Below are 58005 nucleotides of genomic sequence, written 5' to 3'. Positions count from 1 at the left end.
GCGCTACTACCTACTATTCAGAAAAAAACGAAAAGAATGTGTCTTTGTGCACACATCAATACTGCTGCAGTCCTGCTATATACCCAAAAATATATCTGCTCACATAAATTACTAAAAGAACCGCGCTGTCCTAAGTGTGAACTTAGGTCGTATGTAATCCCAATAAAAGAGTCAAATATTACAATACCACAAATCGTGAAAAAATGTGTCAGTAAATACTACTACAGAAAATAAAATATGGTGCTAGGAAAAAGAAATAATATATGTATATAGTAATGTCTGTAACCACAGCTCAATAGGTATAAATGAATGCCCTATAAGTTTAGTTGACAGATGGTAATGAACAAAATATTGATTCAAGTGAAAAAAATATATTGAATTGTTAACAAATTAATAATAATCCCATAAATTGTCCAATTAGTTATAATCAGTCCATAAAAATGAAAACACCACGTGTCAAAATGTGATATTAACGTATTTCCAAGATCTTGTTCAGAAATTCCAGCAGCTCAGCAACTGTAAACGTGCACCACCACCATAAGTGAAAATTGGCTCCTTACCAGATGTTCTAAGATTGTATGCTCTAAAAGTCAGACCAGGCTGTATATACTCCTCAAACGTCCGTAGGCTCCACCCATAGGTCAAATCGTTAAACAGTCAGGTTCCAATATTTGACAATAACCGGTCAGCCATAAAGAGGAGGAAAAAACTCCAAATAGTGTAAAAACGTTTTATTAAAATAATAAAAAACAGAAAATGCACTTACAAAAAGTCAAGCACAATGGGGCATGTCACAGTAGGTAGCGCCAGCCGGACGCGAATCCTCCACTCCAATACCCTCACCAGTTAGTTCGTTCAGAGGCAATGAATAGCGTGTCACACCGCCCGACGCGTTTCGTGAAATGTCACGTCTTCTCGGGGCTGAGAAGACGTGACATTTCACGAAACGCGTCGGGCGGTGTGACACGCTATTCATTGCCTCTGAACAAACTAACTGGTGAGGGTATTGGAGTGGAGGATTCGCGTCCGGCTGGCGCTACCTACTGTGACATGCCCCATTGTGCTTGACTTTTTGTAAGTGCATTTTCTGTTTTTTATTATTTTAATAAAACGTTTTTACACTATTTGGAGTTTTTTCCTTCTCTTTATGGCTGACCGGTTATTGTCAAATATTGGAACCTGACTGTTTAACGATTTGACCTATGGGTGGAGCCTACGGACGTTTGAGGAGTATATACAGCCTGGTCTGACTTTTAGAGCATACAATCTTAGAACATCTGGTAAGGAGCCAATTTTCACTTATGGTGGTGGTGCACGTTTACAGTTGCTGAGCTGCTGGAATTTCTGAACAAGATCTTGGAAATACGTTAATATCACATTTTGACACGTGGTGTTTTCATTTTTATGGACTGATTATAACTAATTGGACAATTTATGGGATTATTATTAATTTGTTAACAGTTCAATATATTTTTTTCACTTGAATCAATATTTTGTTCATTACCATCTGTCAACTAAACTTATAGGGCATTCATTTATACCTATTGAGCTGTGGTTACAGACGTTACTATATACATATATTATTTCTTTTTCCTAGCACCATATTTTATTTTCTGTAGTAGTATTTACTGACACATTTTTTCATGATTTGTGGTATTGTAATATTTGACTCTTTTATTGGGATTACATACGACCTAAGTTCACACTTAGGACAGCGCGGTTCTTTTAGTAATTCATTACATAGTGGGATGTCCCAAAGCAATGCTCAGTTTGAGGGGAGGGAGACACAGATCAGAAATATAGACCGCCATGGACCAGAGGATCTAAACTGCAGCCTGCAGTACACTGCACCCAAAGGCGGTATTCTCTTGCCCTCTGACATCCACCTGATAAAATCTGGTGAATGTGTGGACTGATGACCAAGTTGCAGCCTTACAGATCTGAGCCAGGGAGGCCTGGTGATTCACTGCCCAAGAAGCACTTACAGCCCTAGTAGAGTGCGCTTTCACTTGAAAAGGAGGACTCTTCCCCTTTACACTATAGACCTGAAGAATAACTTGTCTAATCCATCTTGAGAGAGTGGATTTCGATGCCACCTGGCCCCTTTTAGGGCCTTCTGGCAAAATAAATAAACAATCAGTCTTTCTTATCTGAGCAGTTGCTTGGAGATAGATACTGATTGCCCTAACCACATCTAGAGTGTGCAAAGACTCTTCTTCTGCGGACTGTGGATCTGGAAAAAAGGATGGTAGGATTACATCTTGATTCAAATGGAATCCCGAAACCACCTTAGGAAGAAAGGACCTATTAGGATGCATCACCACTCGGTCCTTTTGAATAATTAGATAAGGTTCCTTGCTTGAAAGAGCTGCCAGCTCTGACACTCTTCTAGCCAAGGATATGGCTATCAAGAAGACAAATTTTTTAGTCAAAAGAACTAATGAAGCCTGGTGTAATGGTTCAAATGGTTGTCCCTGCAATGCCGAGAGAACCAAATTCAGATCCCATGGGCATACCGGAGGTTTGACTGGCGGCTTTTACCGCATGGCCCCCTGAATGAAAGCCCAGACAAGAGAATGTGATGCAAGTGGCTTCTGGAAAAACACTGACAAGGCCGAAATCTGAACCTTGATAGTGCTTACGGCCAAATTCATTTCTAGGCCTGACTGGAGGAAGGCCAAGATCCTGCTAACGACATACTTTCTAGGATGCCATCCCCTGGGCTCACACCAGGAAACATATGCCTTCCAGATTTTGTAGTAAATAAGCCTGGAGGCCGGCTTTCCGGCATTGACCAGAGTAGAAAGGACTGACTCCGAGAGTCCACGATCTCTCAGAATGTGGGTCTCAGCAGCCAAACCGTTAAATTCAGACTGTGTAAAGCAGGATGGTAGATTGGACCCTGCGTGAGCAGATCTGTCTGGAGAGGAAGGATCCAAGGCCTGACTACTGCCATTTTCATGATCTCTGCGTACCAAGGTCGCCGGAGCTACCAATAGAACCGACTTGGTTTCCCTCTTGACTCTTCCCAGGAACCGCGACAGAAGTGGGTATGGCGGGAAGGCATAGATTAGATTGTACCGATCTCAGGGAATTGTCAGAGCATCTGACCCCTAAGCAAGTACGTCCCTTGTCCTTGACACAAACTTGTCCAGCTTCCTGTTGAATCTGGACGCAAAAAGATCTACATCTGGAGTGCCCCATTTGTGACATATGGTTTGAAATATGTCAGGGTGTAGAGCCCATTCTCCTGGGCATAACTGTTGGCGGCTTAGAAAGTCTGCTTGCCAATTTTCCACTCCTGGAATGAAGACTGCAGAAAGGCAAGGAACATGCCTCTCCGCCCAAGCAAGTATGTGATTCACCTGTCTTTGTGCATCCAGACTCTTGGTGCCACCCTGGTGATTGATATAAGCCACAGCTGTGGCATTGTCGGACTGTATTCGAACAGGGTGACCCTGTAGTCTGTAGGACCAGTCCATGAGGGCCATATAAACTGCCAGAATTTCCAGAATATTTATGGGCAGGAGTTTTTCAGTCGCAGACCATTTCCCCTGTGTGCATACCTCTTCCAACACTGCTCCCCAGCCTGTCAGGCTGGCATCTGTAGTTACAATCTTCCATGGAAGGGGAAGAAAATTTTTGCCTTTCTGCAGATTCTTGGTCTGTAACCACCAAATGAGACTCCTGCGTATCCCTGGGGATAAACACATAGGAAGATCCAAGGCCTGGGGCTTCTTGTTCCAAGCCGCAAGGATGCATCTCTGCAAAGGCCTTGAGTGAAACTGGGTGAATGGAACGGCCTTGAAGGAGGCGACCATTTTCCCTAACAGTCTCATACACAGCCGAATGGGGGAAGTCCTTCTGCTCAGTATTAAGCGAACCAGAACCCCTATAGCCATGGCCTTTGGCCTTGGTAGAAACACCCTGCCCTGAACAGTGTCTATGTTCACGCGCGCGTACGAGGACTGCTTGCATCCGAGGGGAAGGAAGAGGACCACCTGCTGAGCTGTGCGGGACCCCCAGACTACGTGGGAACTCTCTTTTACCTTTTTTGTGGCAGAGCCTGCAGCGGAGGATGTGAGCCATCCGGAGACTGGCTTCACTGAGCGTGTATCCTGGAAAGGCATGTAAGTATACATCAGGCTGCTCTTTCCTCCCTCTAGTGGCGGAAACCAGGTAAGACATACAACTACTCACATGAAGAAATCCATAATATATGATTTATATAGGATTAACTTCTTTTACCTGTCCCCGCCTCAGGAACTGCTGAAACAGACAGATTCCAACCTTCACCCATCACGGCGGGCAGAGTTGTGCCAACCTTCAGGATTTTTTGGGTTCCTTCTCAGAGGAACCTCTTACCAGGACCTTGTAAAAGACTCTGCCAGAAATTTTCGTGCCACTGTTTAAATAGTACACCAAGTCTGGTTTTCCCAGAGCCCAGTCTTCCAAAGGAGAGGACTTACAGGCAAAACCTTGTTTCTTCGGATGACGAGGCCCGGGTACCATATCATCTTGGGAGTCAAAATATCGGCCCGAGATATGGATCCGGTTATCATAGCCCTTAGACCCCTTGCAGGGACCTGTATAGAGCTTTCTCCATAGCACATGTTTTACGTGACCACCCACCTTAGACACTGGCGAAAAAACTGAGGTGCCTCCCATATGGGAGGGGTTATATAGGGGAGGAATTCTCCTTAATTGGGGTTAGCCAGTGTCCAATCACCGAAGGTGCCTATATAACCCACTATGTAATGAAGCTCCTACCGTGATGTATGATCAAGAAATTTTATTATATCTTTTCATGTGACACCACTGAAGAAATTACACTTCTACAATGTAAAGCAATGAGTGTACAGCTTGTATAATATTTTGTGTGGCCACCATTATTTTCCAGCACTGCCTTAACCCTCTTGGGCATGGAGTTCACCAGAGCTTCACAGGTTGCCACTGGAGTCCTTTTCCACTCCTCCATGACGACATCACAGAGCTGGTGGATGTTAGAGACCTTTCACTCCTCTACCTTCCGTTTGAGGATGCCCCACAGATACTCAATAAGGTTTAGGTCTGGAGGCATGCTTGGCCAGTCCGTCACCTTTACCCTCAGCTTCTTTAGCAAGGCAAGTCTTGGGGGTGTCTTGGGGGTGTGTTTTGGGTCGTTATCATGTTGGAATACTGTATTGGTAAATCTAAAGTGGATTGCACAAAGATTGCTTGATCAGACTATAACGTATGTGGGGAGCTTAACCCCTTCAGATCCACGCTATAGCCGAATGATGGCTACAACGTGGACCTACTTTGCCCGGGGGCCGTCAATAGACACCCTCCCTTTTGCATGCTCCCCCCCGCACCCTGCGTGCTGTGATCACCAAGTCAGTGAGGCCCCTTACCACATGATCAGCTGTCAGCCAATGACATGTGATCATGTGATGTAAACAGAAGATAGTTAATCGTTTTTTTTTTCTCCTCACGCTGTCACCAGCCGATCACCAGCTTCTGTGCAAGGGACATCGGTCATCTCATCTGTGCCCACCAGTGCCGCCCGCCAGTGCCCACAGTGCAAAGAATCAGTATCCACCAGTGCATAACAGTGCCAGCAATCAGTGCCACTTATCAATGCCCACGAGTGCCACCTATCAATGTCAACCAGTGGTGCCAATCAGTGCCATCTAGCAGTGCTGCCTATCAGTGTCACCTACCAGTGCCGATCAGTGCCCATCCCTGCCACCCATCAGTGCCCATCACTGTCACCTATCAGTGCCCATCAGTGCCAGCTATCAATACCAACTGGTCAGTGCCACCTATTAGTGCCCTTCAGTGTCACCTATGCATACTAGCTCATTATGCCTTTGCCGTGCAGGGTGTATTTTTTTTTTTTTTAGAGGCTTTACTTCCTCTTTACTATATCATTCCCTAAAAGTGGTGATCCTATATCTATAGCTGTTTTTGTCTTTTCATCAAAGATAGCATTACCTTCTGCTGTGTCATATTGATGAGTGTATTGACTCATGATGCAGACTATTATTATGTTTTGCATAAAGTGGTAATAGTGTCATACAGTACAGCAGAAATTAATAAAAAGCTGTTGAAACACCGCCATCTACTGACACAAAGTCAGTGGTGCATGAAAAGCAATGCTCAAGCATGTTAAAGTGACACCAAACTCATTTTTTTTTTAAGTTCTATTTAACCACTTCAGCCTCGGACCAATAAATACCTTAAGGACCAGAGGTCTTTTTGCAATTTTCGCACTGCGCTGCTTTAACTGGTAATTGCGCGGTCATGCAATATTGCACCCAAACGAAATTTGCGTCCTTTTCTTCCCACAAATAGAGCTTTCTTTTGATGGTATTTGATTGCCTCTGCGATTTTTTTTTTTTGCGATATAAATGGAAAAAGAGCGAAAATTTTGAAAAAAAAAGATATTTTCTTCTTTTTGTTATAAGAAAAATCAAATAAACTAAATTTTAGTCATACATTGAGGGCAAAATTTATTCAGCCACATGTCTTTAGTAAAAAAAATGTCAATAAGCGAATATTTTTTGGTTTGCGCAAAAGTTATAGCGTCTACAAACTAGAGTACATTTTCTGGAATTTACACAGCTTTTAATTTATGACTGCCGATCTCATTTCTTGAGGTGCTAAAATGGCAGGGCAGTACAAATCCCCCCCAAATGACCCCATTTTGGAAAGTAGACACCCCAAGGAAATTGCTGATGGGTATGTTGAGCCCATTGAATATTTATTTTTTTTGTCCTAAGGGATTGAATAATGACAAAAAAAAAAAAAAAAAATTTTTTTACAAAAAGTTGTCACTAAATGATATATTGCTCACACATGCCATGGTTATATGTGGAATTGCACCCCAAAATACATTCTGCTGCTTCTCCCGAGTACGGGGATACCACATGTGTGGGACTTTTTGGGAGTCTAGTCGCGCACGGCACCCCGAAAACCAATCACCACCTTCAGGATTTCTAAGGGTGCAAATTTTTGATTTAACTCCTCACTACCTATCACAGTTTCGAAGGCCATAAAATGCCAAAATAGCACAAAACCCCCCCAAATGACCCCATTTTGGAAAGTAGACACCCCAAGCTATTTACTGAGAGGCATGTTGAGTCCATGGAATATTTTATATTTTGCCAAAAGTTGCGGGAATATTACAAACTTTTTTTTTTTTGCACAAAGTTGTCACTAAATGATATATTGCTCACACATGCTATGGGCAGAAGTCAAATTACACCCCAAAATAAATTCTGCTGCTTCTCCCGAGTACGGGGATACCACATGTGGGGGACTTTTTGGGAGCCTAGCCACGTACGGGACCCCGAAAACCAAGCACTGCCTTCCGGATTTGAATATAAAATGCTATAAAAAACAAACTAACCAGAGTCACCCGTAACACTTATACGGTGATCAGTGGTGAAAGGGTTAACTAGGGGCAATCAGGTGGTTCAAATTTTTATTAGGTAGTATATGGGGGTCCCTGGCGCTATATAAAAACCTGACGGGGAACCTAAATAACTAACTGGCTAACCAGCGTCACCAGTGACACTTATACTGTGATCGCTGGTGAAAGGGGGTGAAAGGGTTAACTAGCAGCAATCAGGGGGTTAAAACCATTATTGGGTAGTATATCGGGGTACCTAGCGCTATAAAAACCTGGCGGTGAACCTAAAAAAATAACTAGCTACCTAGCGACACTAGCGACACTGATGCAGCGTTCAGAAAAATTATCGCTTAGTGACACTGGCAAAAGGGGGTGAAAGGGTTAACTAGCGGAAATCAGGGGGTTAAAACCATTATTGGGTAGTATATCGGGGTACCTAGCGCTATAAAAACCTGGCGGTGAACCTAAAAAAATAACTAGCTACCTAGCGACTGTAGCGACACTAATGCAGCGATCAGAAAAACGATCGCTTAGTGACACTGGCAAAAGGGGGTGAAAGGGTTAACTAGCGGCAATCAGGGGGTTAAAAACATTATTGGGTAGTATATCGGGGTACCTAGCGATATAAAAACCTGGCGGTGAACCTAAAAAAATAACTAGCTACCTAGCGACACATGCAGCGATCAGAAAAATGATCGCTTAGTGACACTGGCAAAAGGGGGTGAAAGGGTTAACTAGCGGCAATCAGGGGGTTAAAAACATTATTGGGTAGTATATCGGGGTACCTAGCGCTATAAAAACCTGGCGGTGAACCTAAAAAAATAACTAGCTACCTAGCGACTGTAGCGACACTAATGCAGCGATCAGAAAAACGATCGCTTAGTGACACTGGCAAAAGGGGGTGAAAGGGTTAACTAGCGGCAATCAGGGGGTTAAAAACATTATTGGGTAGTATATCGGGGTACCTAGCGATATAAAAACCTGGCGGTGAACCTAAAAAAATAACTAGCTACCTAGCGACACTAGCGACACATGCAGCGATCAGAAAAATGATCGCTTAGTGACACTGGCAAAAGGGGGTGAAAGGGTTAACTCTAGGGGCAATCAGGGGGTTAAATCTTTATTGGGGGGTGATAGGGGGCTACCCTGGACCTAACACTAACTGTCCTGACAGTTTTTACTGTCACAACTGACACTGAATGCATTGATCAGTAAAGAAATGATCAATGCAATCAGTGACACTGTGACTGGGGGGGGAGGGGGGGCGGGGGGGGGATCGGGGGGCGATCGGGGGGGGGGGGATCGGGGGGGGTTTGTGTGCCTGTGTGTACCTACATGTCAGTGTAGTGTTGGTGCACACTTACTTTTACTGTTCTCCTCGTAGTCCGGTCAAAAAGACCGCCCCGAGGAGAATGACATCACTTCCTCCTTCCTGTGTAAACAATACACAGGGGAGGAAGCTTCTCATTGGCCAGGAGCGATCCAGAGGGGGTGGCCGAAAACCAACGGCCATCCCCTCATCACGGAGCGCTCCTGGACCGAATCGGACCGCCGTAACCAGCGGGAGGGGGTCCGATCGGACCCCCCACCCGCTGGAAGGCAATCACGTAGATGTACGTGATTATGCCTGCCTGTGCCATTGTGCTGACGTACAATGGCAATACGGCGGTCCTCAAGTGGTTAAGTATGTATTTTTAACTCAAAAAAGTACCATCTGTTGTTCCCAGCCTCCTCCAAATTCCTTTTTGTTAGCTGCTGTGATCTGACTTTCTGTTAGAAGGTGGTTATGTGCCTTCTCCATGGTCCAACTATAAACAAGAGCATAGCCAACCTCTCTTTCCCACACTTAGGATGGATTAGAGACCATGGACTATGGGATTTGGAGCGTGCATAGAGCAGCACACATGACCGCAACTATTGTGCACTGCTCACTTCAAACAAACTAAAGTGAGGGGGAAACTGAGTAATTTGGGAGTTCATACGGGATGTTACAAGGAGGCAGAGAAACACAGTAAGTAACAATTTTATGAAGAATATATTACAGGACCATTAAGTAGTGGATTTGTGTGGATGATTTTTGAAAAAATAAGAATATTGTTTCATGTCAATTTAAGCTGATGTTTTGGGGTTACAGGTAGCCCTTTTACCACTTTTTTTGCAATCCTTGATGAGAAAAAAAACCTTTGAATTGAATGTACCCCAATTTTATATATGGAGCATTTCAGTTATGATTGTTTTTCACTTTGACTGATAGTTCAAATATTTTATTATAGTTGATGTAAATTTAGATATTGAATTTAGTACAAGTAATTTGTCATTGTGTAGTGCATGAAAAATATAAAAGACTTGTACAGTAGTGTTGCATATGCTAGCTATTTACATACTCTGTCTATTCGTTCAGTTTAACTAGCTTTTTAATATTAAAACAATTATTACAGGACCCTCATCCTTACAATCACATATCAAAAACCCATCACCCTATTTGAGACTTTATGGTACCAGAGCAAATTATCATACATTAAATATAAGGGGTATACAATAATTTGTTATTTCTTCTTACATCTCAAAAAAATGTGAGTAATCTCACGAAACACATATTAAAACATATGTAAAGATTTGCTGTACAAAAGGCAAGCTGTGAAATGTCTTAATCACAAAGTTATTACTGTGGTTCAGACCTCCCAGTCAGTGGTGTATTTTGCTTTTGTGCTGCCCTAGGCAAGACTAAAATTGGGTCCCCCCCTCCCCCAAACCTACATTTGCCACACCCCTTCCTGTTTAAGACCCACCCCTTTGTATGTAGACTCCACCCCTTCTTCTTTAGGCCCCACCTCTTATTATAGCGTCACCTTTAGAGGTGGGGGAGAGAGGGGGGTGATATGGAGTTGTGTGGGTGTCCATATGACAGTAGATCATATTTAGTAAAGAGGGTATCTAAGTCAGTAGCTAATACAGAAATGGGTAGTAGGTGTCCAAAAGATGAGAAGCTAATGGTAGGGTAGATAACAATAAGAAGGTAAACTGTAGAAGGGTAGGTGTTCATAGGGCAATAGACAGTATAGAGAAGGGTAGGTGTCCATAGTGCAGTAGGTAGTATATATAGAGAAGGGTTGGAGCTAATAGGGCAATAAATTATACAGCTGTCCAGGGAATGTAAGTATGTGTACACATTGCGAGGAAGGTGTTCCTAGGATCCTAGTGTGCTGTCTAGGTACTGTAGGTAAGTGTCCCTAGGATTGAGATGACACCAGCTGGTCAGTCTCCATTCTCCAGTCCTGGAATGGGACATTGAAGGTCCTCACTTACCTGCAGCTGGAGGAAGAGCAGAGTCACTCCCAGGCAGTCCCTATTCTTCATCCCCATTGCCAAAAGTACCAATACCTGATCATGGTATGACTGTGCTTGATTAGCCAGCAAACTCACCTGACTTAAACCCCATAGAGAATCTGTGGGGTATTGTCAAGAGGAAGTTGAGAGACACCAGACCCAACAATGCAGACGAGATGAAGGCTGCTATCAAAGCAACCTGGGCTTTCATATCACCTCAGCAGTGCCACAGGCTGATCGTCTCCATGCCACATTGATGCCGTAATTCATGCAAAGGGAGCCTTGACCAAGTATTGAGTGCATACTATACTGTACATGGACATACTTTTCAGTAAGCCAACATTTCTGCATTAAAAATCCTTTATTTTTTATTGGTCTTATGTAATATTTTAATTTAAGATACTGAATTTGGGGTTTTTACTAGGTTCCACTAGCTGTAAGCCATAATCATCAAAATTAAAAGAAATAAATGCTTTGAAATATATAATTCTGTGTGTAACACATCTATATAAAATATATGAGTTTCACTTTTTGCATTTTATTACTTAAATAAAATAACTTTTTGATGATATTCTAATTTCATGAGATGCACCTGTATACTCCAATGGCCTATATTCCGCTGATCACCAGTGTCTGGGAGGAATGAAACCTCCACTGACCACCAGAGACTTGTAAGGGAGGAGGCAAACCATTAACTACCGATGCTTTTGTAATGTACGGTATGTGGGGGAAAACTAGCATACCAGTGTCTGAAAAGAGGGAATCTTTCACTGACCCCAAATGCCTGTGAAGGGAGAAGGGAAACCAACAACCACTAATACTCTTGTAAGTGGACTCTTTCACTAACCACCAATGCCTGGTAAGAGGTGGGCAGGAGTCTTCATCCCTCTGACCACTAGTACCTTTCGGCAAAGGAGGAACTGTCATTTAGTGGCAATCTTTTTTTTTTTCTTTTTAAAGTTCATTTTTGCCACACTACATACTACTGTAGCACTAACCCCTGAAAGAGCTGCTGGTTTTCTTTGGGCTTACCATTACCTCACCTGCTCCCCTCTTCATCTTAGGGGGGTTCCGTTGGAAAGTAGCCCAAATGATAATAGATCCGACACTTAGTCCTTTTTTGAAGATTTATTTAGGGATAACACAAAAGAAAGAAATATAACATAGTCTTTCAATAGAGGGTTAGAGGATAAAGGGGAGTTCAGGCACCTAGTAATTACGGGTTAGAGGTATTAGTCAGATCCAGAGGACAAACAGCTCCACAGACTGGATCCAGCAATCACCGGATAGGCCCCTCTCACTTGACCTAGCAGCCGATGAGATGCTCAACAAAGTCTCTGCCACAGACTTGTCAATTGAACTTAGAGATTTTGAGAGTTTTAGGAAGAACTACCATACAGTACCAGATTCTTTCAGCCGACCCGGCAATACTGTAAGGATATTGATCCGGGTTGCATCCTCCAACTGAATTTCCAGGCTCCTCCAGAGACACCAGCCTTGCGCTCGGCCCTCCACCTGAGAAGTCCTCCCCTCCAGTTTTCTTGGCTTCTCCCCACAGGCGAGAAAGCACAGGACCACCCCTAGATCAGCAGGCCCCAAGACATTCCTGGGCCTACACTCTCAGTTGCAAAGTCTCAGGCCAGCCTGCCCCAAGGCGCAGAACCATGCGACACAGGCCCCAGGCCAGGAGGGCCATGAGGTCGGGAAAGCGGACCCCAAGACACGGACCCGGAAACAGACCCACAAAAATAGTGTCCGCACCTTAAATACCCTCTCCCAGAATGTACAGCAGGGAAACCACACCCACTGAGCTATTTCAGAGCAAGAGGTGGTATTCAATGCATCCAGCCTGCTGCTGTTCCACACCCAACAATGGTGACAGCGACACCTATGGTCAAGGTGAAATCAGTGCAACCCAGCTGGACTGGTACAGAAACCAGAACTTTTAGAGAGAATTAATCTGAGCCAAACTACAGCTTCAGACAATTAAATTTGAAAAAAAAAAACAATAGCGTCTGCCCATCAGGAGCAGGGCGCTACACTACATATGCACCATTTCACATACATGCTTGAGACATCCCTAAGCTTGTTATTTAACCACCTCAATACAGGGCACTTTCACCCCCTTCCTGCCCAGCCAAATTTTCAGCTTTCAGCGCTCTCACACTTTAAATGACAATTACTCAGTCATGCTAAGTTGTACCCAAATTACATTTTTGCATTTTATTTCACACAAATAGAGCTTTCTTTTGGTGGTATTTATCCCTTTCATGACTAAGCCTATTTTTGGCATTTGGTGTTTACAAGTTAAAATCCATATTTTTTGCTAGAAAATTACTTGGAACCCCCAAACATTATATATATATTTTTAGCAGAGACTCTAGAGAATAAAACGGCGATTATTGCAATATTTTAAGTCACATGGTATTTGCGCAGTGGTGTTTCAAACGCAACTTTTTGGGAAAAGGGACACTTTCATGAATTAAAAAAAAACGAAACAGTAAAATTAGTCCGATTTGTTTGCATAATGTGAAAGATAATGTTATGCCCAGTAAATAGATACCAAACATGTCACACTTTATAATTGCATGCACTCGTGGAATGACGACAAAGTACGGTACCTAAAAATCTCAATAGGCGACGCTTTAATTTTTTTTTTACGGTTACCAGGTTAGCGATACAGAGGAGGTCTAGTGCTAGAATTATTGCTCTCGCTCTGACGATCGTGGCGATACCTCACATGTGTTTGATTTGAACACCGTTTACATATGCGGGTGCGACTTACGTATGCGTTCTCTTTGCTTCGCGAGCTCGCGGGGACGGCGGGTGCTTTAAAAAAATTTTTTTCATTTTTTATTTATTTTAAAATGAATAAATTGTTTTTTTTAAAAAAAAATAATTTGATCACTTTTATTGCTGTCACAAGGAATTTAAACATCCCTTGTGACAGTAATAGGTGGTGAGAGGTACTCTTTATGGAGGGATCGGGGGTCTTAAAGACCCCCGATCCCTCCTTTACACTTCAAAGTATTCAGATCGCCAAAAACTGTGATTCTGAATAGTGTATATTTTTTTAAAACTGGCGCCATTGGCAGCCGAGTAAACGGAAAGTGACGTCATGACGTCGCTTCCGTGTTTACTGTTAGGAGACTGGGGGGACGTCCCCTCCCGCTCCTCCGGCATAACAGCCGAGCGGCTTTTAGCCACATCGGTTGTTATGGCTGGATAGCCAATCGCCCGCTGTAAAGGTGCAGGTGCGGGCATCATCCCGGTATAACCCCCGGAAGCCGAGTACGCAGATCTGCATACGCTCGGCGGGAAGGGGTTATTCACCACTGGGATTTTTTATTTTTTTTGCAATATAAGGGAAAATAAATTAAAACAATATTTTCTACTTTCTATTTTTAAAAATATCCAATAAAATCTAATTTCGTCCTAAAATTAGGCCAGAATGTATTCTGCTACATGTCTTTGGTAAACAAAATCCTAATAAGTGTATGATAAATGGTTTGAAAGTTATAGAGTCTACAAGCTATGCTACGTATCATTGAAAATTGATCAATCCTGATGTCAAGGGCGGGCTGGGCCAGGGGCAGGGTGACTTTTACCCCCTGATGGTCGCCCGCTGCCCGCTGACGATTTTTTTTTCCTTGGAGGAATTCAGGCCGGGGGCGGTCACCGGCTAGCTGGTGCACACTGATGCATTCTGGGAGTTGTAGTCCACTCCACGCACACTCATGCTCCTGGTGGGTGGAGAAGCAGTGTGGCCAGGAAACTACAACTCCCAGATCTTGGAGTGCGCCAGGGAGTCGGGACGTGGAGTGCGCCAGGGAGTTGGGACTTAGAACCCACGCAGCTGGCTCAGGCTGGAACTTTACTAAACCCCAGCCCCCAGGACCCTGTAGTGAAGAACTGTGTGCTGTGAGTACCGTTTCCCATTACTTGGAGGTGGTGAGCGAACTTATACACAAGTGCGGCAGCATGATACTTTGTTCTGGAGTAATCATTCAGTAAACTGCAATGCTGTGCAGTAATCTCTAGCAACCAATCAGTGATTAGCATAGTTGCCAACTGTCCCGAATTTCCTGGGACATTCCCGGGATTAGGACCCTTGTCTCAATTTAATTTTGTCCCGGGAAATTAGTTTTTTTGCCGCCGGCCACTAGAGGTCCGAGACAATGTCTCCATTTTAAAGAAGACCAGAAGCTGGTCTACAATAAAGATACTGTGGCGCCGCCCACCCCCGCCCCGCTGCCAGTGTCTGTGAAGTGTATGGAAAGGGATGGAAGGTGGGCGGTGCCGCAGTTCAATCTCTCCGCGTGGCAACAACGGCATCTGGAAGTCAGAAGGTGCAATATCGGGGGGCCAGTCAGAATCTGGATGTCGAGGGCCAGTAAGAGTCTGGATGTCGGGGGCCAGTCTGGATGTCAGAGGGGGGCTAGTATGGATGTCGGGGGCCAGTCTGGATTTCAGAGGGGGCCAGTCTGGATATCGGGGGCTAGTCTGGATGTCAGAGGGGGCAGTCTGGATGTCAGGGGCCAATCAGAGTCTGGATGTCGGGGGCCAGTCTGAGTATGGATGTCGAGGGCCAGTCTGCATGTCAGAGGGGGGCTAGTATGGATGTTAGGGGCCAGTCTGAATGTCAGAGGGGGCAGTCTGGATGTCAGAGGGGACCAGTCTGGATGTCAGAGGGGACCAGTCTGGATGTCAGAGGGGACCAGTCTGGATGTCAGAGGGGGCAGTCTGAAAGTCAGGGGCCAGTCTGGATGTCAGAGTGGGCAGTCTGGATGTCAGGGGCCAGTCTGGATGTCAGAGGGGGGCTAGTATGGATGTCAGAGGGGGGCTAGTATGGATGTCGAGGGCCAGTCTGGATGTCGGGGGCTAGTCTGGATGTCAGAGGGGGCAGTCTGGATGTCAGAGGGGGGGCCAGTCTGGATGTCAGAGGGGGGCTAGTATGGATGTCAGAGGGGGCTAGTATGGATGTCGAGAGCCAGTCTGGATGTCAGAGGGGGACAGTCTGGATGTCGGGGGCCAGTCAGAGTCTGGATGTCGGGGGCCAGTCTGGATGTCAGAGGGGGCAGTCTGGATGTCAGAGGGGCCAGTCTGGATGTCAGAGGGGGCAGGCTGGATGTCAGAGGGGGCAGTCTGGATGTCAGAGGGGCCAGTCTGGATGTCAGAGGGGCCAGTCTGGATGTCCGAGGGGGCAGTCTGGATGTCAGAGGGGCCAGTCTGGATGTCCGAGGGGGCAGTCTGGATGTCGGGGGCCAGTCTGGATATCAGAGGGGGCAGTCTGGATGTCGGGGGCCAGTCTGGATGTCAGAGGGGGCAGTCTGGATGTCAGAGGGGGGCCAGTCTGGATGTCAGAGGGGCACCAGATATTAGGAGGACTGATGGGGACACCAGATGTAAGGAGGACTGATGGGGACACCAGATGTAAGGAGGGGCTCCACTGATGGAGACAAAGATGTGAGGAAGGCTGCTCTGATGGAGCACCTGATGTAAGGAGGGACTCTGCTGCAGGCAACATAGCTAGTGACACGCTCATGGCTCCCACTGATTCGGCATTATGGTGAGTTGAATGATTTCATTTTATATTACAATGTAATAATAAAAATAATGCGCTTCAATCATCCTGACACCATAACAATCATGGCGCCGGGATGATTGAAGCGCTAACACCAGGTATTTGGAGTATCTTTATCTGCTGATTGTCAAACTCTAGAAAACACATATTGCTATTGTGGTGTAGGATCTGGGGCTGCTGTCCCTCCATCCCTCCCACCCTTTCCCTCTCCATCCCGCATTCATCTCAGACTCTAACCACACCCTTTGAGCCACGCCCATGTAAGCCACGCCCACTATTATGTAACCACACCCACATTTGCACCTTTTTTTTTGCCATGCCTATAACCGCATTCCCCGCCCCCTAATTATAATACAACTCTGCCTACAGCCAAAAAAGTGTCCCGGGTTTTTTTTTACAATGTTGGCAACTATGGATTAATAATGATGTGCAGTAACCTTTAGCAATGAATCAGCAAGCAGAAATGTTTTACCAGGGCCCAATCAATATTAAAGACGGCCCTGACAGTGATATCAGAGCAACCAGCCATTGTACATGATCACAGCCACACCAGTTCCAGTGTCCCTGATCACCACCACACCAGTCCCAGTGTTCCTGATGACCGCCAAACCAATCCCAGTGTCTCTGATCACCGCCACACCAGTCCTAGTGTCCCAGATCACCGCCACACCAGTCCCAGTGTCCCTGATCACCGCTACACCAGTCCCAGTGTCCTTGATCACCGCCACATCAGTCCCAGTGTCCCTGATCACCGCCACATTGGTCCCAGTGTCCCTGATCACCGCCACACAAGTCATAGTGTCACCATAGGGATGCATTCTGAAGAGCAACCCACGTTCAAGTCAATCAGTGACAGGCAGAGAGGAGGTGTTTTATCTCCTCTTTACCACCTGCTGTATATCCCATGAACCCTACAGAAGCACCCACATTCACTTAAATGAGTCCCAGACTGTGGGCCATTGCAGCCATGGCATGTGTACACCTTTGGTCACTGCATCTACAGCTAAAGTGGGTAGCAGTTAGGGGAAGATAAAACGCGGCTCAGCCACATGCTCCACGTTCCTGTGCAATGCAGCGCAATGTGATTTTCAGCCTATTCATTTGAGTGGGCTGAAATCGCACTGGATCGGACCAAGTGCTTGCACTACTTTTACAAGTGCAGTGCAACTGGATCATACGGTACTGCCATTGCCTTATGATCTGGTGCAGACGAATGCACTGCGTTTGCGATCTGCATTTGGAGTGTCATTAGAAATACATTGGCACCTGCATCAGACTGCACGCCCAGTGAGTTTTAAAAGTGGGCCCTAATACTTTCCTTATTCCTCATCCACGCCATTCTCTAATGTTCTGGGAGGAACGCCTGCATTTTGTGCAATGACATTGGAAAGAAGCAGTGGAAGAAGTGGCTTCGGGGGATTTCCTGCCAATTCCTACCCCCCTCCCAAGACTAAATAGGTGATTAACGCTTGCAGTGTGGGAGGTTGGGTATTGCTCAGGTCATTTATTTTTGCCACTTGGAGTTGAACTTTAAAGTAAACTTATTATGGGAGAATCATGGATGCTGTAAATGCTGAACTTGAATGAAAATGTTAGTTGCCTGGCTTTCATGATGCCCTTCTTTCTTCAAAATTTGTGACTTTTCTCTGACTTTTCAGAACTGTGCTCTTGTTTTGGGTTATTGACTCAGGAAGGACTGAAGCCAAAGTGTCTGAGCAAAAATGAGAATGTCAGTCATATTTCTCTCATTTTTTATTGTATTTTAATAGTGATTATCTAATACAGAGAGCTACCAAACAATTGATCTGTCACTGTATAATGAGGTGATCCCCAAATCTGAGATCTGATGTTCAAGTCTGGTGGCACATGTCCTAGCCACTGGAGCTCCATCTTTAACCACTTCAGCCCTGGAAGATTTGGCTGCTGAATGACCGGGCCATTTTTTGTGATTAGGCACTGCGTCGCTTTAACGGACAATTGCGCGGTCGTGCGACGTTGTACCCAAACACAATTGACGTCCCTTTTTCCCCCCACAAATAGAGCTTTCTTTTGGTGGTATTTGATCGCCTCTGCAGTTTTTATAAACAAAAAGGGGCGATAATTTTGAAAAAAACACAATATTTTGTACTTTTTGCTATAATATTTTTTATTTAAAAAAAATCTAATTTTTTCTCAGTTTAGGCTGATATGTATTCTTCTACATATTTTTGGTAAAAAAAAAAGCAATAAGCGTATATTGATTGGTTTGCGCAAAAGTTATAGCATCTACAAAATAGGGGATAGTTTTATGGCATTTTAATAATTATATATATTTTTTTTACTAGTAATGGTGGGGATCTGCGATTTTTATCGGGACTGCGACATTATGGTGGACACATCGGAAAATTTTGACACATTTTTGGGACCACTGGCATTTATACAGCGATCAGTGCTATAAAAATGCATTGATTACTGTAAAAATTTCACTGGCAGTGAAGGGGTTAACACCAGGGGCCCATCAAGGGGTTAACTGTGTTCCCTATGTGTGTGTTCTACCTGAAGAGGGAGGGGACTGACTAGAGGAAGTGATGGATCGTGGTTCCTAGCTAATAAGAACACATGATCTGTCAGTCCTGTCAGAACAGAACAGGAATTTGTGTTTACACACACTTCCATGTTCTGTCCCTCGTGCTCACTCGTGGCCAGCAGTCATCGCAACACGTGGCCGCGAACATCGGCACCCCCGCCATGCAGCGGGCGCGTGCCTGCTATCCCATGCTGGCGTATAGCTATGACAGTTTGCGGGATCGTGCCAACCTGCCGCCGTAAAATGGCAAGCGGTTAAGGCCTCATAAACACTGGACGTTTTGATTTCTGTCCTAGACGCCTTTCCTTCTGGCAGCGGTGTTTTGGCAGAAAAAAAGGTTGACTCTTGTAAATGTGTGTGATGTGTTTAGGCATGTTAAGCAATTGGGCGTTAATTAATTTCCTTGGACAGAATAATAATTTATTCTGGCCATGGAAATTAATTAGCGCTCAATCGCTAAACGCACTGTGAAAGTACAAAGGCTGTGTATGACATAACACCCAACTTAAAGTGGGTGTTATGTCATATAAGCCCTATTCTACCACTTGTATCTACAGGCAAGCCTATATTAAAGAGGAAGTAAAGGCAAAAAAATACAAAAATAAAAAACACACCCTGTAAGGCAAAGGCATAATGAGCTAGTATGCATAATGAATAACATATGAAAACATATGAACAACTTACCTGAGAACGAAGCCCCCGAAGCGGTCCTCCGTCTTCCTCTTCGCCGCTGCCATGGATCCCGGAGCGACTTCCGGGTCTTGCTGCTCCGGCACTGTGATTCGCCGGAGCCGCGATGACGTCACTCCCGCGCATGCGCACAGGAGCCAACACTCGCGGCATATCGCCACGATCTGCGGCCTGCCCAGTGCGCCTGCGCACCGATGTCTATTGCGCATGCACCGTAGACAGCGGTGGCTGTCTTCGGGTAAATATCTCCTAAACCGTATAGGTTTAGGAGATATTTCTTGGACCTAAAGGTAAGCCTTAATCTAGGCTTACCTGTAGGTCAAAGTGGTTTGTAAGGGTTTACAACCACTTTAAATCTTACCTGTAGGTATTGTGAATATCTCTCAAACTTGAGTTTAGGAGATATTCAGAGTGCATGCAGCCAGTGACGTTACCGGCGCATGCACTCTGAAGGTGCAACATACAGTGCCAGACCTTCAGAGCCCGTACCGATAACAGAAGCTCCCACGCATGCGTGGGACCGACGTCATTGAGCCACCAGCCACTCATGTAGGCGGAGGATAGCAATCTGGAAGGAAGCTCGGGGGAAGATGTCAGTGGTGACAGCACGACGCTAGAGGACTTCGTTCTAAGATAAGTTTTCACAACGTGCTAGTATGCGATGCATATTGGTCTCTGTGTCTCAGTGAGATTGACCCTCTCTATTTGTCTAGTTTACAGTTATCACCAAGAATGAAAGTGAAAGAAAATCCCACATTTTAGGTTGTCACCATAACAGGAATAAAGGGGAAATCTTCTGATGGCGACACTAGGTCTGGTGACCCTGGTGACAACCAGTGACTCTCTCGCTTTGGAGGGATTTCCTCTCACTTCCTGTTTTGGCTATGGGACAGGAAGTGAAGGGAAATGGGACAAAGAAGGCAACAAAATTCTGACAGGGGTTACAACATCTCTTACTCTGTTCAAAATAGAAAAAAATTATTTTGCCTTTAGTTTTAATGATTATCACAAGATGGGGCTCCTTTTGGGGCCAATTACTTATTTTATTTTAGGATTTCCAAACTATTAATATTTTATCTATAACAGTGACTGCCATTTGGCAAATCAAACTGAACAAACAAGTGCAATCCTCAAAGAGCCGCTTACAAATGGAAAAAAAAAAAGAGTTGGAAAGAAGTGTATGAGCACATGCATCTTCCCAATTGGTCATGCTTCTGTATTAGCATTGCAGCTCCAGTGTGTTCATTGATCTTCCCTTCATGCAGTATACATAACATAATGTACATACTGTATATCTGCAAGTCTTGTATCTGTTTAGATGTGATGGCTCATGGCCTGTGCTCTTACTACATTTCAACCTATATAACAAAGAAGATGTAGTGCTATAAAATAAATAAACTCGAGGACTTAAATCCGCGGATAAGGTGCAAAATATAAGGCGCAAAACACAGTGCACATGTGAACAAAAATGGTCATTCTAAAAATAAAACATACTAAATATGTACATAATGTGATAATAGCACACACAAGGTGTGCAAACCTGAACAAATAATAGAAAGCTTCACATAAATGAATCTGCAACCATGTGGGGTTGGAACAAAGTGAAATAGTCACTGAATTATACTAAAGTTCATGGCAAATAACTGGGTAACAATAACTAAAACATAATCCCATGGTGATAAATTCATAGGGTATGTTCATAAGGGGTAGAGATGATGCTGACTTACAGAGTGAAACTTGCACACAACACCCAGGGTTGTGTCTCCAACACCAGGAAAGGGGAATGGGTACTCTTACCCTCAATCATGGACTCGCGCGCCAGCGGCGGTGAGTTAATCAGGCATGGACAACAGTCAGGAACTTGATTTCAGATCAGAACATCCACGGTTGGACTGGTTTATAAATATACCTGCAGCCAGAAGCGATACCAAAATACAGATTTCAGAGATGATGTTCCCGGTATGTATGTTGCTTCTTACGTCCAAAGATCAGCATAAGTCATATAAAAAGCTAAAGAAGCTGGCTGTTCACAGAGTGCTGTATCCAAGCATATTAATGGAACATTGAGTGGAAGGAAAAAGTGTGATAGAAAAGGGTGCACAAGCAACAGAGGAAACCGCAGCCTTGAGAGGATTGTGAAGCAAAGGCCATTCAAGAATTTTGGGGGGAGATTCACAAGGAGTGGACTACGACTGGTGTCAGTGCTTCAAAAGCCACTACAGACAGACGTATCCAGGACATGGGCTACAACTGTTGAATTCCCTGTGTCAAGCCCCTCCTGAACCAGAGACAATGTCAGAAGCATCTTACCTGGGCTACGGAGAAAAAAGACTGGACTGTTGCTCAGTGGCCCAAAGTCCTCTTTTCAGATGAAAGTGAATTTTGCATTTATTTGGATATCAAGGTCCCAGAGTTTGGAGGAAGAGTGGAGGGGCACAGAATCCAAGTTGCATGAGGTCCAGTGTGAAGTTTTTACAGTCAGTGATGATTTGGGGAGCCATGTCATCTGCTGGTGTTGGTCCACTGTGTTTTATCAAGTCCCATGTCAGTGCAGCCCTTTACCAGGAAATTCTAGAGAGCTTCAGACTTCCTCTACTGACCAGCTTTATGGAGATGCTGATTTCATTTTCTAGCAGGACTTGGCACCTGCCCACACAGCCAAAAGTACCAATACCTGGTTTAATGATGATGGTATCACTGTGCTTGATTGGCCAGCAAACTCACCTGACCTAAACCCCATAGAGAAGCTGTGGGGTATTGTCAAGAGGAAGATGAGAGACACCAGACCCAACAATGCAGATGAGTGGAAGACCACTATCAAAGCAACCTGGGCTTCCATAACACCTCAGCAGTGCCACAGGCTGATAGCCTCCATGCCACTCCGCATTAATTCCGTAATTTATGCAAAAGGAGCCCCAGACTAAGAACTGAGTGCATACTATACTGTACATGGACATACTTTTCAGTAAGCCAACATTTCTGTATTAAAAATCCTTTTTTTTATTGGTCTTATGTAATATTCTAGTTTTCTGAGATACTGAATTTTGGGTTTTCACAAGCTGTAAGCTATAGTCATCAAAATTAAAAGAAAGAAATGCTTGAAATATATCACTCTGTGTGTAACACATCTATATAATATACAGTATCTCACAAAAGTGAGTACACGCCTCACATTTTTGTAAATATTTTATCTTTGTGACAACACTGAAGAAATGACACTTTGTAAAGTAGTGAGTTACAATGTAAAGTAGTGAGTGTACAGCTTGTATAACAGTGTAAATTGTCTGTCCCCACAAAATAACTCAACACACAACCATTAATGTCTAAACCGATGGCAACAAAGTTGCAAGTATGCAGGAGTAACAAGTTGCAGGTATGCACAGCAACCATGACAAAACAGCACTAAAGCATAGCACAGGCTCAGGTGCGTGCACGTGACTAAATTCTATTAGCACGAATAGGAACATGAATTAGCCTGTGCCTATAAATAGGACGCTGTCTAGAAGAGCCATCCTGTCTGCCGGAATGCCCTTCCTGACAGGTACCATGTCAGCAGATGACCATACTGTCCGAACAGACTGGGTCTAAGTAGGTATGTCAATGCATAAAGCGGCATTTGAAACAGAGAAAAACGCTTCCTAAAAGTTACCCAAGTGGAACTTTACTGATATCCAGCTGTTTTGATGCATGAATTGTGTAAGCCAGTCCCCCGACAACATCATCTCTTTGACAACTAGTTGGACGTGACTGTGACTCTTCATCATCATGCCCGCTTGCTGACTGGCGGTTGAGTTTGGTGCAGCCACACAACCTGCTGTTTTTTGGGCAAGCAATTTTAGCTGTTTTTATTGCTATATCCATGTTTTTAAACCTATTGCCCAAGGATTTGCTTAGTGTGATTCCCGTTGCAAGTTTTACTTGTTATTTTTTGAATGAATGTTTTTTATGGGTTACACTATGGGCATATATGCTTTTTATTTTTCATCTTACTGATGAACCAACCCTGACTGGATCACGTTTGACACTTTGGAGTTTCCCTTCATAAAGAAATGTAACACGCATTTGAATATACTATATGGTGGTCCACAGAATCTGGTAAGAGGCTTTAATGCTTGGTGTCACCTGGTGGTGGAAGCACTACGAATTGTGATTGCGGGGACACTGGTGGAGCAAGTGAATTGTGGATCATTTGTTTCCTTTGGACTTTGTTTCACATTTTCCTTTTTAGCCCTTGTGAATGGACTCTTATGGACACTTATTTACATATTTGGTGTGATTTCTTTTTTCACTTAAAGTTTGATGTCATTATATTGATTTTATTTTTGTGTCACAATATTGAGTTCACTTTTTTAGCACTGCTTCATATATTTATCACAATATTTAATATATATTTTACTAAGGGAATATGATGCATTGGTGAAATTTCACACATCTCTAGCATTGTTTATAGCTCAGTAATTTAAAGCGGAGTTCCAGGCTTTTTATGTTTATTAAAAGTCAGCAGCTACAAAAAGTGTAGTTGCTGACTTTTAATAAACAGACACTTACCTGTTCCACGATCCAGCGATGCGGCCGAATGGAGCGCCGCTCCTCTCCTCCTCCGCTCCGCCGGCGCCTCCATTGCCACTCTGGGCAACCGGCCGTGACAGCTTCATGGCCAGGCACGCATGGCGCATGGCACATGCACGAGTCGCGATGCGCTCCCGGAGTGGACAGGCGATCTCCTGGGACATGTCACGTGTCCCAGGAGATCGCCTAGAGGGAGGGGCCGCCTAAGGCGAAAGGAGGAGTCGCCTTGGCGGTCCCTGGGCAGAAGGAGAAAGTGGGACAGGAAGTCCCCCTCCTAACGAAGTCCCCACTCCCCCCCCCCCAAATGTGGCATGTAAGGGGGCGAGGAGTTCCATTTTTTGGACAAGCATTGTCTCTCTCTAACACTGGATATAATGACATCTGTATGACTCTCACATCTTTTTATAAATCTGAATTCATTAATTCTTCATCCTGCCACAGGCCTGTCTTGATTATGATTTAATACACCATGTAGCTGCCAAATGTGCTTCTCAAGGTTCCAGTGATAACCAAATGTTACTTTTCCCTGAATGATTGCCAGCCCTCGGACAACTGGTCGCTATTTCATTGGTCGGCCATGTGTATAAAAGGATTGCTAATAAATCAGAGGGTCCCCAAGCATCATTGTAAGAAAATGGCACTATTTGGTCTCCTCTCATTCATAGCACTTTTGAGTGCTGCTTATGGTAAGTATTGTGTTAAGACTTTCATTCACTATAATTGATCCTTTACTTTATGATAAACAATTATTTTACAATGAGCTTTATTTTTTTTATAATGAAATGTACTAATGCATAGCTCCCAACTGTCCTTGATTTTGCGGGACTGTCCCTGATAGGAGCAATGTCCCTCTGTCCCCCTCATTTGTCCCTCATTTTGGTCTGATCTATATAGTTGTATATAAAATGCACTTTTTATCTTTCAAAAAGTGTTTTCTAGTGCTAAACCTTTCATCCAAATTCTAAATGGCTGCATTTGTACATTTTAAGAGCCGATATAAAGGAATAGTAGTGCTAAAAAAAAGTCCTTGTGGATTTAAGTAACCTTTTTTTGGGGGGTTAATTCTCCTGTAGCGGGGGCGTGTCCTATGCCTACATATGTTTGCGAGTAGGTGTCCCTCCTTTCCACCTCAAAATGTTGGGAGGTATGCTAATGTATCTACTGCAGCATATCAGGCCAGCCATGCTTGTTTTATGAGGTTGTAAATCTCAGACATGAAATATGAACAAAGCATATCCCTCTATAGTGTGTACTTGTCTCAGTTAGGAGCACTAAGTGTCATTTCTGGCTGCTGCTTCCTTCCTCTGCTATCAGCATGAATCACTTCTGACAATGGTGACAGGGGACGGAGCTTCAGCTGATTGACAGCCTCAGCTCTGTTCATGTGTGCTGTGTGAAGGGGGGTGTGTCCCTTCCCTCCAATCAGCTCTCAGAACTCTCCTCAGTGAGCACTGCAGAGTGTAACGTCAGCTCCCCACCCTGGCTGAGAGCGCTGACTGGAGTATACTGGCGTGAGGGCGTTCCCCTGTCAGAACACAATAGAACAGTGGGGGAGGTCACTGTACTAACATCAACTTGTTAGTACACCGGCTCCAGACGGAGCTATCAGTTTTTTTGTTTCGTTCAACCTGACAAAAAAAATAGGGGTCTGTGCTAGGCTTAACTCCAAACTGCTCCTTCTCCCTGAAGCCTTCCTCCTACTCCCTTCGTACACATATACCTTTTTTTACTGCAGCCTTCTGACAACCCTGCTGACTTCACGGGTCCTTCCTTTTCCTTGGCAGTGGGCAGTCCTTGTTCCAGACCAGCCCAGCATTCTCATGTCCTTATGTGAACTCCGGGCTGTCCAGAAGTACTATGAGCCCAGGCCAGCCCAATAATGCACCTCCAGGGGGCACCATGACAGTCTGGATTCACAGGAAGAGGGCAGACTGATACTGGGTTGCCATATATCCCGGTAGACTGGTGACATCTTGTGGTAGAGTGGAGGTAGTGTAGCAGACAGTTTTGGATTGAAGGTGAGTACTACAGCCAGAGCTGCTTTTATACTTGCTTAGCCTCACTTAAAAAAAAAAAAAAAGTAAATGTACGTTTTTGAAACTTTTTTGAAACCCCTAATCAAAAATATGCAAAGAGCAAATAATCAGAATTAATCTTTCACTGCTCTGCTGTACTGGTTACTGCAATACGTAGTAAAATGGATTGGTTACCATGGATTATTGTAGTATTATTGTACTCATCACCTTTGCTCCATGCACACATTTCAGCACTGTTTTCTCTCTGATCACATAATCATTTGATTTTTCCCAAAATTTATGAACTTTATACTGTGACATTTTCATGTTTCGTCACATAGGTTGCGGTCAGCCAGCCATCCATCCGGTCCTCACTGGATATTCCAGAATTGTGAATGGCGAGGAGGCCATTCCTGGATCCTGGCCATGGCAAGTGTCTCTTCAGGTAAGATTGCTCTCCATTGTAATGTGCATCATGGCCATCTCAAGACTCAGAACAGCCAAGGCACAATAAAACAGGGTGCACACTGATTTATAATTCACATTTGCATTTAAAGTACAGAAAGAACAAGTGTCAAGATTCTCAAGAGAATAATGCAAACATGGGGTTGTCACTTTGCAAATTATGCTGTGTAACTTTAATTTAGAAAAATGTTAATAGTTGTGTTTCAGATCCACTACCAATATATAAACTGGGTGCTAATTGTTGAATGCCGATTTTTTTGGTTTTCATTTTCCTTTTATTGAAGTTACTGTTTCTTATGGTGTTCTTCCACCATGGAATGATCTCTCAGTTATTAGCATTAGCCATCTTTTATGTTTTTCTTACTTATTAATCACTTGATCCCTGGAAGATTTACCCCCCTTCATGGCCAGGCCATTTTTTGCTATACAACACTGCGTTACTTTACCTGACAATTGCACAGTCATGCAATGCTGTACATAAATTAAATTTATCTATTTTTCCCCTACAGATAGAGTTTTCTTTCAGTGGTATTTGATCACCACTGAGTTTTTTGGTTTTTTTTGCTCTATAAACAAAATATACAAACAATATTTTTTACTTTCTGCTATGAAATCTCTTCATAAATTTAGGCCAATATGTATTCTGCTACATATGTTTATATTGATTAGTTATAGCATCTACAACTATGGGATATATACTAGAATTTTTTTATTTTTTTTTATTTTATACTAGTAATGGCGACAATAAGCGACTTATATTGATATTGCAGTTGACAAATCTGACATTGACACTTTGTGGGAACTAGTGATACTAAAACAGTGATCAGTGTTAAAAAAATATGCACTGTCACTGTACTAATGACACTGGCTGGGATAGGGTTAAACATTGAGGGTGATCAAAGGGTTAAATCTGTGCCTAACCAGTGTTTTTGTGTACTGTGTGAGGTGCTTTCACAAAGGGATGTGATGGATTTTATCATACCATACAACTTTTTGAGATCGGAATGAGGGACACCTACTACCAACAGCATGTAGGCGTAGGACATGCCCCCTTAAAGGAGAAGTAACCTAAACAAAAGATTAGTTAAACCCACAAGGGCTTTGTTTTACCATTACTATTGCTTTATATTGGCTTTTGAAATTTACAAATGCAGCAATTTGGAAAGTGGATGAAAGGTTTGGCACTGGGAAACACTTTTTGAAAGATAAAAAGTGCATTTTATATACAACTATATAGATCAGACCAAAATGAGGGACAAATGGAGAGGAAAGAGGGACAGAGGGACATTGCTCCAAAACAGGGACAGTCCCTCGGAATCAGGGACAGTTGGGAGCTATGTTTTATTCCCTACTTTGTAGGGAAACAAAATCCATCACATTCCCCCACCAGGACAGAGTTCTGAATTGTTTAACCACTTGCTGACCAGCCTCCGCAGTAGTACTGCGGCAGAATGGCATGGCTGGGCAAAACTACATTATGTACCGTCGCTTTGCCCTGTGGCCACTAGGGGGGCGTGCACACCCTGCTCGCCCCCCGAGCCGATGCAATTGCCGCTGAGATACGGAGAACCGAGAACAGTGTGTGTAAACACACAGTTTCCAGTTCTCTGAGGGGAGAAGTGACAGATCGTCTGTTCATATAGAGTATCTGTTATCTTCCCTGCACAGTTCCCATCCCCTTTCAGTTAGAACACACATTAACCCCTTCACTGCCCCCTAGTGTTAACTCCTTCACTGCCAGTGACATTTATACAGTAATCAATGCATTTTTAATCACACTGATCGCTGTATTAATGCCAGTGGTCCCATAAATGTGTCAAAATGGTCCAACGTGTCTGCCATAATGTGGCAGTCACGATAAATATCGCAGATCGCCGCCATTACTAGTAAAAAACAAAAACAAAAAAAATGTTATAAATATATCCCCTATTGTGTAGACGCTATAACTTTTGGGCAAACCAATCAATATACACTTATTGCGATTTTTTTACCAAAAATATGTAGAAGAATAAATATCGGCTTAAACTGAGGAAAACATTCTTTTTTTAGATATTTTTGGGGGGGTATTTATTATAGCAAAAAGTAAAAAAGAATGCGTTTTTTTCAAAATTTATGCTCTTTTATAGTTTATAGTGCAAAAAGTAAAAATCGCAGAGGTGATAAAATACCACCCAAAAAAATATCTCTATTTGTGGGAATAAAAGGATGTCAAATTTGTTTGGGTGCAATGTCGCACGACCGTGCAATTGTCAGTTAAAGGGACTCAGTGCCGAATCGCAAAACATGCACTGGTCAGGAAGGGGGTAAAATCTTCCGGGGCTGAAGCGGTTAAATATACAGTGCTCCATCCTGTGTCTCACCTCGACAATCAGCAGGTGCTTGACAGCAGAAGTGGCATGCCGCCCCCTACCGGGGAAGTGCAGAATCTTGTATATATGCGTGATTCTGCACTGAGCAGCCACCCTCTGAGCCTTTGTACACATGGTCGGACATCCCGACAACAAAATCCGTCTGATTTTTTCCGACAGGTTTTGTCTAAAACTGGTGTTGCATACACACGGTCGGACAAAGTTGTCGGAAAATCCGATCGTTCAGAACATGATGATGTTTGTTCGTTTGGACGGGACTACGTTGCGGCTAGTAGCCAATAGCTTTGGTCTCGTAATTTGATCTGAGCATGCGTGGCACTTTGTCCGATCGGAATTCTCTACAAACGAGTGGACAAAGTCCGATCGGATCATGTTGTCGGAAAATTTTATATCCAGCTCTCAAACTTTGTTGGTCGGACATTCAAAAGTCTGATGGAGCCCACACACGGTCGGATTATCCGACAACATGGTCCGATCGGACATTTTCCGTCGGAATTTCCGACCTTTGTGTACAGGGGCTAACAGTAAATCTGCTGTGGGGTGGTTGTTTAGTGGTTAAAACACATCATCGGTCAAAATTTTAAATTATATTTTTATTTCCACATTGTATTTGAATTATTCCTAGCCTATTCCTATCTACAGTATCTGGATGATCCTGAAGTTTGTAAACTTACTTTGTAAGATCCTCACACGTTTATTTCCTTGAATTGTGTGACACATAGTCACTATGCCCTGCCACTGCTGTGTCACACATTTCACAGAGCCTGCCTTCTGAACCAGAGGCATAGCTTGAAGCTTGTGGGCCCCAATGCAAAAGTTGACCTGCCCCCCCTCCCCCCCACTACCACTATGTGTGCAGATACACCCACCGCATGCCAAGATACTCAAAGTGGCTTAAAGGGATTGTAAAGTGATTTTTATTTTTTTTAAATAACAAACATGTTATACTTACCTCCACTGTGCAGTTCGTTTTGCACAGAGTGGCCCCGAACCTGCTCTTCTGGGGTCCCTCGGCGGCTGTCTCGGCTTCCTCCCGCAGGTGCTTCTCACGTTCATGCGAGCTCCCTCGCATGGTGAGAAGCATCTGCGGGCGCGCTCCCGTGATACAGCCGGTGGCTATAGCCGCTCGCTGTATCACACGGCCCGCCCCCTGGCGCTCCGCGTCAGTGGATGTGATTGACAGCAGCACGAGCCAATGGCTGCGCTGCTTTACATCCATCCACTCCAGCCAATCAGCGGCCAGGCTGAACAGTGGAAAGGAAGTCGGGGACGAGCGCTGGACTTTCGAGGGGTGAGGTAAGTAAAACGGGGGGGGGCTGGGGGCGCAGGCACTGTGAGATGTTTTTTCATGTTAATGCATAGAATGCATTAAGGTGAAAAAACATTTTCCTTTACAACCCCTTTAAGAGTTTAGAGTTCCTCCTTACATTAGAGGACAGGGATCACCCCTGGAGAATCAGAGGACAGGGATCACCCCTGGAGAATCAGAGGACAGGGATCACTGCTGGAAAATCAAAGCACAGGGACCCCTGGCAGGTCATTTGTCAGAGCTCCTTTCCCATTCCAGCACCGTAAACAGCCCCCCCCCCCAACCCCACAATACACAGGGCTGAAATCACATTCCTTTACACAGTCTATCAGACTTCACAGGGTGTATCTGGCTTTTATGTTGTCGTTCTGACCTGTGAAATTCTCTGGTCGGAACGGCAGTGTAGTTTGTGTAGGCAAATACACCCTATGCAGATCATGGCTGACTGGCTGTGTTGTAAAGGAATGTGATTTCAGCCCTGTGTAGGAGGAGCAGTATAGAGTGCTGTATGAGAAAGAAGCTCTGCAGCGGGCATAGCATCCAGGGTGGAGGGGGTGGTCAGGGGGCTTTAGGAGGAGCAAAACTTAGATCTGGGGGGGCAAAGCCATGTGGCATGAAATCTGGAGCCTGCAGCCCCTCAGGAGGTGTTAAGGGATTTGTTTTAGCAATTTCTGAAGGTTTCTCTATCAGTGCTGGCAGGTGTTGGGGAGGTGCGTGTCTTTTCCCCAGTTGTCAGGGAAGTGAGGTAAGCGGACATCCCCGGGTGGGGGGTACAGGGAATCTCAGCTAGTGACTAGAAGACCTTGAGCGGTGTTTTACCTCACCGGTGGCATCGGTCCCATCGTGGCTACAGGACGGCATCCTCCTCCTCTTAACTCACTGAGCTTGGTTACCATTCCATGTTGCCAGCACACATCACAGAGACTTCCCCATCCTGGGCTGTTCTCATCCCATGCACCTCACCATTCAGGAAATGGCTCACAGCTTCTCCCCAGCCAATGAGAACAGAGGGGTGTGGACTGTGGAATGCAAAGGGGAAGCCCAGTACTGGAGCATGGCTGTGGGGTCCTTGGGCAGATCAAAGCTGGACTTTGTGGAGGATATGATAGGACAGGGAGGCTGCAGGGGCCCCCAGGAGCTAGGGGCGGGGTTGCGATTGTGACCCCTGCAACCCCTTATGCTATGCCAATGTTCTGAACTACATAGGTGCTAAGAGGAGGAGTCAAAGTCAGTACAGGAATCACGGCTTTCAGGCAGCAAGATACCATGGGAGTCCTTAGAAATTCAAAATAAACCACAGAGGAGAAGCTGCAAAGCATTCGGGGATGAATCTAGGAAGTTGTATAAAGAGATAGCCAGCAAACAGGCAGAACTCACAATGTGAAAGTTGATGTTTTATGTAAGCTTATACTGAATCGTAAAACATGTCTATTGCTTATATTGCTATTACAGTGCTGCTATTGTAAAATAAAAGTGTATGCTGTGACCATAGAGCTACTTTAAAGTTAAGTGTATATCATTCCCTGCCTTCCTGTTATAGGACATAACTGGTTTTCATTTCTGTGGTGGATCTCTGATCACCGATGAATGGGTTGTTACTGCTGCACATTGTGGTGTGAGGTAGGTGTTACTTAATACAAACCTGTATGAAGGGAAAGTATATTGTATAACTCACTATTATTATTGGACCTTTCTACTGCCTTCAAAGTGGTTTACCACCTGCTCCTCCTCAAAAACCTTCACTCCCTTGGCTTCCAAGACTCTGCTCTTTCCTGGTCCTTCTACGTATCTAAGTGCTCCTTCAGTGCCATCTCCTCCTCTACCTCCACCTTTCCTATTGATCTTCTGTAGGATTCCTGCAAGGCTCTGTCCTCAGACCCCTTGTACACTTTTTCCCGTGGTCAATTAATAACCTTGCATAGCTTCTGATACTGTGCCTATGCTGATGATACCAAAATCTGTCTCTGTCAGCTTACCGCTTCAGTCTTCAGTCTTCAGTCTTGTATATCACTAATTTACTAACTGACATATATCAGTATGGATGCCAAACGACTTCCAATATTTATTCCTTCAAAAATTCTTAAAAACTTGTAATATTTCCTCTGCCCCCTCCGCAGACTGTCCCATCAGGATTAATAGCACAACTATCCCTCCCTCTCCTCATACCAGGGTGCTAAATGTAATCCTGAACTCTGGCCTCTCCTTTCCGCCCCACATCCAGTCACTGTCCAAATCTTGCTGCCTTCACCTCTGTAACATTTCCAAAATACATCCTTATTAACCAATGACACCACCAAGCTATTAATTTACTCACTTGTTATCTCTTGCCTTGACTACTGCAACTTCCTTTTATTTGGTCCACCTCTACACAGGTTATCACCAGTGGCGGCTGGTGCTCAAAATTTTTTTTGGAGGGCACAAAATAAAAAAAAAAATCATCAATTGCATCCACTGTGCCATCAAACGCTGCCACTGTGCCATCAAAAGCTGCCACTGTGCCATCAAATTCTGCCACTGTGCCCATTAAACGTTGCCACTGTGCCATCAAATGCTGCCACTGTGCCCATCATATGCTGCCAGTGTGCCTATCAAATGCTGCTAGTGTGCCCATTAAATGCTGCCTGTGTGCCGTTGAATTTGACCCCCCACCTGCTCGCCGTCTGCCCAGCACTTATCCTGTCTTGGTGGGTCAACGAGTGACAGCGGGGTCCTTCGTGCATCTCCTGCCATCCTCATCTCCCGTCCTCTCCTCCTGATAGGTGTCCAATAGCGACGCCTGTCATTTCAGCCAATCAGGTGATGGTTTATTGGGGGAGAGGTGGTTTAGTGTTAGCAAAGCGAATATTCATTTGCTTTTCAAACACAGCTGAGTGACCTCCGAGTGCCCAGCATGGCGCTCGCAGCTCACTTTTTTTTACGCCTATTAGAGCCTATGGCTCCTATCAGGTGCTTCAAAAACACACCCCGCCGGGCGCCTGAATGGGGAGTGGCAGTGGCGGCCATAGATAGATACATGCAATGCATGAGTCTATCTATTAGTGACAGAGGGGGTGTGTCAGGTCACCTGAGACCAGGTGACAGATGCACTCCGTGGGAGTTGGAAGTGCACCGCTAGGTAGTGGACCTTAGGACTGACTGCTGCGGATTGTACCAGGGAGATCCAGGACACAGGTCTACAGGATCACTAACACAGATCCCAATGGGAGCTGGAGCATAGATTCCCCAGGGCGCGGAGTCTAAGAGCCAGCGGGTGTTTGGCAGAGCCTCCAGTGGTGAGGATGGACTTCGCTGCAGTCTGGCTCCAGGTCGCGGCCCCTAGGGTCTCACAGCTCACGCTCACAGTAGAGTACAGGAGAAGGAAACAGCAGGCTGGAACGACAAGGATAGTAAGGGGATACGGTAGAGGTCAGGGCAACCAGCAGACAGGAACAACAGAGTACACACCAAAGGTTCAGGGTCACAGGCAGACAGGGATGGTCAGGGACATGCAAAAGGTCAAGGTCACAAGCAGACAGGAATCGTTGAGAACACGCCAAGGTCGGTAACAGAGTCAAACATAGAGCACACGGCAAGCAGGAACCAGGAAGCCAAATACACAATGGATACACAATGGTTGATCAGCCCTGTTGGCTTGCAGTGCACAGGTTAATATAGGGTTCCCTGATAGGGCCTGGGGTGGAGCCATGCTTAGAGGAGAGGTTATAGAAACCACCAGGTGGAAGTGGCTGGCCTCTTAGTCAGAACACATGAGGGGAGGTAAGCAACCAGAGGAAGATCACTGCATAACCATGACAGGGTAGCAGGAGAGAGGGGGCGGTACCCGTGCACCCTTAATGCATGGGCCGCTACTGGTTATCACCCTTCAGTCTTTTTTTAATGCTGCTGCCAGACTCACCCAGCCTACCAGCCACTTAGTGTCTATCACTCCTCTCTGCCAATTCCTCCACTGGCTTCTAAACAAGCAAAAAAAAAATATATATATTAACAACTTATAAAGCTATCCACAGCTCTACCCTATCTACATCACCAACCTCTTAAATATCAACTAAAATATCTTTATCATTCTCCCAAGACCTCCTGCTCTTTAGCGCCTCCATCACCTCCTCCTATGCTTACTTCCAGGACTTCTCCATAAATTATCTATTCCTCTGGAACTCCCTAGGCCAGCCTGTATGGATATATCTTACTCTGTCTGTCTTTAGGTGTTCCCTGAAAACGAATCTTTTCAGTTTTTTCAGGGAAGCATATGCCACTTCCCACTAATAACTGAATTTGACTTTCTCAAACAATTTATGCCCACACAGTAGATTTCTTTTGTATCTTTTGCCTTTACTTTTAGATTTTAAGCTCTCAAGAGCAGTGACCTCCTAACCCTTTTATGTTGAATTATATTGTTACTGTACTGTCTCCTTTGTTGGTGCTACGATATATAAATTCTGTATAATAATAATATTGTATTTTAAGTGAGTGTAAATTTGAGTTGTTACATTGTTTAATCTGAAGTATTTTTTTATATGACTTTCACATTTTGAAACAATTCTATGCAAAAAAAGCATGCGTCACTTGAGTGGGTTTGGCCAAAATTCAGGTGGGAAGAAACAAAACAGAAGAAGAAGAGGGTTGCCAAGAGGTGGGAATGCACAAAAGCAGCTGAACATTGTGACGTCAAGGAAGAAAATGTAATCCATATGAAAGAATAAACCAGCCATGTATAAAACAACTATATGGCCTCACCATTGCTTATAAAAAAGAAATCTGATTTATAAAAACAAATGTGCTTAGTTGGTTTTTTTGGGGGGGGGACTCCGGATAAAGTGGAGGAATAAACAAATAAAAGGAAGAAGACATTTAAAAAAATTTTTTTTTAAGGAGGAGAGCCCGATAATGTGATCTGTAATGTGATTGGTTTCTCTTCCAATCATGGAGTTTGCTCTGGGCTGTTACACCATGGCCTACATTTTATGGACTGGACATAAAGTGCAAGACATGGATGTTGTGTAGTGTTTTTGCAACACACAGTGAAAAGTGGATATCAGTATCCACTCTCTGTTATAAATAACCCCCCCCCCCCCCCCCGGTGCAGAAAAATAATTTTCATTCTGCCTGTCATCTGTAGTATTCTGCATTATAACCCAACTACGGGAATCTTACAAACTGCCTGTTTAGATCTAAGGGACATAAAAAAGAAGACCCCATCCTCTGCAGCTCCATGCTGCTAGACCAGTCCCATCAGCATCTTCTCCCCTACACACTACCAGTCCAAGGTCCTGACATCATCAGAACCAATGCAGGATCCTTAGCTCTGCTATGGATGTGATGGCACCGCGGGACAATCCACTGCCAGCGCTTGGAGGAGTGCTAGGGTGCAAACAAACTCCCATAGACTGCGAACGCAATCCCCCCTGCAATGAATCATTTTTACGTTTCTTACAGTTGGGCTTTAGGTTTTTTGAGCCACAAAGCAAGTTAAATGTCTTAACTTGCTTTGCTTTGGAGACCTGTTAGGCCAAAATGGTCTTTGATAAGATTTACAGTACATGATCCATCCCTTCCTTCTCCAAATCCTCCATTTGGTAATGGGGAACACATTGGACAATGAAAGCATTTCAGTTCTGCAGCTCAGCTCATTCTTTGCATGTAATAAAAAAACAGAAAACGACCCCAATATACAAAACGCATTCCAATAATGTATTTTGTTTTACAGAACTACGCACAAGGTTGTTGTGGGTGAATTTGATCAGCGTTCATCTGCTGAGAACATTCAGGTTAAATCTATTGCCAAGGTACATTCCAAGTTTTCCTTTATTCTGTTATTAGCCATTTGATTTTTTTGTTTGCAGCCTTTGATGTGGTAATGTCATATAAAATGTATGTTGCTTTGACCCTTTAAAATTGTCGGTAGTAGAATTCTAAAATAAAAAATAGTTCTTTATAAAATATGGCATAACTCTAAAACATGGCTTTAAAAAGTAAAATATTATATGACAAGTAATCTTTATGTTCCTTTCTTTATTTTCATGGACTATTACCAATCTATTGTGGCTCTCTAGAATTTGCCTTTACCCAAGTATGAGCCTAAGGTGTTTTTGAAGGTTTACTTAGATACATTTGTGAAATGGGATATGTACTTGAGTAATGTCTTACAAATGTTACTCTAGGTCTTCAAGCACCCAAAATACAGCCCATTTACAGTCGTGAACGACATCACTCTGATCAAGCTGGAGTCTCCTGTTACTGCTCAACCACAAGTATCTCCTGTCTGTGTAGCAGAGGCAACCGATAACTTAGAAGGTGGTGTGAGGTGTGTCACCACTGGATGGGGACTGACTGATTCCTCTGGTATGAAAAAACTTTTGTTATTCAAATTAAAGATTAAATAGATGTGTACCCTATTTAAAGGGAAGCTCTTCATAACAAAAACATGGAGGCTGACATTGCTGACCAGTTTTTTGACTTTGTAACCACTATACTTTGTGTCACTGACCTGAAACAAATGTATAAGGATGTCTGATTTTTTTTTTCAATTTTCTTGATCTCCTGTATATACAGTGCATTGCGAAAGTATTTGGCCCCCAAGAAACTTTTCAACCTTTTGCCACATTTCAGGCTTCAAACATAAAGATATACAATTGTAATTTTTTGTGAAGAATCACCAACAAGTGGGACACAATTGTGAAGTGGAACGAAATCTATTGGATATTTTAAACTTTTTTAGCAAATAAAAAACTGAAAAGTGGTGTGTGCAAAATTATTCGGCCCCTTTACTTTCAGTGCAGCAAACTCACTCCAGAAGTTCAGCAAGGATCTCTGAATGATCCAATGTTGTCCTAAATGACTGATGGTGATAAATAGAATCCACCTGTGTGTAATCAAGTCTCTGTATAAATGCACCTGCTCTGTGATAGTCTCAGGGTTCTGTTGAAAGCACATAGAGCATCATGAAGACCAAGGAACACACCAGGCAGGTCCGTAATACTGTTGTGGAGAAGTTTAAAGCCGGATTTGAATACAAAAAGATTTCCCAAGCTTTAAACATCCCAAGGAGCACTGTGCAAGCGATCATTTTGAAATGGAAGGAGTATCAGACCACTGCAAATCTACCAAGACCTGGCCGTCCCTCTAAACTTTCAGATCAGACAAGGAGAAGACTGATCAGAGATGCAGCCAAGAGGCCCATGATCACTCTAGATGAACTGCAGAGAACTACAGCTGAGGTGGGAGAGTCTGTCCATAGGACAACAATCAGTCGTACACTGCACAAATCTGGCCTTTATGGAAGAGTGGCAAGAAGAAAGCCATTTCTCAAAGATATCCATAAAAAGTCTCATCTAAAGTTTGCCACAAGCCACCTGGGAGACACACCAAACATGTGGAAGAAGGTGCTCTGGTCAGATGAAACCAAAATCGAACTTTTTGCCCACAATGCAAAACGATATTTTTCTCGTAAAAGCAACACAGCTCATCACCCTCAACACACCATCCCCACTGTCAAACATGGTGGTGGCAGCATCATGGTTTGGGCCTGCTTTTCTTCAGCAGGGACAGGGAAGATGGTTAAAATTGAGGGGAAGATGGATGCAGCCAAATACAGGACCATTCTGGATGAAAACCTGTTGGAGTCTGCAAAAGGCCTGAAACTGGGACGGAGATTTATCTTCCAACAAGACAATGATCCCAAACATACAGCAAAATCTACAAAGGAATGGTTCACAAATAAACGTATCCAGGTGTTAGAATGGCCAAGTCAAAGTCCAGACCTGAATCCAATCGAGAATCTGTGGAAAGAGCTGAAAACTGCTGTTCACAAATGCTCTCCATCCAACCTCACTGAGCTCAAGCTGTTTTGCAAGGAAGAATGGGCAAGAATTTCAGTCTCTCAATGTGCAAAACTGATAGAGACATACCCCAAGTGACTTGCAGCTGTAATCGCAGCAAAAGGTGGCTCTACAAAGTATTAACGCAAGGGGGCCGAATAATTTTGCACGCCCCACTTTTCATTTTTTTATTAGTTAAAAAAGTTTCAAAAATCCAATAGATTTCATTCCACTTCACAATTGTGTCCCACTTGTTGGTGATTCTTTACAAAAAATAAAATTTTTATATCTTTATGTTTGAAGCCTGAAATGTGGCAAAAGGTTGAAAAGTTCAAGGGGGGCGAATACTTTCGCAAGGCACTGTACTTGTTCCAGGTCAGGGACATTGAACATATTGAAGATAGCAGTCTAGCATGACAACCATGCAACTAGTAGTTTTGGAAGTGGACCCACTTCCTATTTTGGGTCTTGAATCTTCTCCAGCGGTGGACAGTCCTCAATAATACAGGGAGCGGGGCCAACATCATTGTATGTGAGTGTAGGGTGCTGTGGTGATGCACTCCACTTACAGAAAGCCTTAAATATTCTTGGTTGAATGTTTGGGTGTTACTCAACCCGAAAAAAAATGAGGACATCACGGACTTGAAAAAAACAAACTCTTTAACATTTCGCATAAAACACAATACAATTTATAACTATAAAGTCTCCCTATCAATTCAAATAAATGGTTTCAGATAAAGTATATGCCCAAATTAAAGGAAGCTACACTGTATATTTTTGCCTGCCTGTGGCCCAGTGAAACCTAACTGCCCTCCATCAGTTACTTTATGTTAAATACAACTAGCCTGATGGATTGAAGCAAGAGAATAGAAAATGAGCACACAATTGGAGTTGTTGCCAATGGCAACTAATTGGCTTTCTTCTTTCATTCTATTAAAAAGTTCAAAGAACAATTCTGATGGGCTGTTATCAGCAACATAAAATCATGGAATTGTGAAAATTTCTGTCCAGGACCTGTCTTTGCTTATAAAGTGAAAAGGGTTAAGCATGATTGTTTGTATAAAATATTATTAAGTTTAAGGGACCTCTGTTCATGTCCGTTATATCTTCTAGAATATAAAATTATTGTAAATGGGTTTATTGTTGCTTCCACCTTACAGCAAGCCAAACCCCAGCAAGGCTGCAGCAGGTAGCTCTTCCACTTCTCACTAATACCGAATGCAAGAAATACTGGGGCAACAAAATCCATGATGTGATGGTCTGTGCTGGTGCTGATGGTGCCTCCTCTTGTATGGTAAGCTTACTTTATATCTTTACTTTTATATCCTGTCATCTAAAATGTCTTAGATGCTCTAAAAGTGAGATCTCCCTGCCTATCTGGGGGGCTTTGATTGGCAATGTTGAGATTTTTCCTGGTGAAAATGTGTTATATTCTGTCCACATGGGAGATCGATTATACTTCACTTCCTGTTCAGGTGACAATACAGTGGGTAGGCCTGGGACTAGGGAGGGAAGGCAGAAGGGGCAGCTGCCTTGGGTGCAGTGCCTTTATGTGTTGGGGGGGAGGGGGGGCGGGGGCATAAGACAGCAACCCATATTTTGCATTTAACCAAACTGCGTGCTAGCCTTCACTATTTCCATTCTTTACTGATCTGCCCTACTCCCTGGGGGCTGCCCTACCTGACAAACAAAGCCCAAACAGAGGAGTAGTGATTTTTTTGGTGGTAAGGTCCATTATCTGCACTAGTAGTGTTCTTAAGAGGGTGTGGGCCACACCATGTACTGGCACTCGGGGGTTCAGGCCAAATGTCCAACAACTTATTTTTTTCTATTTCATGTTTAAACTGTCAGACAGGCAGAAGCAGAGCTATAGTATTAGTATCATAGATCCCAGCTGCAGAATATGATCGGGGGAGGGTGTTTGGATTCTTCTCCGTGGGCACTGGATGATCTAGTCACAGGTCTGTATGTGGGACATAAAGTAATAGGTAATCGCTACAATTAAGCCTCAAGGAGTAGTAAAAATGCAACAAAAGCTATAAGCCTCACCTACTATATCCAAAGCTGAAATGCACAGACTGGAGTTACACTTTCAGTACCACCCCCTATTATCATTTTTGTTTTTCTGTTTGACAATATTGTTCATTGGACTCCATGAATTTTAGGGTGACTCTGGAGGACCTCTTGTGTGCCAGAAGGATGGAAGCTGGACATTGGTTGGAATTGTGTCCTGGGGAAGCTCCACTTGTTCCCCATCATCTCCTGGAGTATATGCACGAGTCACTGAACTCAGGGACTTCATTGACCAGACCATTGCTGCCAACTAAAGACACTGCTGTATTTCTGTCATTTTTTTCATTAAAGATAAATGAAGTTGTAAAGCAAGCCTTTCCATTTTATATTTCTTGCAATTATTGGTTTCCATTCTAAGCAAAAAAAATAAAAAATTGTGTCTTCTTGCTTCCACCACTTTCAATCTGGTGTTTAGAAAATAGTAAAAAAAAATATATAGAACAGTGCAGAATGGAGCAGTTCAGAGTACCCTACTGTAAAGTATACTGAATAATGTAGTAGTATGTACACAGTGGTTCATAGTATATATCATTCATTGCAACATAAAGTGCACAGGGTATCGACCTGGAGTACAGCATGTCCCCAGTGGAGCCCCTCCTTACATCTGTGCCCCATCAGTAGAGTTCCACCTTACATCAGTATCCCTATCAGTGCAGTCCCTCCTTACATCAGTGTCCCCATCAGCGGAATCCCTCGTTACATCAATATCATCAGCAGAGCCCCTCCTTACATCTGTGTCCCCAACAGAGTCCCTCCTTACATCTGTGCCCCCTTCAGTGGAGTTCCTCCATACATCTGCCTCCTCAGCGGAGCCCCTCCTTACATCAGTGTCCTTATCAGCGGAGTCCCTCCTTACATCAGTGTCCCCATCAGCGAGTCCGTCTTTACATCATTGTCCCCATTAGCGGAGTCCCTCCTTAGATCAGTGTCATCAGCGGAGCCCCTCCTTACATCTGTGTCCCCAACAGAGCCCCTCCTTACATCTGTGCCCCCTTCAGTGGAGTTCCTCTATACATCTGCCTCCCCAGCGGAGCCCCTCCTTACATGTGTGTCCCCATCAGTCCTCCTTACATGTGTGTCCCCATCAGTCCTCCTTACATGTGGTGTCCCCAGCGCTGTCCTCATTACATCTGTGTCCCCAGCGCTATCCTCCATCATATCGGGTCTGTTCTCTCTCCCCTTCAGCTACTTCCTGTCTTTCTCTGCGTGTTCAGTTAAGAGGGAAAGGGGCCTCCCCTCTCCACTGAACACAAGGGGATTAGGCAGTGGCCATCTTTTTGTAGCCCCCTGTAAATATTTAATTATATCTTTTCATGTGACAACACTGAAGAAATTACAGTTTGCTACAAAGTAAAGTAGTGAGTGTACAGCTTGTATAACAGTGTAAATTTGCTTTCCCCTCAAAATAACTCAACACACAGCCATTAATGTCTAAACTACTGGCAACAAAAGTGAGTACACCTCAAGTGAAAATGTCCAAATTGGGCCCAATTAGCCATTTTCCCTTCCTGGTGTCTTGTGACTCGTTAGTGTTACAAGGTCTCAGGTGTGAACGGGGAACAGGTGTGTTAAATTTGGTGTTATCGCTCTTTCTCTCTTATACTGGTTGCTGGAAGTTCAACATGGCACCTCATGGCAAAAAAACTCTCTGAGAATCTGAAAAAGGAATTGTTGCTCTACATAAAGATGGCCTAGGCCAGTGATGGCGAACCTTGGCACTCCAGATGTTTTTGAACTACATTTCCCATGATGCTCTTGCACTCTGCAGTGTAGTTGAGCATCATGGGAAATGTAGTTCCAAAACATCTGGAGTGCCAAGGTTCGCCATCACTGGCCTAGGCTATAGGAAGATTGCTGGAAGCATGTCCTGTGGTCTGATGAGACCAAGATAAACTTATTTGGTTTAGATGGTGTCAAGTGTGTGTGGCAGCAAACAGGTGAGGAGTACAAAGACAAGTGTGTCTTGCCTACTGTCAAGCATGGTGGTGGGAGTGTCATGGTCTGGGGCTGCATGAGTGCTGCCAGCACTGGGGAGCTACAGTTCATTGGGGGAACCATGAATGCCAACATGTATTGTGACATACTGATGCAGAGCATGATCCCCTCCCTTCGGAGACTGGGCCGCAGGGTAGTATTGCAACAAAATAATGACTCCAAAGAAACCTCCAAGACGACCACTGCCTTGCTGAAGAAGCTGACGGCAAAGGTGATGGACTGGCCAAGCATGTCTCCAGATCTAAACCCTATAATGCATCTGTAGGGTATCCTCAAATGGAAGGCAGAGGAGCGCAAGGTCTCTAACATCCACCAGCTCCGTAATGTCATCATGGTGAGTGGAAGAGGACTGCAGTGGCAACCTGTGAAGCTTTGGTGAACTCCATGCCCAAGAGCAGTGCTGGAAAATAATGGTGGCTCCACAAAATATTGACACTTTGGAACCAATTTTCACTTAGGGGTGTACTCACTTTTCATATCAGCTGTTTTAGACATTAATGGCTGTGTGTTGAGTTATTTTGAGGGGACAGCAAATTTACACAGTTATACAAGCTGTACACTAACTACTTTACATTGTAGCAAAGTGTTATTTCTTCAGTGTTGTCACATGAAAAGATGTAATAAAATATTTACAAAAAATGTGAGGGGTGTTCTCACTTTTGTGAGATACTGTATATGATTTAGCTGGAATATAACAGTACCTTTTCAGCAGCAGTAGATTCTCATTCTCCCTCTTAACTGTGTGGGAAAAACATGGGATTGTGTGTAACACATAAACACATGTTTTTTCTGTGTAATTAAGAGGGCTGGGCTGGAAGGGAGCATTTGTATTTTAGGCACATCCCCCCCTTCTATGACACTGCAGTGAGAGGCATGCCTCCACTACAGTATTTGTATTGGACAGCTGGGACCAATATGGTACTTTACTATTGGTCCAAGACTCCATGATGTTTACTGAGCTCAGTGCCTCTGACAAGAAGTGTGTCAGCTTGTATTTAAAGTGGCCGCTCTGTATTTAGCTTCTACAGAGTCCCGTATCTCTGGAACCATAGGTTGTAGCAGCCTCACATTTTTAACAGTGGTGGGGTAGGACTTAGGCTACATACTCTTTCTGCCCCTCTGACTCCCCTGACTGTACATCTCTGAATATATATATATATATATATATATATATATATATATATATATATATTGTGGGAGATTAGCTCGTGGGGATCACCTTTTCTCGAAATGAAGGCCAGCACGCAGGCAGTTTCTTTAACGTCTGGTGGGTTGCCAGCTTTATTTACAAGTGGTTTGCAAAACCATAAAAATAAACAAAGATAGTAAAGTAAGTCCTTGCCGTCCAGCGCTAAACTAAACAGTAGACTGCTCTCAATACAGTGCAGGGCTGGTCCCCATCACACACAAAACATGAGGTAAAGCAAACCTTCTTTTTCAATCCAAACAAACAGAGCTCCTCTCTCTCAGATTCCCTTCTGAGTCTCAGGCCAGAGCCCTGCTGTGCTCTCTTCCTGGTCATTTAAAGTCTACCTGAGCCTGGACTCAAGTGGACCACAATATTGGACTAGAGTACTGGAACCAAGCCTGCCACAGAGGCTGGAAAAACCTGGGCTGGATTCCGGTTCAGTCTCTTACAATAGAACAAATGCAAGGTGAAATATACAGATTATCGATGACCTCACCTCGCATACCGTCACAATATATTTTATATATATATATATATATATATATATATATATATATGCTTTTGTATTCTTTTTGCCTACTTTCTATTAATGTGGCCAATGTACTGGAAACCGCAGGGGCATTTATTCCATTTAATTCCAATTTAAAATCTCCTTTTCATATTTCCTTTGACTTTCACACATCCATAGCAAGCCCCGCAGGAATATGACCTTTTTTGCCTTAAAAAAAGCAAAGGTTATATTTATAGGTGGATCAATTACATTCTTAACAATGTGATCCCTAAGGGTCATGTTGTAGTTTTTTATGATTATTTATTGACACGTATGATGTTGAAGTTGTTTTCTGTGATGGTTTATTTCTACATGTGATGGTTTATTTATTCACATAGTACTTATGTGGTTGCACAGTACTTATTAATAGATTTATTTAGCTAGGTGTAAGAAACACATATTAGACTTAACGGCAGCCAGGGGAGTATAATTTGTTATTATTACCACTTGTTTTATTTTTATGATTTCTTAGCATATACTGTATAGGTATTTCAAAACTGTAACTGTGATTAAAACACCTTAAACCTGGTTGCTCAGAGAATCATCTTAAATACAATGGGGGTTATTTACGAAACGCAAATCCACTTTGCACTACAAGTGCTTTGCAAGTGCACCTGAAAGTGCACTCGCTCTAAATCTAAAGGGTACACCTGAAATGAGGGGAAGCTCTGCTGATTTTATCATCCACTCATGTGCAAGCTAAAATTATGTTTTTTATTTTCCTTGCATGACCCCCTCTGATCTACAGCAGTTTTACTTCCAAGTGCACTTGCAGTGCAAATTGGATTTGCCTTTAGTAAATAACCCCCATTGTGTATAAATGACCCAAACCGACATGAAGTTTGGAAGAAAAGGGGCTTAAAGTGCATTTCCAGCCATACGTATTTTTTCTTGTTTTAGGTAGAATGGGGCAGGATTAGAACCCTTTTGTTACATAAATGTACACTCACTTCTGTCTTGCTGACAAGATCACACAGGAATGGAAAGAAAAGCTAGAATAGGGACAGAGACTCTACTAAAAAAAAAATTTTTTTTCTGCCTATGCTTCTGTTGGAGCATCCCCTCACTTAGAGGCTATAGCTGCCCATAGATAACTTGATTTTCTTTCCACCGCAGCGCTATTGTATTCTACTGGCAGAGAACAATGATTACTGCTATCGCGGCTAAAGCTGCTGGTAGTAATTGCATGTAAAAAATCTGACAGGCTGGTTGTACCCAAGTCAATAGATGAGCAATCAGCCTGCCCTTACATTAATTGAATCTCTGCATGTTCCTGCTGAACTGGCCAAATTTTGATCCATGTATGGCCGGGTTAAGTCTTTCTAATGGTGCCTCGGATAGCAGTGAAATCTTTGATCTGTGTTTATGGAAAAGGTTCTTTACTGGAAGAACTTTGAAAACGTTGAATAGTCTTTCACAGGAATTGATTCTAGCAGGCTCAGTAGATTATTAAAAAAAACAACAACAGGTTGAGTGTGTTTTTAAAGCACAAAATATAAATGGCTCCTTACAATTTATTATGTAGCTATGTTTTCTAGAAACCAAGGGCCCCCTAAAAGGAAATATTTTTTTTAGGAAATGTCAGACTGCTTTGCCTATAACATTCCTTGCTCAGCCTTCATTTTTTTTCTCTCTCTAATACTTCACCAAATGACAATAATTGAAAAACAGTACCTTCTCTGATTCATTGTATTAGTAGGATACAGCTTGAAAAACACATCCAGAGTGCACAGGCTCGTCCTCAATTACCTTTGTTCCTTTGGATAGACGTCATACATGTTTTTTTCCCCATATCTTCCAGGTATTCAAGGACCTCTCCAGACTAATCACATTTTAGGAGTACAAAAGCACTTTAAACAGTTTGAAATAATGAATCAAAGATTAATGCATTAAGATGCAGTTATTATTGTAATGTATTTAAAACGTTTACTGTTTTAAGTGGCTGTATAGTATTTTTTTATATATATTTTTTATCAATTATTTTTGGGACTAATAAAATTCGGCTTTTTAATCTTTTATTCAGATAAATATGAAATATAGCATATGAATAGTTAATGTTAACATTTCCAACGTTTTCTTTTTACCATCTTATTTTCATCATTCAGCTTCAACCAGACATTTCATCCACAGTATTTTTTCTCTGCCACTAGATGTCCTCAGTCTGGTGGCTAGCAACATTCCACCCACTTCTTTTAAACCCAAGTCAGCCTTTACCCACCCCAGCCTGTGACTGGACAGCGAAAGGAGAAGCAGCACAGTAATGAGTTTATGTTTTCTCTGTCACTCTGCTTTCTCTTCCTATCAGAATGTTTCTTGTCAGTATGCAAACTGACTGGCTCCCTGTGCTGCTTCTTCCTCTCATACTCCATCTCTGCTATACAGGGACTGCAAGAGCATGATGTCAAGTCAAATTCAGGTATTTACCCTGCTGGCATTTAGAAAATAAATTTAAAGATGATTTTTATATACAGCAGTGGTTTCCACGCTGTGGCCCTGGGGCTGGATGTGGCCCTTTGCTTACCTTTATCCGGTCCTTGAGGCATTAGTACTGCCACCAACAATAGAGCATATTTCCTGTCACTGACACCAACAATGGGTCATACTTCCTTCCACTGACCACAAAATTGGGACACTATTCTTCCCACTTACACCAACTATTTCTCCCCCTAATACCAAAGATCAGGCATTGTTACTCCCACTGGGCACAGTCCGGCCCCCCTGAAGTATGAAGGAGAATAAACCGGCCCCTGATATACAGTATACTCAAAGCTTTGCTTTGATTTAGACAGAGAGTGAATCAGAGCTGTGACTCGTTTTTCCTCCAACCCTCTCCCTACCTTCTCTGTCCAGATGGGGTCATGTGAATTTCATTGATGTTGTATTCACATTATTGCGTTGCATTAACAGGTCTATACTGCAAAAAACTGGTGAAAAGTAGTGCCCTTCATTCTTAAAGCGGGAGTAAACCCGCAAATTCTTTTTTTTTTTTTTTTTAAACCTGCAAAGCAAAAGGCATAATGAGCTAGTATGCACCGCATACTAGCTCATTATGAAATACTTACCTTAGAACGAGGCCCCGACATCTGGCCCGATCCACGCCGAGGGAGCTGACATGCTCCCTCGGCGTTTCTTCTGGGTATCGCGGCTCCGGCGCTGTGAGTGGCCGGAGCCGCGATATCGTCACTCCCGCGCACGCACGCGGGAGATTTCATTCCGGCCGGTCGGCCACTGCCGGATTTTCAGGCTGAGAACCCCCTTGTGCGCATGCGCCGCTGCAGTCAGCAGCGCATACCAAGGGGAATATCTCCTAAACCGTACAGGTTTAGGAAATATTTTTTTTACCTACAGGTAAGCCTTATTATAGGCTTTCCTGTAGATAAAAGTTAAAAAATTGAGTATACAACCACTTTAATGGTGCAGATCATAGGCTTGCGCACGGGGTATGGCTGAGCACACTGTTATTATTACCCCCCATTGTGACTTCGTCCATGCTCCAGTGGGCCTGGGCAGCAAGGGAATTGTATGTGGGCAGGAGAGGGAAGATCAGTGGGGGGATGGGGCACTTGGTGGGATAGGGGTTAATTAACATATTAAAATATATTTAGGAACAGTATTAATGCCCCGTTTTGTTTCTGCAGTGTATGCATTCATGTGCAATATGTCACAGGTTCATGTGCATTATGTAAAGCAGACCATTGAAATAAATAGGCTTCTAATGCATCAAAATGTCCCAAAAATCAGATTTGCCACATGTGCGTTGCCTTAGTGTGTTGGGGTGCCATTCAAAATGAATGGCAATACTTGTAGCATGTGTAGCGATACCCCCGCAGGAACTTCCTTAAGTTAGTTCAGGACGTTACTCTACCTCTCAACCCCAATAACAGCCTCAGCCCCTCTGGCACACCTGGCAATAGTGTAAGTGCAATGAACAGTGAGAAACACACAGGGTTATGATAAAACATAGAAATTTGCCTACTGCAATATTTCTGTGGAAAAGAGTAACAAACAATAACAATATATATATTCAAAATAACTGGAGAGCAATAAGTGAGATTAAGAGCAATATAGCTCTCAAGCTGCTTTTAGGGGATTCCAAACACTAGAATGGCCCCAAGAGCAGAGGCATACTTGAATGATAAATACAGGACAATATGCCACTTCAAATTAGATTGGCTCTATGAGTCCAAGCAGGAGGAGAGCAGAAGAATGCCTACCTTTGTGTCAGGCCTCTCTCTACTGTCCCCTGACACCACAGGCCCAACTTTACACACCTATTCAAGTCAATTAACAATGGTTTGACTTTATAGATAAACTGTCCCACACACCCTATGCAGATGTGTGTGGATCCATATGGCACTAACGCTTCAATCCTTTTTGAAGCAAAGATACAATTTGGTGTCTTCAGCTAGCCACTTTCGTTGCTGCACTTTAACTCCTGGGTAGTAGGGCAAACAATATAACTGGCCCAGATTATCAAGTGAAACAGACAGTATTTTGTTCAACAAGGTGAGAGGACAATGATGTCTGTATACAATGACTCAGAAATGGATAACCTTGTCCTTTATCCCTGTATTACTACAAGTGTCAGCAAGATAACTACCCGAAATGATGTTTGTATACAGTGTTCAAATAACTCCTGTAGTGCAGTGTCTCTGTTCTCTGCAGATGGACAGAAATACCCTCTCACCAATTCCGACGAACAGGGCCCAAGATAACGTCCTGGAACAGGCAGGCTTTCTCGGTGACCCGACCGGTCCCCTCACACTGGAACGGTTTACTGTTGGCGGAGATACACCTCAATATACATCTGGGATCCCCCTCTCTCAATCTGGATGTCTCAATTGACAGTGAAGGCCTTAATCGTGCAGAGAAATCATCTGAGAGACAGCATCTCTCCCTCAGGTCTGGTCTCTTCCCTCCCTCAAGGCTGACTGAACTTTACCTCAGGACACAAAATGGAGTATTTTACTTTCCTGTCAGCACAGCCTCTTGGGATTTGTATTTCTCCCTATATACCAGGGGCCGTTTTTTGTGGGAACTACATGTCCCAGAATCCATTGCAGCTCTCTCTGCAGTTCAGTACAATCTCTTCCATTGGCTGTTGTAACTCTGCCCTCCATTGGTTTTCCTCTATCTGCCAAGAGGGGCACAAGAGAGGACACTGAATGCAGAGCTCTGTGTGTGTCAGCTAATATTACATTAACTGAGTCATTGAAAAAAGTAAGGGGGGGGGGGTGAAAAATCTCCCTTACAACTGCTAGCAGGCAGATCCCCCTAACTCAAGCTGGAAAGCCTGTGTACATTGTTCCAGCCAGCTTGCCAGGATTGCAGGTTATTGAGTGAGACAACCGCTACACATGCATTGTAGTAATGTATGCGTTACCCTGGTGCAAAGATATAAATTGGTCCTAAACAGGGATTTCACTAGTACCATACATCCAGGCAACCCCCTACCGGGTGCCACGGTTACCCAAAGCCGGAATTACACCTGCCAAAGCAGCAACCAGCATCTCTCCTCATTGGCTACCTGTCATAGCAATAAACTTTAAGAGCCGAGGGAAGCTGCTTCTAGGCTCATACTTGGCTCTGACATGTCACAGGACAAGGGGGAGCTGGGGTTAAGAAAATCCCCCAGCATTCCTGAAAGGGAGAAGATCTGTGTTGGGAGGAGAGAATTTGGGGGTAAGAGGATGTGTGCTGGGGGATGGAATTTGTGGGGAGAAGAGAATTTTTGCTGGGAGAGGGGATTTATGGGGGGAAATCTGTGGGATGGATTTGTGCTGGAACCCTGCACAGCCCAGGACACCACATCATCACAAGCACAATGCATTTAGGAAACAGTCCAGTGCTTTGTTTTCTTTTGTTTTATTGAGCTTGGAAAACTTGGATGGGGATAGGGATATTATGGAATGCACATTTTACTTGAAAAACATCTTCAGTTGCTTGTAGAAGAAAATTACAGATCCAGCTGGAACACTTTTGGGGTGGGATGTGACGGGCACTCTGTCAGCTCCAGCAATTTCTCATGTACCTGATTGTAGAGCCCGATATGCAGGGAAAAGCCTCTCTTACACCTCTGACTCGAGAACCCCTAATAGAGCACACAGGGAGCTTGGGAGTGCAGAGTGGCACAAGTGCCTTGCAGGATCGCTGAGATCACTGGAGCAGAGTCAAGGTTCAGGCCGAGTGTCAGGTCACTGGAGTCCAGCTGACAGATGCACTTCGTAGGAGTCAGGAGTGCACCGCTAAGGTAGTGGACCCTGGGACTGACTGCTGCGGATTGAACTCTGGGAGGTTCAGGAAGCAGGTCTACTGGAGCATCAAAACATATCCCACTGGGAGCTAGAGGATAGATTCCCCAGGGCGCGGAGTCTAAAAGCTAACAGGTGTTCACCAGAGCCTCTGGTGGTGAGGATGGACTGCGCTGCAGTCTGGCTCCAGGTCGTGGCCCCCAGGGTCTTACAGCTCACGCTCAAGGTAGATCTCAAGGATAGTAAAGGGATAAGCCAAAGTCGGGGCGACAAACAGACAAGAATAAACATAGAACACGCCAAAGGTCAGGGCACAAGCAGACAGGGATAGTGGAGAACAGGCCAAGATCGATAACTGGAATCAGACGTAGGAGACGCAGCAAGCAGCACACAAAAGCTAAACACACCATGGGTGATTAGCAAGGTTGGCTTGCAAAGCACAGGTTAATATAGTGTTCCAAATTAGAGGCTGAGGTGGATATATGCTGAGGGAAGGTTATATATGCAGTCAGGTGAGGGTGGCTGGCCTCTAAAGGTGAACACATGGAAGAAAGGTAAGCTGACAGAGAAAGATTACTGCATAACCATGACACCGAGTCAGTAACAGGCAGGTAATAAAGGGAGAGACAGGAGCAAAGTCAAGACAAGCCGGGATCAGATGCAGGAGGAAGGCAGGAGTAGTCAAGGACTAACCAAAAGTTTAGCAGGGTTAGGGTTAGAGGGTAGTAGGGGGTCAAAGGGAACACTGTAGACCAGACAACAATGAACCTGGGCATCAGTCTCCTTTAAATAGGGCATCTGGTGCCAAGAACTGTCACAATGTGCGCACCAGTATTTGTGCATCTTCGCATGTGCGTGCGCCTCTTCTCATTGGGAACCCATGCACAGATGTTCTTCTGCTGTTGACATTTTGATTACTGGCTTGCCCTTCTTGACACTATTACAGTCAGGGACCGCGGAGCCCCTTTTTGATGTGTAGAAAAGTCCCAGTGTCCAGCTGTCTCCTGTGTAATCCTAGCACGAACTCTTCAGGCACTGCCAGCCCACCTGGCTGCAGTTGCTCCTTTCTCTAGCCCTCCTGGCTAATCTTCCCACAGTCATCCCAGACTGTCACACTCACCAGCCATCCCGGCTGCCTTCTCCCTGGAGATCTCCTCAACATGTTCACTAGCCCCATGTGTTGTAGAGGGTCCCTCCCCCAGAACTCGAGCCCCAGACTTGAGATCTCACCCCCCCCCCAGACTAGGGGGCTACCCTCAAGGGTCTCCGACAGCCTCCTTAGCACTCCATCTCAAATTTCCACCCAAACTCTCCTGCCCCTGCTAGGTTGACTCAGAGGTTTTATGAGGTGGCCTTGTCCCTGCCATCCCATCTGTTGAGGATTGGTCAGGGCACTCATGAATATTCCAAACAGCTCCTCCTAACCTCCGCCCTATTCTTCTGTAAGTTTCTCACAAGATCCAGAAGTATGAGTAGGTACCAGAGATGATGAATGCTGAGTCATACCAGCCTCTCTGAGTAACTCACTCCCAAGCCAAACATTTGACCTATACTAATAATAAAAAAAACTATCACCTACTTTAGCACACAAGAGGTTGTTACACTTAGAAGGGCAAGTGGAGAGAATATCGCTTGTGGGAGGGGAGTTTTGCCCTTTCCTGACCCCTGCACTCAGTGTTCAGGAGTCAGGTGTAGAATGCAGTGAAATGCTGACAATGTTTCCCTTTCCACTCCTCTCCTCCATTCATAAAAGTGTACCATAGCTTCCAGCAAGTGATCTATGAAAGGAGGACGGGTGCATGAATAAAAGATCTGCCTCCATTCATAAAGCACTTTTAATTGCAGGAAGCTATAGTACAACATCTATGAATGGTTTGTCCCCAGAGCCCCCCTTTTACCTACCGGAGCCCGATTGTTCCTGCACTGGGGATGAGCACACCTGCTCGAGCCGGTGTCTCGGGTCCCAATAGATTGATAGCAGTGCAGCCATTGGCTTCCGCGGCTGTCAATCAAATCTAATAACACGGGAGCCGGGGAGAAGCCGAGTCCTGCTGTTTGTTTCAAGTGACACAGCAGCAGGACACGGGAGAGCGCCTGCATGGGTGCCTGAGGGAGAATGCTTCCCCAACGGGGCACTCGAGAAGAGGAGGAGCCAGGAGCGCCACTGAGGGACCCCAGAAGAGGAGGATAGGGGCCACTCTGTGCAAAACCAATTACACAGAGGAGGTACGTATGACATGTTTGTTATTTAAAAAAAAAAAAAAAACATGCAGAACCGCAAGATTACTCCAGTTGGGTGTATGGGGGGTGCAGAGGATGGAAGATTTCAACTAAGACAGCCACTAGTACAGGGCATACTTCTCAATGATTGTAAGAATCGTCGCCTGTGCTGTTAAAAAAAAAAAAATGTACTTAAAGGGTTATTCCTCTTTTAAAAAAAATCAACATCACACACCCTCCCTCCCCGGTCCCCGTTGTACTTACCTCCATGGGTGAAGAGCTGCCAGTACTCACACAGCCAGTGGTCCCTCTCCTTCTCTGTTCAGCATTCTGGAATGGATTCTGATTGGCCAGTGCCAGCACAGAGCATTGCTCTGATCTATCCTGAAAGCCCTGTACAGAAAAGAGGGAAGAGAGCATAGATTTCAAATCCCTGGACCGTTACACTGGATACATGCAGAGCTTATCACTCATGGAGGTAAGTACAGCAGGAACTAGGGTGTGTGGGTGGGGATGGCATTGATCCTTTAATTTTTCTCTGAAAATACTTTAAAACAGAACTTCACCAAAAATAGGAAGTCCAGCCTCTTTGGCTCCTCCCCCCTCCTCTCCTATTTTTGGACACATTTTGTTTGTGGGGGGGGGGGGAGCGAATACTTAGTTTTAGATAGGTACCCGCTCCCACTTCTACTTGGATCTAAACAAAAGTTTGCGCCGCCCCCCTTTTTGTCCACAGCCTTCTGGGACAAGTCTCTGGTCCCAGGAGGCTGCGGGACCAAACATAGCGTGACTCACGCATGCATAGTGTGAAGCCTCAAGGAGTCAGCCTTGGTTCACACTGGTGAACCAATCAAACTTCAGTGTGGGTTCCAAAGCCACAGATCAGTGCGATTTGCACCTTTGATTTTATTGCGGCTTGCAACTTCTAACAATAAAATCGAAAAAAAAAAGTAAAGCAGGAACCTTTTTTTGAGGCAATTTGAACATTTGCGACTTTTTATGCATAATGGAACTGTCAAATCGCACTGGAAAATTGGTGTGAATGAGGGCTTAAAGCTGGCTTCCCAATGTAAACATGCCAGCGCCGGGGACCAGAAGACCAGCAAAGAACTGGTGAGGACGTTATCTCGTTTTTGAAACTCAGAAGCTACAATATTTGTACCTGCTGACTTTTTTTTGCGGGGGCTCCAAGATAATGAACCTTACACTGCTGATACCTTGGTCAGCAGTCAGAGATCATTTCTATATTGTTTCACCTCTGCATTACCACCATCTGCTTTACATCAGAGATGGAATACTCCCATTACAACTCACAATCCCACATATACAATGACTCAGCCTGGCATTTTGTTTACAAATACAAGCCACTTTCTCTCATTTCCCCTCGCTGATTGTTCCTAATACGTTTTAAGGTCAACAAAAGGATGATAAACATGCTATTTATGTGAAGCCTGAATGGGGTAATAATGAAGTCCGCTCAGATGGGTTGTTTTCAGTGGAAATAGCTGATTAAATAGAGATTTATTGCTCCAGCTAATGTTCGCAGTCATTTCATGGAAATAATATAACACTGGCTTAATGCAAAGTGAGCAACACAAGAATTACTCTGGAACGTAAAGCACTTCCATTTTATATGAAGTAATACGATGTATTCTTGTATATGCTGATTGTTTACCAACAATATATGCATTTAAGGTGAGCCTGATTTAGCAGTTTCCTTGTACAGTGGAACCTTGGATTACGGGCATAATCCATTCCAGGAGAATGCTTGTAATCCAAAGCACTCGCATATCAAAGCGAGTTTCCCCATAGAAGTCAATGGAAACTAAGATAATTCGTTCCGCATTGAGTTCTATTACATGTAATACCGCATGTGGCCAGAGGTGGGAGGGGGCGCCGGAGAGCCTCGGAAATACTCAGGGACAGTTCGGCTGAACTCGGAAAGGCTTGGAAACACTCAGTAACGTAAGTATTTCTGAGTGTTTCCAAGTATTTCTGAGTGATTCAGAGTATTTGCGAATGGCTCAGAACCGTTCCGAGTGTCACTGGTGCCCCCACACCTCTGGCCAAATGTGGTATCGCACACCCCATTAGCTTGAATTCTGCTCATTTTGCGAGACAACAGTCGCAAACCAAGTTAGGATTTAAAAGAAAAAGTTGCTCGTCTTTTCGAAATGCTCGTTAGCCGCGTTACTCATTAACCAAGGTTCCACTGTGTTGTGTCTTCTTGAGGCTCACTTACACTTGTGGTTGGGGGTGGTAAAAACACAGGGTTGCGTTGCATTTTTACCAACTCCTCCGCCTTATGCTGCAAAGACTGTAGACAGGGGTGTACCCACGTTGTAGCCATGATGTGTTTCTTTGCTTGTCTCCCCTTGTGACATTCCGCGAGCAGCACTGCTGCCAAATTCCGCGTACACGCGACCGGACTTTCTGGCAGAAAAGGTCCAACGGTCTTCACAATGGACTTCCGAGCGAGCGGACTTGCCCACACACAAACGGACTAAAGTCCGTTCGAAAATACATTCGTTTTGAACGTGATGACGTACGACGGGACTAGAAAAGGAAGTTCAATAGCCAGTAGCCAATAGCTACCCTTGCATTATATTTGGTCTGTCGGACCAGCATACAGACAAACGGTTTTCCCGATAGGAATTGAGTCCGTCGGACAGATTTGAAACATGTTCTATTTCTAGGTCCGTCAGAATTTTTTAAAGAAAAACGATCAGACTATCCCACACACGATCGGACTATCCAACGGAATGATTCCGTCTGACCTGTTCTGCCAGAAAGTCGAGTTATGTGTACGAGGCATTACACCACCTATATAGGCAAACGGGGCCTTGCTGAACTGCCCTGCAACCATATGCAATGCACATGGTGGGACTATATTTATTGGGTTATAACAGGTGGTGATGAGAGGAGATTACATATTGCCTATTTACCACCGTCAAACACCCCTCAAAAACACTGAGGATCACTTTTCAGAGGCACGGCCGTGACAGCAGCATGGGTAAATGTAGCCTAGGGTAGGACTTTAATTCTTAGGCTGCCATGCCATTTATGCATTATTAATTAACCCTTTCATGACTAAGCCTATTTTTGGAATTTGGTGTTTACAAGTTAAAATCCATATTTTTTGCTAGAAAATTACTTGGAACCCCCAAACATTATATATATTTTTTTTAGCAGAGACTCTAGAGAATAAAACGGCGATTGTTGCAATATTTTATGTCACACGGTATTTGCGCAGCGGTGTTTTAAACGCAACTTTTTGGGAAAAGGGACACTTTCATGAATTTGAAAAAAACGAAACAGTAAAATTAGCCCAATTTTTTTGCATAATGTGAAAGATAATGTTACGCCGAGTAAATAGATACCAAACATGTCACACTTTATAATTGCACGCACTCGTGGATTGACAACAAAGTACGGTACCTAAAAATCTCAATAGGCGATGCTTTAATTTTTTTTACGGTTACCAGGTTAGCGTTGCAGAGGAGGTCTAGTGCTAGAATTATTGCTCTCGCTCTGACGATCGCGGCAATACCTCACATGTGTGATTTGAACACTGTTTACATACGCGGGCGCAACTTCCGTATGCGTTTTCTTTGCTTTGCGAGCTCGCAGGGATGGCGGGCGCTTTAAATTTTTTTACATTTTTTTTATTTTATTTTATTTATTTGAAAATGAATAAATTCTTTAAAAAAAAATAATAATAATTTGATCACTTTTATTGCTGTCACAAGGAATGTAAACATCCCTTGTGACAGTAATAGGTGGTGACAGGTACTCTTTATGGAGGGATCGGAGGTCTAAAAGACCCCCCATCCCTCCTTTACACTTCAATGTATTCAGATCGCCGAAAACGGCGATTCTGAATACCGTATATATTTTTAAAACTGCCGCCATTGGCAGCCGAGTAAACGGGAAGTGACGTCATGACGTCGCTTCCGTGTTTACGATTAGGATACTGGAACGAAGCCGATTACGGCTTCGTTCCAGTTCCTCCCCGGCAGCCGGAGGCGCCGGATCTTGAATCGGTGCTCCCAATCAAGCGGGAGCACCGGTAACAGCGGCAGGAGGCGGCGGGGGGGGGGGAACGTTCCCTCCCGCTCCTCCGGCATAACAGCCGAGCGGCTTTTAGCCGCTTCAGTTGTTATGGCTGGATAGCCAATCGCCAGCTGAACAAAACTGTACCGGGATGATGCCTGCAGGTGCGGGCATCATCCCGGTATACCCCCCGGAAGCCGAGTACGCACATCTGCGTACACTCGGCGGGAAGGGGTTAAGCAGAATATTATTTAAAGCAGTAGTAAACCGCAGGAAAAAAAAACCTGCAAGAAAATGGCATCGCATACTAGCACATTATGAAATACTTACGTTCAGAAATGAAGCCCCCGCAATGGTGCCTGGTCACCACTGAGATGGCTGACATGTCCTCCCCGGCATTTCTTCCGGGGTAGCGGGCTCCAGCGATGAGGTCACTCCTGCGCATGTGCACGGGAGCCCTCCATTCTGGCAAGAATCTCTGAAGTTCCTGCACGATACGCCGGAACTTCAGAGCGCATGCGCTGCTGATGTCAGTGGCTGCATGCAGGGTGAATATCTCCTAAATGGTGTAAGTTTAGGAGATATTAATTTTACCTACAGGTAAGCCAGATTATAGGCTTACCTGTAGGTAAAAATCACAAAGCATACAATCGCTTTAAGTTGTTTTGCCTGCAATATCAGACTTGACTACAAGGAGGAGCCAGTGGTAAATTTACTGTTATTGCAGAAACCAGAAACTGTTTACCTTTCATAAAACTTCCCATCATACTTCAGTCTAAGGAAGAGAAACAGGTGCATCCTGGGAATGAAGACTCCATCTTAGAGACTGAGAGAAGGAACCAGATATCAGAGCACATGTTTGACTATAACATACATCTGTATGCATCCCCTAAACATAGCATAGCTGGTGAGAATTACTTATCGTCATCTACAGCCTAGCTTATTCCTTGTATTTCTGTATATTTCTTATTATGATTATATGTATCTGTATTTGTTTTTCTCAATAGTTTCACCCCACCCTGTTTTGTTAATAAAGCTTTAAAATTACATCCAGTCTGGCTTATTGCAAAATAGGAGGGCTTTTCTGCATGTTGAGCTACACACAGGGAAACGTGTAGTGGTGACAGAACATGCATTCTGGCAACATAGGGTAAAGCTGGCAATATACAGAGAAAATTCTGGTTGGTTCCTGATGAACCATCCAAGATTCCAGCTGCTTATGATTACTGCTTGATTTAAAAAACGTAATCAATGACACCAGAGAAGTTAAAGTGGTTGTATAGTCAATTTTGGGACTTTTTCTTACAGGAAAGCCTATAATAAGGCTTACCTGTAGGTAAAAAAAAAATCTCCTAAACCTTTACTGCAGCGGCGCATGCGCACAGGGGATTCTCGGCTGAAAGTCCGGCAGACGCCGGACCCTGCTGGAAAGAAATCTCCTGCGCGCATGCACGGGAGTGACGATATCGCGGCTCCGGCCACTCAACGCTGGAGCCGCGATATCCGGAAGAAACGCCGAGGGAACATGTCAGCTCCCTCGGCGTGGATCTGGCCAGATGTCGGGGCCTCG

The 58005-nt window shown here is 44.1% G+C and overlaps 1 protein-coding gene across 1 annotated transcript; it reads left to right on the top strand.

The window, feature by feature from the left end:
• The first annotated feature begins 24766 nt into the window (after window positions 1-24766).
• Window positions 24767-40485, top strand: LOC143925394 (chymotrypsinogen 2-like). Its single transcript, XM_077449958.1, has 7 exons — window positions 24767-24818; window positions 26489-26592; window positions 31831-31910; window positions 35995-36073; window positions 36449-36629; window positions 39265-39398; window positions 40270-40485. The coding sequence occupies exons 1-7, from the start codon at window positions 24767-24769 to the stop codon at window positions 40429-40431; spliced, it is 792 nt and encodes a 263-aa protein (XP_077306084.1). The 3' UTR covers window positions 40432-40485.
• Window positions 40486-58005: the final 17520 nt, after the last annotated feature.

Source organism: Lithobates pipiens, unplaced genomic scaffold, assembly GCF_037356315.1.
Source record: "Lithobates pipiens isolate NorthernLeopardFrog02 unplaced genomic scaffold, aLitPip1_a1.2 Scaffold_10, whole genome shotgun sequence".
NCBI lineage: Eukaryota > Metazoa > Chordata > Amphibia > Anura > Ranidae > Lithobates > Lithobates pipiens.
The sequence above is the reverse complement of the archived record's forward strand: the minus strand, read 5'-3'. Positions and strand labels throughout refer to the sequence as shown.

What these genes read in the sequence shown, in the direction of transcription:
- LOC143925394 (XM_077449958.1), top strand. Translation starts at nt 24,767, where the DNA reads ATGGCACTATTTGGTCTCCTCTCATTCATAGCACTTTTGAGTGCTGCT. An exon ending in ACTTTTGAGTGCTGCTTATG is followed by an intron (nt 24,819 to 26,488) that starts GTAAGTATTGTG and finishes TTCGTCACATAG; the next exon opens with GTTGCGGTCAGCCAGCCATC. An exon ending in GCTGCACATTGTGGTGTGAG is followed by an intron (nt 31,911 to 35,994) that starts GTAGGTGTTACT and finishes TTTGTTTTACAG; the next exon opens with AACTACGCACAAGGTTGTTG.